Raw genomic sequence first — 72,089 nt, 5'->3', positions numbered from 1 at the left:
TTAATAAATAACATTTCCCACATGTCTACTTTACATCTGCACAATTTTGGAAACATTTTATTTTTTTTAGGAAGTTATAAGGGTTAAAAGTTGACCAGCGGATTTCTCATTTTTACAACAAAATTTACAACACCATTTTTTTAGGGACCACCCCACATTTGAAGTGAGTTTGGGGGGTCAATATGACAGAAAATACCCAAATTGACACCATTCTAAAAACTGCACCTCTCAATGTACTCAAAACCACATTCAAGAAGTTTATTAACCATTCAGGTGCTTCACATGAATGAATGGAATGTGGAAGGAAAAAATAAACATTTAACTTTTTTTCACAAACATTTTACTTCAGAACCATTTTTTTTTATTTTCACAAGTGTAAAAAGAGAAAATGAACCACAAAATTTTTTGTGCAATTTCTCCCGAATACGCCGATACCCCGAATGTGGGGCTACACCACTGTTTGAGCACACGGCAGAGCTCAGAACGGAAGGAGTGCGGTTTGACTTTTCCAATGCAGAATTGGCTGGAATTGAGATCGGATGCCATGTCGCATTTGGAGAGCCCCTGATGTGCCCAAACAGTGGAAACCCCCCAAAAGTGACCCCATTTTGGAAACTAGACCCCTTAAAGAACTTATCTAGATGTGTCGTGAACACTTTGAACCCCGAAGTGCTTCACAGAAGTTTACAACGTACAGCCATGAAAATAAAAAATCATTTTTTTTCCACAAAATGATCTTTTAGCCCCCAATTTTTTATTTTCACAAGGGTAACAGGAGAAATTGGACCCCAAAAGTTGTTGTCCAATTCGTCCTGAGTACGCTGATACCCCAATTGTGGAAGAAAACTACTGCTTGGGCACATGGTGGGGCTCGGAAGGGAAGTAGTGACATTCTGGAATGCAGACTTTGATGGAATGGTCTGCGGGTGTCATGTCGCGTTTGCAGAGCCCCTGATGTACCTAAACAGTGGAAACCCCCCACAAGTGACCCCATTTTGGAAACTAGACCCCCCCAAGGAACTTATCTAGATGTGTGGTGAGCACTTTGAACCCCCAAGTGTTTCAAAAAAGTTTATAATGTAGAGCCGTGAAAATAAAAAAATCATTTTTTTTCCACAAAAATGATCTTTTAGCCCCCAATTTTTATTTTCACAAGGGTAACAGGAGAAATTGGACCCTAAGAGTTGTTGTCCAATTTGTCCTGAGTACGCTGGTACCCCATATGTGGGAGAAAACTACTGTTTGGGCACACGGTGGGGCTCGGAAGGGAAGTAGTGATGTTCTGAAATGCAGACTTTGATGGAATGGTCTGTGGGCATCATGTTGCATTTACAGAGCCCCTGATGTACTTTAAACAGTGGAAACCCCCAATTCTAATTCCAACCCTAACCCCAACACACCCCTAACCCTAATCCCAACCCTAACCATAACCCTAACCACAAACCTAACACCAACACACCCATAACCCTAATCACAGCCCTAGCCCTAACCCTAGCCCTAACTCTAACCCTAGCTCTAACCCTAGCCCTAACCCTAGCCCTAGCCCTAGCCCTAACCTGCGTGCCTGCTTTTTTTTTCTTTACTTTTTTTTTCTTTTTGTGACAAGATCGCTGCCCTGCGATCTGACTCATAGTAACGCCACTTTTCCTCTGATCTCACACTGACAGATGATCAAAGGAGAAGCAGAGTTACTATGTGACAAGATCGCTGCCTGGCACATAGTAACACGACTTCTCCTCTGATCTCACATTGACAGATGATCAGAGGAGAAGCAGCGTTACTGTGTGACAAGATCGCTGCCTGGCACAGCTGTGCCAGGCAGCGATCCGTTGTGCCAGGCAGCGATCTAGTCACAAAGTAACACTGTTTCACCTCTGATCATCTGTCAGAGTGAGATCAGAGGAGAAGTCGCGTTACAATGAGTGAGATCGCCGGGAAACAAGCAGCTTTCCCAGCGAGCGCTCTCATTGGCTGCTGTGACGCTGATGTCATCAGGACCTGAACCAATCAGGTCTCGATGACGTCGGGGATCCCAGCATGCATTGTGCACCGGGATCCCCGCGCTATAAGTTATGTGGGGGTCCCGGGGGGCACAAAACCGCCGACAGTAGATAAACGTTGGCGCTGCACAAAGCCCAGCAAGCACCAACGTTTATCTACTGTGGGTGGTCGGGAAGCGGTTAAGGACACAATCATATTTGCAATTATAGGGTAGTCTCACTTATATGACCACGTAATTTTAGTTTTTCTTTTTTGTAATTTTTCCTTCTAAAATTGCTTTCAGTTTGCTTCTTAATGGATTTGTACAGATAATGAGTGACATGTGACATAAAGGTGGAAAAAGTTTTTAAATGATTCTTTTTACATCCAGTGTCACTCTCCCTTTAAATAAACACACACACACTAATGTTAGTCTTTAGAGAAATATTGAATACAAAATGATTTTAAATAATGTTAGAAATAAATACAGTAAGTTGATAAAACCCAGTAAAGAAGTAATCTAAACTAAAGAAACCATAATTTTTTTAGGGCAAAAAGTTCAAACTTGCTGATTCCAACCATCAGGTACTAAAGAGTTGAGGGTAAATATTCAAAGACTCTTAGCGTTCAACATTTTATAAGCGAAGTTCCTAACCCTTTTATACTGAAGCAACAATTTTAATTCCATCAAAACTAACATCCTTGAGATTCTCACTTTTCATGTCAATACAATAAAAGAAGAGGGGAAGTCCTTGAAAACTTTTAAAAATGTTATTTTTATTATTAGGAAGCATGAAATATGTTTAAAGGGAACCTGTCATGCCCCCAAACATTAATAACCTGCAGATATTCAGTAAATCTGCAGGTTGGCAGGATTCCAAAGCTGTATGGTTGTTGTACTGAAAGCTTGGCTATCTGGGGGAATTAACTTTACTACTCCTGGGAACCACCGGCTGTCAGTCATAGAAGTGTACCAACATGGCTTCAGCCACTGCTCTTTATATTGTGAGTGGCTGCTGTAATAATAATGTATGTAAAGCGCTGTGGAATTAACCCCATAATGTCCAATGACGGACGCAGTCCGTCATCAGACATCTCCCCTGCTTTGATGAGGGCTTCGGCGCTGAGCACGCATCAAAGCCGGGACATGTCAGCTGTTATGAACAGCTGACATGTGCCCGCAATAGGCGCGAGCTGAATCGTCGTCCGCCCGCTCCTATTAACTAGTTAAATCCCGCTGTCATGCCGCCGGGCCGGAAATGACCTCATCGCCGACCCCGTCACATGATCGGGGGTCGGCGTCATGTTACCTGGACAACCATAGGTCTCTATGAGACCTCTATGGTTGTTCCAGGCATATGGCTTTCAGCGCCACCCGGTGGTCGGCGCTGAAAGCACAGCAGTAAATCTGCTACATATGGGCGATCTGCTCATCGCCCATATGTAGCAGAGCTGATTGGGTTGTGCATGCTTCTAGCCTCCTATGGAGGCTACTGAAGCATGCCAAAAGTAAAAAAAAATGTTTAAAAATAAAAAATTAAAGAACCTAAAATTTCAAATCACCCCCCTTTCGCCCCAATCAAAATAAAACAGTAAAAAAAAATCCCACATACATATATTAGGTATCGCCGTTTTCAGAATCATCCGATCTATCAATAAAAAAAGCATTAACCAGATCGCTAAACGGTGTAGCGAGAAAAAAGTTCAAAACGCCAGAATTACGTTTTTTTGGTTGCCAAGACATTGCATTAAAATGCAATAACGGGCGATCAAAAGAACGTATCTGCACAAATTTGGTATCATTAAAAACATCAGCCTGGTACAGAAAAAATAAGCCCTCACCCGACCCCAGATCATGAAAAATGGAGATGCTATGGGTCTCGGAAAATTGCACAAATTTTTTTTTTTTTTTTTTTTTTTAGCAAACTTTGGAATTTTTTTCACTACTTAGATAAAAGAGGACATAGACATGTTTGATGTCAATGAACTCGCAATGACCTGGAGAATCATAATGGCAGGTCAGATTTAGCATCTAGTGAACCTAGCAAAAAAGCCAAGCAAAAAACAAGTGTGGGATTGCACTTTTTTGCAATTTCACCGCACTTGGAATTTTTTTCCCATTTTCGAGTACATGACATGGTAAAACCAATGGTGTCATTTAAAAGTACAACTCATCCCGCAAAAAATAAGCCCGCACATGGCCATATAGACAGAAAAATAAAAAAGTTATGGCTCTGGAAAGAAGGGGAGGGAAAAATGAAAATGCAAAACCAAAAATACCCCTGGTCTTAAGGGGTTAATGGTGCTATATAAGTGAGTAAAATAATTTAAAAATAAATAAATTGACTGACAGTTGTCTCTGCACTGATACACTGCAGAGACGGCTGTCAGACATTGTACCAGGGCGTGCTTACAGCCACCACTCACCGCATAAGTGGTGACTGCAACAATGTCAGAACACCACTGCTAGTGGCTCACAGGAGGAACAAAGTTAGTTTTCTCCCGGTAGCCATGCTTTCAGTATTACATCTGTACAGCTTTTTAATGTTCTTAAACTGCAGACTAACCCATATCTGTAGGGTTTTTGTGGACATGACAGGTTCCATTTAACTTTTGGGAGCTTAGTCCTGGGGGCCACCTGATTATATAAATTAACTCCTTGTGTGTAACAGGAAATGTACAGTTTATACATGAAAAATATCAAATGATCCCACCCATTTAATAACCTATTGGAATATAAACCTAAAACATGATCCACAACTCGGGGTGCAGTGATTATATTGACACCAAGAGGTGTGTCACAAACTTTTGTACCATTTGGCAGTGAAGAAAAAATAATTTACATTCTTACCACCAAGATTGTGTGTTAACCTCAAGTTTTATATTTTCACACTGGGAAATGAGTAAAAATTTCAACAGAATTTGTCCCACAACTTCTGCTCAATGTAGAAATACCCCATATGTGGCTATACAGTACTACTGTGACATACGGAGTGCCTATGAAGGGACGGAGTGCTATTTGCCTCCTGGAGTGCAGATTTTCCAAGACTGAATTCCATATAAAGAGCCCTTAAGTGCTAGAAAAGCAGAATCCCCCCTCAAGTGACCCCATTTTGGAAATTATAACCCTTTGGGAATTTATCTACAGATGTAGTAACGATTTTGACTCCATGAGTGTTTTCCAGAAACAAGTGGATGCTACTGAGTGAAAATTGCAAACTGCCGTTGTAGTGACCTGAATGTTGCAGTCACCAGTACATTATGCCCAGCTCATGCTTCTGAAGACATGCATCTGTAAATTAGGTGGGCTTTCATCACTACAGAAATGCCAAACATAAGTGCTAAATGTGGTTTAGGCACACTGGGGCTCAGAAGGGAGGGGGGCATTTGGATTTGGGAGCGGAGAATTTGCTGATTTTTTTTCAAGGAACGAGAAACCATTTAGATTTTTTAGAGCCTTTGTGCTACCAGTAACCTGGCAGCCCCCTATATTTCCATTAACAGATGACAGATCTGAGTGGGGACTTGCTTTTTTTGTGGATTGAGTTGAAGATTTTATTGGGAAGATTTTACATAACGTTTGGGATCCCATTTATCCTGCGCTCTACACTGACCACTAACTTTAGGGTTTCCATCTAAATCTCATGACAGATGAAACCTCTGATAGATCTATTCACTATAATGAGGTAGCAGAGTTACTCTAGACTCCATCTGGCCTTTTCTTGGCTGTGTCCTTTTCAGAAGTGCACAAAACTGTGGCCGATGGCACTTTTATGCAATCTTAAATGACGAACACCGCCGTATCACTGGTCACATGGCATCCACAGTGCCTTCATCTGCCTCATTACAGTGAATCTTCCACTGGGGTTCTATTTGAATCACGCATTTCAGAGATTTACATGGAAATCCAGGTTTAAACGCTCACTGCAAAGCACAGGATAAATGTGCATCGAGCCTTACTGCGATCTTTGGGAGGCAGAATGAAAATATCAACGACATATGAAGAATTGCTTTTATTTATTTTATACACCGTTCATCAGGAGGTATAAGTGATTAGGTGAATTTATTCTTCGGGTCGGTGCGATTACAACAATACCAGATTTATATTGGGTTTTTACAGTCATATGTTAAAGTTTGGGCACCCCTATTAATGTTCTTCCATTTCCTTACTATGTTCCTCACAGTGGAAACTGACAGGTCAAATCTCTGAGACAACTTTTTGTATCCTTCCCCTGAAAAGCTATGTTGAATAATCTTTGTTTTCAGATAATTTGAGAGTAGTTTTTAGGAGCCCATGATGCCACTCTTCATATGAGAATCAAATAGTAGAACTACTTGCAAGTGGCCACCTTAAATACCTTTTCTCATGATTTAATACACCTGGCTATGAAGTTCAAAGCTCAGTGAGGTTACAAAACCAATTTAGTGCTTCAGGAAGTCAGTAAAAAGTAGTTAGGAGTGTTCAAATCAAGAAAATGATAAGGGTGCCCATACTTTTGCACCGGTCAAATTTTGTTTAAATGCAGATTGCACATTTTCTGTTAGTACAATAAACCTCATTCGAATCCAGAAATATAACTGAGTCCATCAGTTATTAGATACAGTATATGAATCTGAAATAGCTGTTGCAAAAACCAAAATTGTTATAAATAAAAAAGGTTAACTTTAATAGGGGTGCCCAAACTTTCACATATGACTGTATGTTTGGCTGCTGTCACACACTAAAAGACACCATTATTGCAAAAACGAAGCCATTGCCACATTTTGAGAACTATAATATTTTTATATTTCAGCCGACAGAGTCATGTGAGTGCTTGTTTTTTGCAGGACGAGCTGGTGTTTTTATTGGTACCATTTTCAACAACATTACAATTTTTGATCGCTTTCTATTTTGATTTTTGGGAGACAGAATGAACAAAAATTAGCAATTCACGAATTGCATATTTTATACCGTTCCACATGTGGCAAAATTGTAAGGCATTATTATTCGGGTCAATATGATTACAGTGATACCTCATTTATATCTTTTTTATGTTTTGGTGCTTTTACACAATAAAAACTGTTTTATAGAAAAAATTATTATTTTTGCATCACTTTATTCTGAGAACTATAACTTTTTTATTTTTCTGCTGATGGAGCTGTATGGTGGCTTGTTTTTTGCAGGACAAGATGATGTTATCAGTGGTACCACTTTTATTTACATCTGTAATTTTGATTGCATTTTATTGCACTTTGTGTTTGGCGGTATGATGATTAAGCATTGTTTTTTGCCTCCTTTTTTATTTATTTTTTATGGTGTTCACTGAAGGGGTTAACTAGTGGAACAATTTTATAGAGAGGGTCATTATGGACTCGGCGATACCAATTTTGTTTACTTTTATTGTTTTTTTATTTACATAAATAAATGTATTTTATTTATTTTTTATTTACAGTATTTAGGGATTTTTTAAAAATATTTTTTCACATTCTAATATTTTTTTTAATTTTTTTACATTGTACGAATATGGGATATTACAATAATGCATCAGATCACTGATCTGATACTCTGCACTTCAGAGTATCAGATCAGGATCTGACAGGCAGAGAAGGATCCCGTGGCCATCGCGTTCGCATCGCATTGTCCTGATGGCAGCTCCCTGTGTGATGCTCCTTTATGCCGCTATCACTACTGAAAGTGGTATCAGTGAAGTTAAATGCCCGTGATTAGTGCTAGCACCGATCATGTGCGTTGTTTTGGGGTGTCAGCTGTCACATATGAACGCCTCTCCCACAGAGCAGTATACAGCTCTGGCAAAAATTAAGAGACCATTTTCAATTGTTCAATTTGTCTGATTTTTCTCTTTATAGGTATACTTTTGAGTAAAATGTAAATTGTTCTTTTAGTCTATAAACTTCTGACAACATGTTTCCGAATTGCCAAGCAAAAAATTTTGTATTTTTTTTCTGACAAAGAAAAATGGTAAAATAAAAAAAAAAAACAGTGCTTTCAGACTTCAAATAATGCAAAGAAATCAATATTTTGTAGAATAACCATGATTTTTAAAAACAGCTTTCATGCGTCTTGGCATTCTTGCCACCAGTCTTTCACACTGCTTCTGGTGAAAAAATTTGAGCAGTTCTTCTTTGTTTGATGACTTGTGACTATCCATCATCCTCTTGATTACATTCCTGAGGTTTTCAATGGGGTTTAGGTCTGGAGAATGGGCTGCCCATGACAGGGTTTTGATGTGGTGGCCTCTTAATTTTTTCCAGAGCTGTATGTACAGCGCATGTCAGGAAGGGTTTAAGAACTTTTGCCACTCTGTTTTTGGATTTTTTATCTGTGGATTGAACTGATGCAAAAATCGTTAACTGATGGCTTTTTTAGTGTGTAGTAAGAAGGCTTTAAGAAAAATAAGTATTAGCTTACATGTTAAATTGGCCAAAGAGACCTGTTGCCATCAGAAGGACATCATGTGGTCTGTCAGGTATTCATTCTTTTGCCATTAAAAGTAATGCTGTGTTTTATGCTTGTATTCATATTTATTCATTATTTTTTTAATAATTACAGCTAAGTTTGATCAATTGTTCTTTCTAAAAGTAAAATATGGGGAAGTGGTAATTAATGAGAGAGACAAAGCTAAAAGTGTAAATCGGTTTCTGAATATGTTTTGCCAAAAGTTTTTGTTCTCAATGATTGCAGTAACATTGAGAAAAGCCACATTGAGTAATATTGCTTAGACCCAAACTTCTTCAAGATCTGAATGTTTTTCATAGCCTCATAGGAAGGTAATACAAAACCTTTAGACAAGACCTGCCGCAAATCGGATATCAGGGAAAGAGATAAACTGCTCCCCTCGGCTATTTCACAATTTGCAAGATAAAAGTCCTCCCTAAGTAATTATGTCATAAAATAAATTGCAAAAATTGGATGTATCACATGATCTATTATCACTAAAAAAAAAATCTGAGCATTATATTAAAGGTTGTCAATAACTGTGTGTAATGAAGCAACGTTGATTGTCAAAAATAAACTTCTGACAGCACTGAGCTAATAGACCAAAGAACAGTGTCCTTTAAAGGGAATCTGTCACCCTTTTTTCGACTATTAGCTGTTGCACTGCTAGGCCCTGTTGAGGGCAGATCAGAATATTGCAGTGTGCAGGCACCGTACCTCTACCGGTGCCTGCGCACTGCAGGACTCTGCTCTGCCCTCAATAGGGCAGAGCAGAGTCCTGTGCCGGAGCCACGACAGGCAGCAAAGAAGAGGACATCACCGTTAGAAGATGTGAGGCGCTGGACCCGACGGCGACACCCATCGGACCAGACCGGATCCTCGGGTGAGTATAATCTAACTCTTTTTTCTTATCTTTCAGGTTACATCGGGGGCTTATCTACTGCATTGCAGAATGCTGTAGATAAGCCCCTGATGTCAGTGTCGGCAGCTGATAGTCAAAAAAAGGGGTGACAGATTCCCTTTAAGTGGGCAGGAAGTGATTTGACAATTGTCTGAAGAACACACATTGGTTAGGAGTAGTGTTGAGCATTCCGATACCGCAAGTATCGGGTATCGGCCGATACTTGCTGTATCGGAATTCCGATACCGACTTCCGATATTTTTTCAATATCGGAATTCGGCATCGGAATCGGAAGTTCAAAGTTGATTGACAGACTGACGTCATCATGATGCGCGGTGTGTGCGCATCATGATGCGCCATCATTTCGGGCCTTCCGGGGGTCTCTGCCGGCCTGCCGGGGGGCTGTGCCGGCCTGCCGGGGGGCTGTGTGGACTGCCCGGGGTCTGTACCGGCCTGCCGGGGGGGCTGTGCCGGCCTGCCGGTGGTCTGTGCACCCTGTGGGGGTCTGTACCGGCCTGCCGGGGGGCTGTGCCGGCCTGCCGGTGGTCTGTGCACCCTGTGGGGGTCTGTACTGGCCTGCCGGGGGGCTGTGCCGGCCTGCCGGGGGGCTGTGCTGATGTCCGGGGGTCTGTGCAAGCATCGTCCGATGGGACTACAAGTCCCATCGGGCGATGCCTGCTACCATGACAGTGATTGACACATTAGCCAATGATGGGACAGTAGTAGTCCCATCATCCGGCTAATGTGTTAAATGTTAAAAAAAAAAAAAAAATACTACATACATACTACATGCATGCTACATACATACTACATGCTACATACATACTACATATATACTACATACATACTACATACATACTACATGCATGCTACATACATACTACATGCTACATACATACTACATGCATGCTACATACATACTACATGCTACATACATACTACATATATACTACATACATACTACATACATGCTACATACATACTGCATGCTACATACATACTACATACATACTACATACATACTACATGCATGCTACATGCATGCTACATACATACTACATGCATGCTACATGCATGCTACATACATACTACATGCTACATACATACCACATACATACTACATACATACTACATACTACATATATACTACATGCATGCTACATACATACTACATGCTACATACATACCACATACATACTACATACATGCTACATACTACATACATACTACATACATACTACATGCATGCTACATACATGCTACATGCATGCTACATACATACTACATGCCACATACATACCACATACATACTACATACATACTACATACATACTACATGCTACATACATACTACATATATACTACATGCATGCTACATACATACTACATGCTACATACATACCACATACATACTACATACATGCTACATACATACTACATGCATGCTACATACATACTACATATATACTACATGCATGCTACATACATACTACATGCTACATGCATGCTACATACATACTACATACATACTACATGCTACATACATACCACATATATACTACATACATACAATACATTCATACAATACATACATAGACATACAGTACATATAACATAGAGTAACATACTTACCAATACTTGTCACATTGTTCCCCGAAGCCATTGTCTTTTCCGGAATAAATATTAACATAACAAACCACAAAAATACTCACCCACGATCCGAAGCAGTCCACGAGTGTGTCCCACGACGATCTTGGGTAGAGAACGGCAGCATCAGATGATGCTGCCGTTCTCTACGGGCTGCAGGAATCCAATGACGGAAGGTAGGTATCCTTCCGCACTGTATTCCTCCGCCACTTAAAAAAAAAAGTCCCTAGTCTCACTTTATGCCATTGCTGCGTGGGAAATTCCCACACAGCAATGGCATAAAGTGAGACTAGGGACTTTTTTTTTTTTAAGTGGCGGAGGAATACAGTGCGGAAGGATACCTACCTTCCGTCATTGGATTCCTGCAGCCCGTAGAGAACGGCAGCAACAGCTGATGCTGCAGTTCTCTACCCAAGATCGTCGTGGGACACACTCGTGGACTGCTTCGGATCGTGGGTGAGTATTTTTGTGGTTTGTTATGTTAATATTTATTCCGGAAAAGACAATGGCTTCGGGGAACAATGTGACAAGTATTGGTAAGTATGTTACTCTATGTTATATGTACTGTATGTCTATGTATGTATTGTATGAATGTATTGTATGTATGTAGTATATATGTGGTATGTATGTAGCATGTAGTATGTATGTAGTATGTATGTAGCATGCATGTAGCATGCAGTATGTATGTAGCATGCATGTAGTATATATGTAGTATGTATGTAGCATGTAGTATGTAGCATGCATGTAGTATATATGTAGTATGTATGTAGCATGTAGTATGTATGTAGCATGCATGTAGTATATATGTAGTATGTATGTAGCATGTAGTATGTATGTAGCATGCATGTAGTATGTATGTAGCATGCATGTAGTATGTATATGGTATGTATGTAGCATGTAGTATGTATGTAGCATTCATGTAGTATATATGTGTTATGTATGTGGTATGTATGTAGCATGCATGTAGCATGCATGTAGTATGTATGTAGTATGTATGTAGTATATATGTAGTATGTATGTAGCATGTAGTATGTATGTAGCATGCATGTAGTATATATGTAGTATGTATGTAGCATGTAGTATGTATGTAGCATGCATGTAGTATATATGTAGTATGTATGTAGCATGTAGTATGTATGTAGCATGCATGTAGTATATATGTAGTATGTAGCATGTAGTATGTATGTAGCATGCATGTAGTATATATGTAGTATGTAGCATGTAGTATGTATGTAGCATGCATGTAGTATATATGTTATGTATGTAGCATGTAGCATGCATGTAGCATGCATGTAGTATGTATGTAGTATATATGTGGTATGTATGTAGCATGCAGTATGTATGTAGCATGCATGTAGTATATATGTAGTATGTATGTTGCATGTAGTATTTATGTAGTATGAATATAGCATGTATGTAGTATGTAGTATGAATGTAGCATGTATGTAGTATGCATGTTGTATGTATGTAGCATGTAATTTTTTTTTTTTTTTTTACATTTAACACATTAGCCGGATGATGGGACTACTACTGTCCCATCATTGGCTAATGTGTCAATCACTGTCATGGTAGCAGGCATTGCCCGATGGGACTTGTAGTCCCATCGGACGATGCCTGCACAGACCACCGGAGCCTGCACAGCCCACCGGCAGGCTGGCACAGACCACCGGAGCCTGCACAGACCACCGGCAGGCCGGCACAGCCCCCCGGCAGGCCGGCACAGCCCCCCGGAGCCTGCACAGCCCCCCGGCAGGCCGGCACAGCCCCCCGGCAGGCCGGCACAGCCCCCCGGAGCCTGCACAGACCACCGGCAGGCCGGCACAGACCACCGGAGCCTGCACAGACCCCCTGGCAGGCCGGCACAGCCCCCCGAAAGGCCCGTACAGACCCCAGAGAGGCTGTACAAGGGCAGGAAAGGGTTTTTCTTATTCCGATACCGGAAGTCCCATAGACTTGAATGGGACTTCCGGTATCGGAATCGGCGATACCGATACTTTTTTTAAAGATCGGCCGATACCATCCGATACGATACTTTGAAGTATCGGACGGTATCGCTCAACTCTAGTTAGGAGACAACCTACATCCTAACTAATAAGGAAAAGAAACTTTAAATTTTACTTGCCTTTTTTTGCTGTGCGTTGAAATTATTACTTATTGCATTCATTTTATTTATAACTGCAGGAATGACCATAAACCAGCAGCACATGTTTATTCCTAAAACTGAGCACAATTTATTCTATCATGAAATTTACAGAGCTACTTGTTCCACCAAAAGTCTTAATAAGCTTCAATTACACGTAAACCTCTGGGACGCAATTCATCCCCATTTTTTGGGGAGATAGAGCTGTTCCATTGTCATTTTACACCAGCATATGGCTTGAGGCAGCTTTTTGCTGAACCTGAAACATTAGCGAGGATTACAAAGCAAAATTCCGAGCTGCATTATCATAGTAAGCCTCTATCTTGGATGGTTCATTTCATCTGACTGCCAAAAGGTAATATAGCAGCAGAGGTATTTTAGAATGTCTTTGTTTTGGTAAACAAAGCATTTTTCATTCTCAGAATCAAAGACACCAGCACTCTGCCAATTTACAAATCCTAATAAGCAGAAGAAAGAAATCTCCTCTATTTTAATCACGTTATGTTTACCCAGTTTAAATATAATAGTTTTCCGTATATTTGTAGCCTTGTTTTCACATGTTGGATACATAACTGCAAGTATAGAATGAATGCTTATAAAAGATTGTGACATAACAATTATTAAGCAAATTACTTTTATGCCTTCTAATCATTTTTATGCTGTAATATTTTCAACAATATTTTTAGGAAAATGATGAAGCCTGCAAAAACATATCATTAAATATAGCTAGAAACATATATACAGTGTATGAAGCAAAAATGTCAGTCTAGTTTCTCTTATAGGGCTATTCTCAAGTTTAAAAATTATTCTCTATGCAACTGAGCACCAGGGCCTCCACCATTCCAGAGAACAATGTGAATGGACTGGTGGTCGAACATGAGTTATGCTGCTCTATTCATTCCTCATGGGATCACCAGAGATTAGTGCAGCACTTTACTGAACTTTGGCATTCCCATTAGAATGAGTGGAGTAAAATTGTACATGACTGACCTCGGTTCTTCCAAGCCCTGGTTGTCATGACCAGTTGGGCCCCAGCAGTCAAACAGCGGAAATTCTCTACCCCAACATCCAAACTTGAGAATGCAATACCTGTTTAATATTAAAAAAATGATGTTAAATGTGTGGGACACGTTATATTTTAAAGGTTCAATCATGTAGTAGTGCTTGTTACAAACTAAGGATCTTAGTGGGAAGTTTAGTGGTTATAATGCGATAACCTGGATTGAAGAATATATGAATCAAAATATGTAAACATATACGGTAACCATCAAAAACAGAACCCCTATAGTCAATAATTGTACCTATAGTGTAATAATGACAGTCTCTACTTTAATCACCTATTCAGATCCATAAATCTTCCTTTTATCTATCAGGAACTTCAAAGTAGTGGAGGCATGGAGATGACTTGTTTTACCTTGTGGAATTTTAACATGGGATGACTTTGCCAAAACTGGGGAAAAATTATTTTAGGATTTAAAAATTCTAATAGACTGTAATTAACGGCACAATTTTAACTTGATTAGTTCAGCACTAGAGATGAGCGACTTTGCCTTTTTTCGGGTCGAGATGGGTTTCATGAAACCCGACTTTCGCAAAAGTCGGGTCGAACGAAATCAGCCGATTATAGGGAAAAGTCGGAGGCTGACTGAAACACGAAACCCAATGCAAAACAATGGGGAAGCAAAGTCGTCAGGGAGTGGAAGACAGTAAACACACCTACAGTGCCCATTTCAATGCCAAAAACATCAATTCTTATTACTGAAGCTTGTCAACCTTAATTTACTTCCTAATAATAGTTACACATTGAAAACTGCGGGTTTTTTGACTAAAGTTGTGGGGGAGTTGGGCTGGCTCCAGGTTTTCATGTGCCCTGGGCCAAAAAGTGTCAGTGCGCCCCTTTAACACATACCACAACTCATAATGCTCCGATACGCCACAGAAATATAGGTATAGTACAATGATGACACATACTTCACTGGTTACATGACATGACTGATCTATTTAAAATTTTTTCAATAGCTCAAAAACAAGACAGTGTATTACTCCATACAGTGTTATGGCAACCACATTGTGCGCCATACAGAATAATGAGCCCCATATATTTCTCCATACCAAATAATTAGTCACATATAATGTTCCATTCAGTATCTGATGAACTCCACATAATGCTCCATATATAATGGGCCCCATTTGTAATGCTCCAGTGTATAATGGGCCCCTTAGATGCTGCTCCAGTGTCTGATCTGCCCCATTTACATTGCTCCAGTACATGATGGGCCTCATGGATTCATGGATGATACTCCAGTGTATGATGGGCTCCAATAATGCCCCATATATAATGGGCCCCATTTGTAATGCTCCAGTGTATAATATGCCCCTTAGATGATGCTCCTGTGTCTGATCTGCCCCATTTACAATGCTCCAGTACATGATGGGCCTCATGGATGATGCTCAAGTGTATCATGGGCCCTAATAATGCTCCATATATAATGGGCCTCATTTGTAATGCTCCAGTGTATAATGGGCCACTTAGATGCTGCTCCAGTGTCTGATCTGCCCCATTTACACTGTTCCAGTACATGATGGGCCTCATGGATGAGGCTCCAGTGTATGATGGGCTCCAATAATGCTCCATATATAATGGGCCCCATTTGTAATGCTCCAGTGTATAATGTGCCCCTTAGATGCTGCTCCAGTGTCTGAGCTGCCCCATTTACATTGCTCCAGTACACGATGGTCCCTATTTTTAATTAATCCAGGCATGGTATGTGAAAAGAGCTCCATGGAGTAATCTGAGGTGTGTGCTTCCACATCCTTCACTTTTGGTGTGGGTGAAGGACACAAGGAAAGGGGTTGCTCCTGACCAGAAGCCTGCAGTTACAACTCAGTGCTTGCATTTTTTACAACTTCAGAAGAGGAGGCGATAGAGCTGGAGGCTGTTTCAGCAAGGTAAGCCTCAAACAGTTCCTGATACTCCAGCTTTAAAAGCAGTCTACCTACTCCCAGAAAAGGGACCCTTACAGGCCTTCCAGAGCTACACCATGACGCTGGCTCAACACCTCCTGCCTTAGCTGCTATTGTGTTTTTGGCACTACCAGCAGATGCACCACCACCATCAGTACCAGGTGGCCCTCCACGCCTACATCCACATCCTTTTCCACCATACTTCCTCATGTTTTGGAAAATAGACCCAAAATACCAGCAGATATATGGTACTGTATCAGAAGCGTACAGCTCTATACAGTCTATGGATAACAGTAAATCTCCGTATATATTTCATGAGGCATACACAGACACTCACAGGCTCACTATGGATTACCCAATAAAATAACAAGTTGAAAAAGGGTACAGTATCTCCAGATGCAAGGTATATATAGTATTGTGTAAACATTCTGATTCTCCATATACATTTCAGGAGGCAGACACAAACACTCTCAGGCCCAGTATGGATTACACAAGAATATGAAAAGCTGTAAATGGGTTATGTAACACAAGCGTACAGCTGTATACAGTGTTGGGGTAATCTTAAAGTTCCAAATATATTGCCAGAGTAACAGAAAGACATTTACAGGCTCATTATGGATTACACCAGAATCTAAATAGCTAAAAAGGTTACTGTATCAAAAGCGTTCTGCTGTATACAGTGTTGGCCAAATTGAAAATATCGGTATATATTTCCATAGTCACCCTCAGACGCTCATTCAGTTTGGTTTTGACCACAATAAAAGATGTTGTAGAAAAGGTCCTGGATAACAAGATAGCAAGTATATATTTTTTAGGGTGCAATTGAAATCTCCGTATAAATAGTCCCATAGTCACTCTCAGATGCTTACACAGTATGAATTTGACCGTAATGCTAAATGTCGAACAAAGGTACTGTATAACAAGATACAAGCTGTATCGAGTATAGTGTAAAAATTTGTTTCTCCGATTCACCATATATATAGAAGGCGTAACCCACACACGCTCACTCACTATGGATGATGTAGGAAAGGTGGACTGACAGACAAACCAGCCTGTAGTGAGAAGCATAGGTGTAGCACAGTGTAGGTGTGAAACCGCTAAGATAAAGAGAAAGGGTGCAGTGTTTTAGCTTGCCCATTGGAGGGCAGTGGAGAGTGTAGGAGTGGGACTGAATAACTGCCATTGGTCAGAGAAACTGTTAGGTGATGGTGGGCAGAGTTACCAGAACTGGAAGTATAAAAGGCTGAGGGAAGGTTCTGGAAGAGTCAGTCAGCGAAGGGAGCACAGTAAAGAGAAAGTTCTGCTGAGGAAATAGAGACAGTGGAAAGGCTCCAGAGAGGACTGACAGTTGAGGCGGTCACAGGGGGTGGCCCAGAGGACGGTAGCCGCAGACAAAGATGGCCTGGGGCTATCATAAGGACGGTGTGCTCTGACTGGTGCAGCACTGTGGTGGTTGGGCCTAGACCAGCCACAGTGGAAGAGCCACAGAGGATGCCACGATTATAGTTACAAAGAAAGTGAAGGTACCGGGGCCATGTGTACAGAGAAATGTGAAACGGCTGTGGTGAATTGCTGTTGTCAACAGAAGGATGGGCACTAAAAACGGACCTGTTCAATACAAACTCTGTCTCAGTCTCGTGTTTGTCTGTGGCAAGAAAAGGGCCCCCCCACAGTTGGTTATCCTACAGATGATACCTTAATACAAATTTTTGAAACAAGGTACTGTATCAGCACATAACAGGTTTGTGCAGTCTATGGTTAAATTTCCAACTGTTTCTGGAGTCAGACACAGACACTCAAAGGCTCACTATGTATTACACCAGAATTAAAAAAGTAGAAAAAGAGAAAGGTATTCATAGCGTACACCAGTATACAGTGTTGTGGTACTTTAACATCTTCATATATATTTAAATCTCCGTAAGCCAGACAAGAATCTCCGCTACTGGAAACTACATGGATACAAGTATAGACGCAAAGTCGAGTGTTAGCAGAAATTTTGGAATTATTCATCGCAGGAAAACTTCCCCGTAGATGTTGCAGAGGCGATGCAGACCCTCAATTACTGTGTCTGTGGAGAAAGCGAAAAAGGTTCTTTGTGAAAAAAGGATTGCTTTATGGCAGTAGCGTGGATCACATCACTGTTTCTCGTCTTCATCAAATTGTGATCACAGGGAGAGATGTACCCATGGTCCTCACTGCCTATCATGATGTGTCTGGTCATTTTGGAGTGCAAAACACAGAACCCACAGTCCGTAGGCGATTCTATTGGATTGGCATGAGAGGAGACATTGATAAAAATGGTGGCAGGAATGTCACACGTCCCTGACTATCACAACTGCGAAAGGTGATCATAAACCACCACTGCATCTGCTTGAAAGTTGACGTCCATTTCAAATGGTAGCCATTGATCATATGAAGGTAGAGACCAGCAGGACTGGCCATAGCTACATCTTAACCATCATTGATCAATACACCAAATTTCTAGTGGCCATCCCTGTGAAGGATTTTACTGCCCAGACTACACAGCGGTGGAGCAGGGAGAGGTAAGTATTGCAACTTGCAAGTGCTGTGGCCATGACCAAGCAGGGGCGGCACAATCGTGGTCGACGGTACTGGCACAGGGCCCCTCATAGTATGCTGGTGTGTCTGATGGCGAGTGGGCGCTCCCACCATCTGAGGTCTTGACCCCAGCCGTTGGGGGAGGGGTGGACAGCCCAGTTAGGGAGGTTTAAAAATTGGCATATGTAGATGTGTTGGCTGGACATTCAGCTGCTGCAAAGGGCGTAAATGGGCAAGTCCGAGGGAGAGGAGGAAAAAACCGAGGCACTTTTCTGATAACCTATGTGTCATCAGGGGAAGGTGGGACAAAATCCTTTGAAACCCATGCATGGTTCATTTTAATGAAGGTTAGATCATCAACATTTTGGGTCGACAGATGGGTCCTTTTTTCTGTCATGATTGATCCAGCAGCACTGAAGACTCTTTCAGATAACACACTAGCAGCAGGCCAAGCGAGCTCCTGTAAGGCATATTGTGCCAACTCAGGCCAGGCGTCCAGTTTAGAGGTCCAATAGTCAAAGGGGAATGACCTGTGAGGGAGAGCATCGATATGGGAGGAAAAGTAGTTTGTAACCATAGTTGACAACTGCTGCCTCCTGTCACTTTTAATCGATGCAGTATAAGTGGGATGCTCATGCTTATGATGGCGTCGTCTGAGCTTACCAGCCGTGTGCATTCCTCAAGACACTGAAGGACTTTACAGAGGTCTTTCAGCTTTGACCACTGCACACCCGACAATTCCATGTCTTCCCTCAAACTGCCTGCCCGTGTATCCTACAAATGCATTACAGCCTGCCTCTGCTCGCACAGCCTCTCAACTATGTGCAGGGTGGAGTTCCACCTTGTTGCAACGTCTATGATTAGGTGGTGCTTGGGGAGTTGGAGCAATCGCTGCAGCTTCTGCATACCACTGGAGTGTACGGCCGAGTGACAGAATTACAAGCACAGTCTTCGCACCTTATGGAGCAGGGATGTTAACTCCGGATAATTATTAAGGAAGCACTGCACCACCAGGTTCAAAGTGTGAGCCAGGCAAGGTATGTGTGTGAGTTTTGCATGGGCTATGGCTGCCACAAAATAACGTCCGTTATCACTGACTACCTTGCCTGCATCAAGATGTAGACTGCCCAGCCTTGACTCTGTTTGTCGCTGCAAGTAGTCGGCCACTACCTCCGCGGTGTGTCTGTTGTCGCCCAAAGGCATCATCTTTAACACAGCCTGCTGACGCTTACTAGCTGTTCGATAGTGGGACACCTCGTGTGCAACACTGCCAGCTTCGGATGTAGTGCTCGTGCGACTGCGCTCTGTGGATGAGCTTTCGCTGATAGATGGTGGTGATGGCCTAGATTCAGTGTTGTGTTGCAAAACCATTGTGATTCCCTGAGTGCTTTGGCTTTGCGACGACACCTCCACATTTAGTGCTGGTGGCGTGCTTAATGGTGGCGGTATTCTTACAGTGGGGGTAGCGATGGAGCGTTGTTGGCTACCTTCAGTCAGAGCTGGTACACATGTGCTACCTGAGGTTTTGTAGTCCGTCCACGCTTGCAAGTGCATGTTGATTAAATGTCTAAGCATGCAACTGGTATTCAAATTTCTGAGTTGTTTACCTCGGCTAAAGGTACTTCCGCACTTCTTACAGGTAACCTTTGCCTTATCAGTAGGATTTTGGACAAAGAAGTGCCACACTACACTCTTCCTACTATGGTAAACATTTTCTGGCCTTGCACGCTGTGCTAAGTTGACCGTCTGGTCAAGCTGTCTTGCAACTCTTTTAGTTTTTGTTCCACGTTTTTGGACAGCTACGGGCCTGCTAGATAACTGCTGCTGCGATGTCAATTCCTGCTGCGGATCTTTCTCCTTATCTGAACTATTGCCAGTGCCACCCTCCTCCCCCAATGGATGCCAATCCGGGTCAAGAACTGGGTCATCCATCACTTCCTCTTCAAAGTCATCTGCACCTTCCTCTTTACCTTCCTCTGTGTCACCGTGTAAGGTGGTATAGTATGCGGGAAGGGGCACCTAGGTTTCATCAGGGTCAGATTCTGGCTCAATAAACTGCGAGGGCAATGTAGTGCTGTGGGTCAATGTACCAGCTGAAACATCTAGCAGTGGCTGTGCATCAGTGCACTCCATGTAAGATTCATCTTGGACTGTGGAACTCTGGATTTGACTGGATAACCCAAGCATGGTATGTGAAAAGAGCTCCATAGAGTAATCTGAAGTGTGGGCTGCCGCATCCTTAACTTTTGGTGGGGGTGAAGGACACAAGGTAAGGGTTTTTTTATGACCAGAACCCTGCACTGATGACACCGTGCTTGCAGGTTTCAAACGTTCAGAAGAGGAGGCAATAGAGCTGGTGGCTGTTTCGGCAATGTACTCCAAAACCTGTTCCTGATGCTCCGGCTTTAAAAGCGGTTTTCCTACTTCAAGAAAAGGCAACCTTACAGGCCTTCTTGGGCCAGAGGATGACGCAGGCTCAACACCTCCTGCCTTAGCTGCTATTGTGCTTTTGCCAGAACCAGCCGATGCACCACCACCATCAGTACCAGCTGTGCCCCCCTGCCCACATCCGCGGCCTCTTCCACCATACTTCCTCATGTTTGGGAAAATGTACCAAAAATACCAGCAGAGAGATGGTACTGTATGAGGAGCGTCCAGCTGTGTAAGGTGTATTAAACAGATTAAATCAATGTACAGTATATATTATGTTAGTTATAGACGCTCTCACAATATGTATTTGACCGTAATCCAACAAGCAGATATACGGAACAGTATCAGAAGTGTACAGCTGTATACGATTTTTGTGAAGCTAACAATCTCCGTATATGTATTTACGGAGTGTTACACATACACGCTGACTAGGCATAAAAGTGACTGTAATGCGAATGGCAGATATACAATACTGTTGGAGAATGTGTATTTGTATATGGACTGACACACGCTGTCTCTGTCTAGTTTTGACTGTAATCAAACAGCAGATATACGAAACTGCTTGAAAAACGGACACGACTCTAAATTGTAGGTCTGGAAAAACAGAAAAACTCCTCGGCTTTCTTTTCCAGTGCTTTTCTATTTGTCAGTGCTAGAATGCGGTACAAGGTAGTGTGTGAGGAGCGTACACCGCTGTGCGGTGTGTGTATGTAAAATTGTCAAGCTCCGTGTATTTGTATATGGACTGACACACGCTGTCTTTGTCTAGGTGTGACCATTATCAAACAGCAGATATACGAAACTGAAAAACAGACACGACTCTAAGGTGTAGGTCTGGAAAAACGGACAAACTCCTCGGCTTTTTCTTCCAGAGTCACACCCAGATAGCTTCTATTTGTCGGTGATACCAGCTGGTACACGGTAGTGTGTGGGGAGCGTACACTGCTAGACCGTGTCTGTATGGAAAATTGTCAAGCTCCGTGTATTTGTATACGGACTGACACACGCTGTCTCTGTCTAGTTTTGACTGTAATCAAACAGCTGATATATGAAACTGTTTGAAAAACGGACACAACTCTAAGGTGTAGGTCTGGAAAAATGGACAAACTCCTCGGCTTTTTCTTCCAGAGTCACACCCAGATAGCTTCTATTTGTCGGTGATACCAGCCGGTACACGATAGTATGTGAGGAGCGTACACCGCTAGACGGTGTCTGTTTGTTAAATTGTCAAGCTCTGTGTATTTCTATACAGGCTGACACACGCTGTCTCTGTCTAGTTTTGACTGTAATCAAACAGCAGATATGCAAAACTGTTTGAAAAACGGACACAACTCTAAGGTGTAGGTCTGGAAAAATGTAGTATCAGGTTGGTATGCGTGGCGTAGTGTACGTCAGGTTGGTGTGTGTGTGGCGTAGTGTACATCAGGTTGGTGTGTGTGTGTGGTGTGTACTACACCACACACACCAACCTGACGTACACTACACCACACACCAACCTGACGTACACTACGCCACACACACCAACCTGATGTAGTGTTAGGTTGGTATGTGTGGCGTAGTGTGCGTCAGGTTGGTGTGTGTGTGTGTGGCATTGTGTACATCAGGTTGGTGTGTGTGAGGTGTATACTATACCACACACACCAACCTGACGTACACTACACTACACCACACCACACACCAACCTGACGTACACAACGCCACACACACACACCAACCTGATGTAGTGTCAGGTTGGTATGTGTGGCAAAGTGTACGTCAGGTTGGTGTGTGTGTGGTGTAGTGTACGTCTGGTTGGTGTGTGTGTGGTGTATACTATACCACACACACCAACCTGACGTACACTACACTACAACACACACCAACCTGACATACACTAAGCCACACACACACACCAACCTGACGTACACTACAGCACACACCAACCTGAAATACACTACGCCACACACACTAACCTAATTTAGTGTGGCAGGTTGGTGTGTGTGGCGTAGTGTACGTCAGGTTGGTGTGTGTGTGGGTGTGTGGTGCATACCCTACCACACACACCAACCTGACGTACACTACATACTTTCCATAAGCGACCTGGTGTCCGCTAATGATTGGAGCTAACTTTCCATTCAAAAAGTCAAATGACTCTCCTTCCCTTCAGGGCCCTGCCGTGTGCCCAAACAGTGGTTTATGACCACATATGATGTATCGGTGTACTCAGGAGAAATTGCCCAACAAATTTTAGGATCCATTTTATCCTGCTGCCCATGAAAAAATGAAAAAATGTAGGCAAAAAGAAATTTTTGTGAAAAAAAAGTACTTTTTCATTTTTACAGATCAAATTGTGAAGTACCTGGGGGTTCAAAGTGCTCATTATTCATCTAGATAAGTTTGTTGGGGTGTCTAGTTTCCAAAATGGGGTCACTTGGGGGGGTACTCCAATGTTTAGGCACACAGGGGCAGTCCAAACACGACATGGTGTCCGCTAACTATTGGAGTTAATTTTCCATTCCAAAAGTCAAATGGCGCTCCTTCCCTTCAGGGCCCTGCCGTGCGCCCAAGCAGTGGTTTATGACCACATATGAGGTATCAGTGTACTCAGGAGAAATTGCCCAACAAATTTTAGGATCCATTTTATCCTGTTGCCCATGAAAAAATGTAGGCAAAAAGAGTTTTTTTGTGAAAAAAAAGTACTTTTTAATTTTTACAGATCAATTTGTGAAGTACCTGGGGGTTCAAAGTGCTTACTATGCATCTAGATAAGTTCGTTGGGGTGTCTAGTTTCCAAAATGGGGTCACTTGGGGGGGTACTCCAATGTTTAGGCACATAAGGGCAGTCCAAACACGACATGGTGTCCGCTAACTATTGGAGCTAATTTTCCATTCCAAAAGTCAAATGGCGCTCCTTCTCTTCAGGGCCCTGCAGTGCGCCCAAACAGTGGTTTATGACCACATATGAGGTACAGTTGTGGCCAAAAGTATTGACACCCCTGCAATTCTGTCAGATAATACTCAGTTTCTTCCTGAAAATGATTGCAAACACAAATTATTTGGTATTATTATCTTCATTTAATTTGTCTTAAATGAAAAAACACAAAAGAGAATGAAGCAAAAAGCACATTGATCATTTCACACAAAACTCCAAAAATGGGCCAGACAAAAGTATTGGCACCCTCAGCCTAATACTTGGTTGCACAACCTTTAGCCAAAATAACTGCGACCAAACGCTTCCGGTAACCATCAATGAGTTTCTTACAATGCTCTGCTGGAATTTTAGACCATTCTTCTTTGGCAAACTGCTCCAGGTCCCAGATATTTGAAGGGTGCCTTCTCCAAACTGCCATTTTTAGATCTCTCCACAGGTGTTCTATGGGACTCAGGTCTGGACTCATTGCTGGCCACCTTAGAAGTCTCCAGTGTTTTCTCTCAAACCATTTTCTAGTGCTTTTTGAAGTGTGTTTTGGGTCATTGACCTGCTGGAAGACCCATGACCTCTGAGGGAGACCCATCTTTCCCACACTCGGCCCTACATTATGCTGCAAAATTTGTTGGTAGTCTTCTGACTTCATAATGCCATGCACACGGTCAAGCAGTCCAGTGCCAGAGGCAGCAAAGCAACCCCAATACATCAGGGAACCTCCGCCATGTTTGACTGTAGGGACCGTGTTCTTTTCTTTGAATGCCTCTGCCCAAAAACCTCTACTTTTGTCTCATCTGACCAGAGAACATTCTTCCAAAACGTTTTAGGCTTTTTCAGGTAAGTTTTGGCAAACTCCAGCCTGGCTTTTTTATGTCTCGGGGTAAGATGTGGGGTCTTCCTGGGTCTCCTACCATACAGTCCCTTTTCATTCAGTCGCCGACGGATAGTACGGGTTGACACTGTTGTACCCCCGCTCTGCAGGGCAGCTTGAACTTGTTTGGATGTTAGTCGAGGTTCTTTATCCAACATCCGCACAATCTTGCGCTGAAATCTCTTGTTAATTTTTCTTTTCCGTCCTCATCTAGGGAGGTTAGCCACAGTGCCATGGGCTTTAAACTTCTTGATGACACTGCGCACGGTAGACACAGGAACATTCAGGTCTTTGGAGATGGACTTGTAGCCTTGAGATTGCTCATGCTTCCTCACAATTTGGTTTCTCAAATCCTCAGACAGTTCTTTGGTCTTCTTTCTTTTCTCCATGCTCAATGTGGTACACACAAGGACACAGGACAGAGGTTGAATCAACTTTAATCCATGTCAACTGGCTGCAAGTGTGATTTAGTTATTGCCAACACCTGTTAGGTGCCACAGGTAAGTTACAGGTGCTGTTAATTACACAAATTAGAGAAGCATCACATGATTTTTCGAACAGTGCCAATATTTTTGTCCACCCTCTTTTTTATGTTTGCTGTGGAATTATATCCAATTTGGCTTTAGGACAATTCTTTTTTAAATGAAGATAATAATACCAAAGAATTTGTGTTTGCAATCATTTTCAGGAAGAAACTGAGTATTATCTGACAGAATTGCAGGGGTGTCAATACTTTTGGCCATAACTGTATCAGTGTACTCAGGAGAAATTGCCCAACACATTTTAGGATCCATTTTATCCTGTTGCCCATGAAAAAAATGAAAAAATGTAGGCAAAAAGAATTTTTGTGTGAAAAAAAGTACTTTTTCATTTTTACAGATCAATTTGTGAAGTACCTGGGGTTCAAAGTGCTCACTATTCATCTAGATAAGTTTGTTTGGGTGTCAAGTTTCCAAAATGGGGTCACTTGTGGGGGTACTCCAATGTTTAGGCACACAGGGGCAGTCCAAACACGACATGGTGTCCGCTAACTATTGGAGCTAATTTTCCATTCCAAAAGTCAAATGGCGCTCCTTCCCTTCAGGGCCCTGCCGTGCACCAAAACAGTGGTTTATGACCACATATGAGGTATCGGTGTACTCAGGAGAAATTGCTCAACAAATTTTAGGATCTATTTTATCCTGTTGCCCAAGTGAAAATGAAAAAATTGATGCTAAAAAAAAAATTTTGTTGGAAAAATTAAAATTTCCATTTTTTCCTTCCACATTGCTTTAGTTCCTGTGAAGCACCTGAAGGGTTAATAATCTTCTTAAATGTAGTTTTGAGTAGCTTGAGGGGTGCAGTTTTTAGAATGGTGTCACTTTTGGGTATTTTCTGCCATATAGACCCCTCAAAGTGACTTTAAATGTGAGGTGGTCCCTAAAAAAATGGTTTTGTAAATTTTGTTGTAAAAATGAGAAATCACTGGTCAACTTTTAACCCTTATAACTTCCTAACAAAAAAAAATGTTGTTTCCAAAATTGTGATGATGTAAAGTAGACATGTGGGAAATGTTATTTATTAACTAGTTTGTGTCACATAACTCTCTGGTTTAACAGAATAAAAATTAAAAATTTGAAAATTGCAAAATTTTTGCCAAATTTCCATTTTTTTCACAAATAAATGCAAAAATTTTCAACCTAAATTTACCACTAACATGAAGCCCAATATGTCTCGAAAAAACAATCTCAGAATTGCTAGGATGCATTGAAGCGTTCCTGAGTTATTACCTCATAAAGGGACACTGGTCAGAAATGCAAAAAATGGCCAGGTCATTAAGGTCAAAATAGGCTGAGTCATGAAGGGGTTAAATTAAGATGAGGTGGATGAGGGACCGGTGTCACCCATATGACACACGTGACCCTGGATACACCGCCTCCAGTGGGGCGAATTTAAATAACAAGACGTGCAGCTGGATACGCCGCCTCCAACAGACGAATTTAGGTAGTACACATAAATCTGGAAACCCCGCCTCCAGTAAGGCGAATTTAAATAATAAAGGGGGAACCTGGGTAACATTAACAATGGTGGACCCTGCAATAGGGAATAGGGACGTGGAGACCTCCTGTACTCCCCTGAGCCAGTGTCCCTGCACTCCTAACGTTACCTATGCCGGTTCCGCACCGGGCGATGCACAGGAACCTAAAAACCCTAGCTCTCCCTGAACCTAAACCCTCACTAGGGAATTGGTTGGTGCGGAAACTAATCCCACCACTGCACTAAACACACAAGGGAAAATGACAATACAGGGGAAACACCACTTAGCTTTGCTCTGTTGCGTACGCTCCCAGCAACAGAGCCCACCACCTGTATCTTCTCCTCCACCTGGATCCATCACCATAACTGGATCCTTCACCATAGTGCAGCCTTGGAGCAGAGTCCACCACCAGTTGCAGCTGCCCAGTAAACAGAGTCCCAAAGATGAGTCCAGCTTCTGCCAAAAAGTCCAGCATGCTTGAGTCGAGTTTTCAGCAACCAAGGCCAGCATGCTGAGTGAAACTCTCACCATCGTCGCCACTCCACCAAGCCATGCCAGCACTTCCTGCCGACACCATAAACTGTGACTCCACCACGCCATGCCAGCCCTTCCTGCAGACCACATAGCTGCCACTCGTCCCCTCTGGCTGGGCTGCGCAGGACTCATGTTCAGCTCCTTCCTTCACCCAGGCTTCCTTGTGAATGACTAGCACACAATATCACCAACAGTCATCAAACCCACCTGAACTATTTTCAAGAGCCTCACACCTGATTTATAATTACGTGCACTAAACCAAAGAAGCTAAAGTGCACTACCACTCACCACCACCGGGCAACTTAGAATGAACGACACCACGTGTAATAATTCTAATGGCCACTGGGGGCAATCACATCACTTTGGCACCTAGCCAAAAGAAAAAAGTTCACTTATCCATTTAATCTGTCAGATCCATGCTGGATCATGACAACCAGTATAAGCTTGCTGGGAGCCCTGATACCTCATGCAACAGCTTAAACTGCTTTTCTGCTTAGCCACACTCAGGTGGCACAAATATCAGCTTTGTAGACAACTATTGTTAGAAACATTTAAGGATAGTAACACAAGTAGTTGACAGAAAGTAAGTGCTGGCCTGCCAGTCTGGGAGCCCATTGCTACAGGCAACACACACGAAGGAAACCCAACTTGGAGTCCAAACATTTGAAAAAAAATATTACCACACATCACTAAAGTGGCATCAATTTCCCCAGAGTAGAAATATTTTATGGGTCTCTAACATCTCTTCAAACTACTGGCAACTCTCCAGATGCAGCCCCAACTTGGAGTCTCCACAAAAAAAAAATATTGCCACACACCACTAAAGTGGCATCACCTTCACCATATCGTTTTGACACCCCTTCACTACAGCCAACCCACCAGATGGAGACACAACTTGGAGTTTTCACATTTCAAAAACATTATTGTCACACACCACTTAAGTGGCATCATTTTCCCAGATGAGAAATAGTATAATGGCTGTTGTGAACTCATTTTCTGGTCTGCCTCTGGTTTCTGGTGAGGGAGCTGGTTGTGCTGACAGAGGAGTTGTGAGTTCTTTTTCCGGGTTCCCTCTTGTGGTGGCAGGAGGTAGTGTAGCTGATCTAATTAACAGAGACCTGCCACCTGATAATGAGGAAGAGGATTGGACATCTGAAGTCTCAGACTGGATTTAAGACAGCCGACTCCCTATTCCCATGCTGGTGATTTTTTCCTGCCTCCTGAAGTCTTAGTTTCCAGCTCAGTTCCTGCCTTCTCAAGCTAAGTTGTCTTTGCTAATGTTCACATTTGATTTAGTTTGGTCTATTCAGTTTTTTGTGTGGTCAGCCAGCCCCGGCTGGGGCTGTGCTGAATTTCCACTCTTATGTCACTGTATGTGCCAGTTTGCTTTTTGTCCCTTTTTTTGCTCTGTTCTCAGAATATGCCAGAGTGCTGATATAGTGGGAGAAGTCTAGTGACTTCAGGGTATTTTTTGCTATCAGAAGTGTTGGACATTTTTGCAGGGTTTTTTTGGCGTGATTGCAGACAGTATCTTTCCTTTCCTGTCCTTTCTAGCTAGTGTGGGCCCCATCGTTTGCTCAGCCTATTTTCTTACCTGTGTTCGTGTTTTCATCTTGTCTCACCATCAATACATGTGTGGGGGCTGTCTATTCCTTTGGGGTCTGCTCTGGGGCAGTTTTAGATTTCCCCTTTTCTTGCTTTAGGCTTATTTAGTCCTCCGGCTGTGACGAGGCGTCTAGAATCATCATAGGTACGCTCCACGGCTGCTGTTAGTGGTGTGGTTAGGATCAGGAGTCTGCAATCCACGTAGTTACCAACCTCTCTGGTTTTCTGTGACTTGGCTTGGTTTTGTTTTCCTCCTCGGTGACCCATTCATAACAATGGGGCTCTGACACCATTTACACTACAGGCAACCCACCAGATGGCGACCCAACGTTGAATCTCCACATTTCAAAACATTGTTCATAACATCAGCAGCAGTAGCAACAAATGGCACAGAAGCAATGATAAAGGTGTCACAGACTGCAATAACATGAGATCAATACAGCACACTAAAACTACACCATCACCTAGTCTGCTCAGTCTGCACCTGGGGTGTAAAAGTCATTGGCGATCCATGAATTGTTCATCTTAATAAAAGTCAGGTGATATTGAGCTTGAGATACTCCTGCACCATCATCTCCAGTCATTCACCAAATGTTAGACTTGTACTCTATTCTGCTGGTGCACGGGCTGGTCTAAAAAATGTGTGCGACAACACACAAAAATTGATTCTGACACTTACACTGCTGCTGCTAATGCTTTTGCATTATAGACTCTAATAACTACAATGCACACGGTGTGTCTTGGGGAAAATCACTCTTAAGATTGTCTACAATCCAGGGGGGGGTAAAGCCTCTGGCAATAATTACTCTTGACGGTAGAACTAACATAGTGGCAATCCAGTAATCAGCATTATTTCTAACCTTAAGAATACGGGCATTATGTTGCAGATAGTGCAGCAAGATGTCACTCATATTCTGGGCGCTTCCATGAGGTCTAAGTCCATGGTGTGTTGGTGACTAGGTAACACACAAGTTTGCTTCCTCTGTCCCCTCCCCCCATCCACGGACAACAGAGAGGGAAACATTATCCTATTCATCCCTGGACTGCTGGGTGCTCATCACCTCTTCCTCCTTATCCTCCTTTGCTTCAGCGAGTGTGAGTGAGCTGAGTGTGACCGGAGCATAAGTGCGAACGGTGGTAAGTGGGTGACTTGTGATTCAGTGAAGAAGTATTTGGAAAACCTTTAACAAATACCTGTGTGAAATGGTGTGAGTTTCTGAATTGTGGATTTATCAGCGCTTTTCTACCTATTCAATTTTTGGGGGGGCTTTCTTAACTTATTTTTTCTGTCCACAGAATTAATCTCTTATCTTACTATCTGTGTTTAAGGGTTAACTATATTGCATTTAAATCTTGAGGTGTAGCTATATTCACAAGGGGTTAATTAACCCCTTCACCCCCAAGGGTGGTTTGCACGTTCATGACCGGGCCAATTTTTACAATTCTGACCACTGTACCTTTATGAGGTCATAACTCTGGAATGCTTCCATGGATCCCGGTGATTCTGACATAGTTTTCTCGTGACATATTGTACTTCATGGTAGTGGTAAAATTTCATTCAAATAACTTGCGTTTATTTGTGAGAAAAACGGAAATTTGGCGAAAATTTTGAAAATGTCGCAATTTTCCAACTTTGAATTTTTATGCCCTTAAATCACAGAGATACGGCACACAAAAAACTTGATAACTAACATTTCCCACATGTTTACTTTACATCAGCACAATTTTGGAACCAAAATTTTTTTTTGTTAGGAAGTTATAAGGGTTAAAATTTGACCAGCGATTTCTCATTTTTACAACACCATTTTATTTTTAGGACCACATCACATTTGAAGCCACTTTGAGGGGTCTATATGATAGAAAATACCCAAAAGTGACAGCATTCTAAAAACTGCACCCCTTACAGTGCTCAAAACCACATTCAAGAAGTTTATTAACCCTTTAGGTGCGTCACAGGAATTTTTTGAATATTTAAAAAAAATGAACATCTAACTTTTTTCATAAAAAAAATACTTCAGGTTCAATTTTTTTTATTTTACCAAGGGTAACAGGAGAAATTGGACTGCAAAAGTTATTGTGCAATTTGTCCTGAGTACGCAGATACCTGATATGTGGGGGGGAACCACTGTTTCGGTGCATGGCAGAACTCAGAATGGAAGGAGCGCCGTTTGACTTTTTCAATGCAAAATTGGCTGGAATTCAGATTGGACGCCATGTCACGTTTGGAGAGTCCCTGATGTACCTAAACAGTGGAAACCCCCTACAAGTGACCCCATTTTGGAAACTAGACCCCCCAAGGAACTTATCTAGATAAGTGGTGAGAACTTTGAACCCACAAGGGCTTTACAGAAGTTTATAACGTACAGCGGTACAATTAAAAAATCATATTTTTTCCACAAAAATTATCTTTTCACCCCAATTTTTATTTTCCCAAGGGTAACAGGACCCTAAAAGTTATTGTGCAATTTGTCCTGAGTACGCTGATACCCCACATGTGTGGGTAAACCCTTATTTGGGCACATGGCAGAGCTCAGAAGGGAAGCAGCGCCATTTGACGTTTTTGGCTGGAATTGAGAGCGGACACCATGTCGCGTTTGGAAAACCCCTGATGTACCAAAACAGTGGAAACCCCCCACAAATGACACCATTTTGGAAACTAGACCCCCTAAGGAACTTATCTAGATGTGTGGTGAGAACTTTGAACCCCCATGGGCTTCACAGAAGTTTATAACATAAAGCCATACAATTAAAAAATCATATTTTTTCCACAAAAATGATCTTTTTACCCTCAATTCTTATTTTTCCAAGGGTAACAGGACCGTAAAAGTTATTGTGCAATTTGTCCTGAGTACGCTGATACCCCACATGTGGGGGTAAACCACTATTTGGGCGCATGGCAGAGCTCGGAAGGGAAGCAGCGCCATTTGACGTTTTTGGCTGGAATTGAGATCGAACACCATGTCGCGTTTGGAAAACTCCTGATGTATCAAAACAGTGGAAACCCCCACAAATGACACCATTTTGGAAACTAGACCCCCTAAGGAACTTATCTAGATGTGTGGTGAGCACTTTGACCCCCCCAGTGCTTCACAGAAGTTTATAATGCCCGGGCGTGAAAATTAAAAATTCGTATTTTTTCTGCAAACATGATCTTTTAGTCACCATTTTTTTATTTTCCCAAGGGTACCAGGAGAAATTGGACCCCAAAAGTTGTTGTCCAATTTGTCCTGAGTATGCTGATACCCCATATGTGGGAGAAAACTACTGTATGGGCACACGTCGGGGATCGGAAGGGAAGTAGTGACGTTTTGGAATGCAGACTTTGATGGAATGGTCTGCGGGTGTCATGTTGCCTTTGGAGAGCCCCTAATGTACCTAAACAGTGGAAACCCCCCACAAATGACACCATTTTGTAAACTAGACCCCCCAAGGAACTTATCTAGATGTGTGGTGAGCACTTTGAACCCCCCCAGTGCTTCACAGATGTTTATAACGCCCGGGCGTGAAAATAAAAAATTCGTATTTTTTCCACAAACATGATCTTTTAGTCACCATTTTTTTATTTTCCCAAGGGTACCAGGAGAAATTGGACCCCAAAAGTTGTTGTCCAATTTGTCCTGAGTATGCTGATACCCCATATGTGGGAGAAAACTACTGTATGGGCACACGTCGGGGCTCGGAAGGGAAGTAGTGATGTTTTGGAATGCAGACTTTGATGGAATGGTCTGCGGATGTCATGTTGCCTTTGGAGAGCCCCTAATGTACCTAAACAGTGGAAACCCCCACAAATGACACCATTTTGGAAACTAGACCCCCCCAAGGAACTTATCTAGATGTGTGGTGAGCACTTTGAACCCCCCAGTGCTTCACAGAAGTTTATAACGCCCGGGCGTGAAAATAAAAAATTCGTATTTTTTCCACAAACATGATCTTTTAGTCACCATTTTTTTATTTTCCCAAGGGTACCAGGAGAAATTGGACCCCAAAAGTTGTTATCCAATTTGTCCTGAGTATGCTGATACCCCATATGTGGGAGAAAACTACTGTATGGGCACACGTCGGGACTCGGAAGGGAAGTAGTGACGTTTTGGAATGCAGACTTTGATGGAATGGTCTGCGGGTGTCATGTTGCATTTGGAGAGCCCCTAATGTACCTAAACAGTGGAAACCCCCACAAATGACACCATTTTGTAAACTAGACCCCCCAAGGAACTTATCTAGATGTGTGGTGAGCACTTTGAACCCCCCAGTGCTTCACAGAAGTTTATAACGCCCGGGCGTGAAAATAAAAAATTCGTATTTTTTCCACAAACATGATCTTTTAGTCACCATTTTTTTATTTTCCCAAGGGTACCAGGAGAAATTGGACCCCAAAAGTTGTTGTCCAATTTGTCCTGAGTATGCTGATACCCCATATGTGGGAGAAAACTACTGTATGGGCACACGTCGGGGATCGGAAGGGAAGTAGTGACGTTTTGGAATGCAGACTTTGATGGAATGGTCTGCGGGTGTCATGTTGCCTTTGGAGAGCCCCTAATGTACCTAAACAGTGGAAACCCCCCACAAATGACACCATTTTGTAAACTAGACCCCCCAAGGAACTTATCTAGATGTGTGGTGAGCACTTTGAACCCCCCAGTGCTTCACAGAAGTTTATAACGCCCGGGCGTGAAAATAAAAAATTCGTATTTTTTCCACAAACATGATCTTTTAGTCACCATTTTTTTATTTTCCCAAGGGTACCAGGAGAAATTGGACCCCAAAAGTTGTTGTCCAATTTGTCCTGAGTATGCTGATACCCCATATGTGGGAGAAAACTACTGTATGGGCACACGTCGGGCTCGGAAGGGAAGTAGTGACGTTTTGGAATGCAGACTTTGATGGAATGGTCTGCGGGTGTCATGTTGCCTTTGGAGAGCCCCTAATGTACCTAAACAGTGGAAACCCCCCACAAATGACACCATTTTGTAAACTAGACCCCCCAAGGAACTTATCTAGATGTGAGGTGAGCACTTTGAACCCCCAAGGGCTTCACAGAAGTTTATAATGCCAGGGCATGAAAATAAAATAATCGTATTTTTTCCACAAACATGATCTTTTAGTCCCCACTTTTTTCATTTTCCCAAGGGTAACAGGAGAAATTGGACCCCCAAAAGTTGTTGTCCAATTTGGCCTGAGTACGCTGACACCCCATATGTGGGAGAAAACTACTGTATGGACACACGTCGGGGCTCGGAAGGGAAGCAGTGACGTTTTGGAATGCAGACTTTGATGGAATGGTCTGCGGGTGTCATGTGCGTTTGGAGAGCCCCTGATGTACCTAAACTATTGAAACTCCCCACAAGTGACCCCATTTTGGACACTAGACCCCCCACGGAACTTATCTAGATGTGTGGTGAGCACTTTGAACCCCCAAGTGCTTCACAGAAGTTTATAACACTCGGACGTGAAAATAAAAAAATCATTTTTTTCCACAAAAATGATATTTTTGCCCCCAATTTTTTATTTTCCTAAGGGTAACAGGAGAAATTGGACCCAAAAATTGTTTTGCAATTTGTCCTGAGTAGGCTGATACTCTACATGTGGGGGTAAAACACTGTTTGGGTGCATGGCAGAGCTTGGAAGGGAAGGAGCACCATTTGACTTTTTCAACTCAGAATTGGCTGGAATTGAGATCAGACGCCATGTTGCATTTGGAGACCCCCTGATGTGCCCAAACAGTGGAAACACCCCAATTATAACTCCAACCCTAACCCCAACACACCCCTAACCCTAATCTGAGCCCTAACCCTAGTCCTAACCCTAGCCCTAACCCTAGCCCTAACCCTAGCCCTAACCCTAACCCTAGCCCTAACCCTAGCCCTAACCCTAACCCTAACCCTAATGGGAAAATGGAGATAAATACTTTTTTTTAAATTTTATTATTTTTCCCTAACTAAGGGGGTGATATCGGGGGGTTTGATTTACTATTTATGGCGGTTTTTATGTTTGGCGGCTGTCGCACGCTAAAAGACGCTTTTTATTGTAAAAATAGTTTTTGCATCACCACATATTGAGAGCTATAATTTTTCCGTATTTTGACCCACCGAGTCATGTGAGTTCTTATTTTTTGCGGGACGAGTTGACGTTTTTATTGGTACCATTTTCGGGCATGTGACATTTTTTGATCGCTTTTTATTCCTATTTTTGGGACGCAGAATGAACAAAAACCAGCGTTTCATGAATTTCTTTTGGGGGGGTGCGTTTACACCGTTCCGTGTGCGGTAAAATTGATAAAGCGGTTTTATTCTTCGGGTCAGTACGGTTACAGCGATACCTAATTTAGGTCTTTTTTTATGTTTTTGTCGGTTTTATGCAATGAAAACTATTTTATATAAAAATAATTACTTTTGCATTGCTTTATTCTGCGAGCTATAACTTTTTTAATTTTTCGCTGATGATGCTGTGTGGCAGCTCGTTTTTTGCGGGACAAGATGACATTTTCAGCGGTACCATGGATATTTATATGCGTCTTTTTGATCGCGCGTTATTACACTTTTTGTTTGGCGGTATGATAATAAATCATTATTTTTTGCTTCGTTTTTTATTTTTATTTTTTAAGGGGTTTGCTAAAGGGGTTAACTAATGGGACAGTTTTATAGGGCGGGTCATCACGGACGCGGCGATACCTAATATGTGTACTTTTATTGTTTTTTTTTTATTATTTCCAAAAAATGGATTTATTGGGGGAATATTTTTTTTTTTCTAATTTATTTGGCGATTTTTTTTAAATTATTTTAACACTTTTTTTTATTTTTTTTTACTTTATTAAATAGTCCCAGGTGGGACATCACTGTCCTGTGACAGATCGCTGATCTGTCACATCACAGATCACTGTGACAGATCAGCGATCTGACACAGGCACTGCAGAAGGCTTCCTCATGCCTGCGCTTTGCAGGCACTGAGGAAGCCAGCTTCCTGCAGGCCCCCGAAGGCCCCCGTCGCCATCTTGGATTCGGGGGCCTGGAGGAAAGGAGCCCCCCGCAGCAGCGCTGCACATTGCGCTGCCATGGGGGGCTCAGGGAAGGACGGAGGGAGCCCCCTCCCTGCCGATGCTTCCCTTTAACCCCCGGTACACCGCGATCATGTTTGATTGCGGTGTGCAAGGGGTTAACATGTCGGGGGCGGTCCGTGACCGCCCCTGACACATTGTGCCTGGTGTCAGCTGTGATAATCAGCTTCAGCGAGTGTGAGCGAGCTGAGTGTGACAGGAGTGTAAGTGCGAACAGTGGTAAGTGTGTGACTTGTGATTCAGTGACTTTGGATTCAGGGAGTTTCCAAGGGAGGTATTACTAAATTGCTGTTATATTTTATTAATACTTTTTATTTATTTTTACTTATCTTTTCAGTCTGGTGCAATCCCCATTAGGATGTGCTCCACTATTGCCAATACAATCCAGTGTACATCTTGCCACATGTATGAAATCCTTGAACAGCCGGTCGAGGGTGTGACATGTGAGCATGTTGTGCATTTTGAAGCCCAGATACTGGATCCAAATATGCAGCTGGCAACACTGAGATCCATAGACAATATGGAAAGGAGTCTTCTGCTCACTGAGCAGATGCTTGCTCAATGGGAGAGTATGAGGGGGGATGCTAGGATGGAGCTGCAGGAAAGTGCAGCAGCTCACTGGGTGACAGTTAGAAGGCGGGGTAGAGGGAAGAGGGCAAGGGAGGCAAGTCCTGATGTGGCACACCCCAATAAGTTTGCTAAGTTGGCAGATGAGGGGAGTTTCAGTCAGGGGTAGCACTGCTGCATCAAGACATGTCCCCTGAGAGCCGGAGGAGTGTCTGCTCCATTAAGGGAGGAAATAGGAGAGCAGGGCAGGCCAGACAGGTGCTAGAAGTGCGAAAGACAATTATTAGGGGAACAGATAGGGCAATCTGTCACAAAGAGGGATTGTCAAACGGTGTGCTGCCTACCTGGTGCTCGAGTCCACCACATCACTGATCGGGTTGACAGATTACTGGGAGGGGCTGGTGAGGACCCAGCGATCATGGTGCACATTGGCACAAATGAAAAAGTTAGAGGTAGGTGGAAGGTCCTTAAAGATGATTTCAGGGAATTAGGCTGCACGTTTAAAGCAAGGACCTCCAAGGTGGTATTTTCTGAAATACTGCCTGTAACACGTGCCATGCCAGAAAGGCAACGGGAGACTAGGGAGGTTAATAAGTGGCTCAAGAATTGGTGTAGGAAGGAGGGGCTTGCGTTCCTGGAGAACTGGGCTGACTTCTCAGTTGGCTACAGGTTCTACGCTAGGGGCAGGCAGCACCTCAATGGGGAGGGTGCAGCTGTGCGGAGGGAGAAAATGGCTAGAAGGTTGGAGGAGTGTTTAACCTAGGGAATGGGGGAAAGGGTAATCATTTTGTAGGAGGGGAAGACAGTGCAGCTAGAGACCTGGGCACAAATAATGAAATTGGGGGTGGGGTTAGAACAGTTAATAATTGCAGAAAGAATAGAGGTTCAGAGAGATACATAAAGTGCATGTATACTAATGCCAGAAGCCTCACCAACAAAATGGAGGAATTGGAATTAATTTTGTTGGAACATAATTTTGACATGGTGGGGATATCTGAGACATGGCTGGACGAGAGCCATGACTGGGCTATTAATTTACAGGGCTATAGTCTGTTCAGAAATGACCGTATGAATAAGCGAGGGGGGGTGTTTGTATGTAAAATCATCCTTAAAACACATCCTGCATGACAATATATGTGAATCTAATGAAAATGTAGAGTCCCTGTGGGTGGAGATAAGGGGAGGGGAAAAAAAAATAAATTACTGATAGAGTTTGTTATATGTCTCCAAAAATAATGGAAGAAACGGAGAATATCCTCGTACAGCAAATAGATGAAGCAGCGACTCAAGGAGAAGTCATTATTATGGGGGACTTCAACTACCCTCAAATACATTGGGAAACCGAAAGTTGCAGTTCCAGCAAAGATAATAGGTTTTTGACAACTATGAGATACAATTACCTTTCATAACTGGTTCAGGACCCAATAAGAGGGGGGGGGGCACTGCTAGACCTAATATTAGCCAACAGGTCAGACCGCATATCAAATATAAGGGTTGGGGGTCACTTGGGTAATAGTGATCACAAAATATTAAGGTTTCATGTGTCCTTTAATAAGATATGTAGCAGAGGGGTTACAAGGACACTAAATTCAGGAAGGCAAATTTCCAATGGATGAGAGATGATCTTGGTGCAATTAACTGGGACGATATCCTGAGACATAAAAATACACAAAGAAAATGGGAGATGTTTATTAGCATCCTGAATAGGACCTGTGCACAATATATACCGTGTGGGAATAAACATGCTAGAAGTAGGAAGAAACCACTATGGTTAAATAGAGCTGTAAGGTGCGCAATAAGTGACAAAAATAAATAAAGCATTTAGAGAATTAAAGCTAATAGGGAGTGATGAGGCATTAAATAAATACAGAAAATTAAATAAATTCTGTAAAAAGCAAATCAAGAGAGCAAAGATTGAGACAGAGAGACTCATTGTCAGAGAAAGTAAAAATCCCAAAATATTTTTTAACTACATAAATAGTAAGAAACTAAAAAATGATAGTGTTGGCCCCCTTAAAAATAGTCTGAGTGAAATGGTGGATGAGGATGAGAAAAAAGCCAATATGCTAAATGACTTTTTTCAACAGTATTTACACAAGAAAATCCCATGGCGGATAACATGATCAGTGATAAAAAGAATTCTCCATTAAATGTCACCTGCTTAACCCAGCAGGAAGTATGGCGGCGTCTAAAAATCACTACAATTGACAAATCCCCGGGCCCTGATGGGATACACCCCTGAGTACTGCAGGAACTAAGCACAGTCATAGATAGACCATTATTTTTAATCTTTAAAGATTCCATAATAACAGGGTCTGTACCACATGACTGGCGTATAGCAAATGTGGTGCCGTATAGCAAAAGGGCACAAAAACTGAACTTGGAAATTATAGGCCAGTGAGCTTAACCTCTACTGTGGGTACTGTGACCCAATATCAACATGGGTTTACAAGGGACCGTTCCTGTCTGACTAATCTGATAAGCTTTTATGAAGAGGTAAGTTCTGGACTGGACCAAGGAAATGCAGTGGACGTGGTGTACATTGACTTTTCATAAGCTTTTGATACGGTGCCACACAAAAGGTTGATACATAAAATGAGAACAATGGGGATAGGGGAAAATATGTGTAAGTGGGTTAAGAGCTGGCTCAGGGATAGGAAACAAAGGGTGGTTATTAATGGGGCACACTCGGAATGGGTCACGGTTAGCAGTGGGATACCACAGGGGTCAGTATTGGGCCCGCTTCTATTTAACATATTTATTAATGACCTTGTAGGGGGCATAGAGAGTAGAATTTCAATATTTGCAGATGACACTAAGCTCTGCAGGGTAATCAATACAGAGGATGACAATATTATATTACAGGAGGATTTATGTAAACTAGAATCTTGGGCTGATAAATGGCAAATGAGCTTTAATGGGGATAAATGTAAGGTCATGCACTTGGGTAGAACAAACAAGATGTATAATTATGTGCTTAATTGGAAAACACTGGGCAAAACTGTCACTGAAAAAGACCTGAGTGTATGGGTGGACAACAAACTCACATTTAGTGGCCAGTGTCAGGCAGCTGCTGCAAAAGCAAATAAAATAATGGGATGCCTTAAAAGAGGCTTAGATGCTCATGAGGAGAACATAATTTTACCCCTATACAAGTCACTAGTGCAACCACACTTAGAATACTGTGTACAGTTCTGGTCTCTGGTGTATAAGAAAGACAGAGCTGAACTGGAGTAGGTGCAGAGAAGAGCGACCAAGGTTATTAGGGAACTGGGGGGCTCTGCAATACCAAGACAGGTTATTACACTTGCCGTTATTTATTTTGGAAAAACAAAGGCTAAGGGGTGATCTTATTACAATGTATAAGTATATGAGGGGACAGTACAAAGACCTTTCTAATGATCTTTTTACTCTTAGACCTGTGATGGGGACAAGGGGGCATCCTCTACATCTGGTGTAAACTAGGTTTAAGCATAATCACAGATTCATATTCTTTACTGTAAGAGCAGTGAGACTATGGATATTTCTGCAGTATGATGTTGTAATGAGGGATTCACTACTAAAATTTAAGAAGGGACTGGATGCCTTTCTTGAAAAGTATAATATTACAGGTTACAATCCAGGGAGCTAGTCTGATTGCCGTATGTGGAGTCAGGACCACCACCTCCTCCCACAGACTATTCACAGTGTGCTCCAGCATGTAGGTGACCGGAAAAGTAATGCTGATTAAGGCATCGTTAGTGCTAACCATCTTAGTAGCTATTTCTAAAGTGTGCATAAGGGTGCAGAGGTCGTTCATATGTGCCCACTCCACAAGCATGATTTGCACCCTGTCTGCACTGCATTGACCCAGTTTATGCAAAAGGATATATTGCACCAGGGATCATCGCTGCTGCCACAGTCACTGCTACATGTGCAGGGTGGAATTCCGCAAATCAAATGGTTATCCGGTAGGCTGAAAGACCTCTATAGCAATGCAAGTTGAAGACCTACGGGGTGTGAATGGCGGAAGTGAGCAAACAGCGACCATGCTTTGTGCAGCAGCACATCCAGGCTACAATAATGGTGAAGAAATTTCTGTACCACCAGGTTGAGGACGTAAGCCATGCAAGGCACATGTGTGAGGTTGCTCTAGCTTAGGGTTGCCACCAGTTTGCTCAGTTATCACACAGGGCCTTCCCTGGCTCCAGGTTCAATGGAGACAGTCATTGCTCAAATTTGGCCCGGATAGCTGTACACAACTCTTTAGCTATAGCTATGTGACTGCAATCTCCAAGACAAATTAATTTAATCACTACCCGATTGTGGTGAGTCCTGGCTGCACAGTACGAAGGAGGGGAGGATTCTCTCTGCACTGTTGGAAAGGATATCTCATTAATGGAATGGTGGAGTTTGCAGGTGGAGGCCCTATAGGAAGTGTAGGAGGCAGAAGCAGTGGAGGAAGTGTTGGATACAGAGCTTTGTCCCGCAAGCCTTGGGGATTTCAAGGCATGTGGAGAAGCATCTTGCCTGCCTGCCCCCACAGCCACCAGAGCCCCCCAGTGCCCAGTCAGCAAGATGTAATGCCCCAGGCCATATTTTCTTGTCCAGTTGGGGAAATTCACTCTGGCAGACATAGATTTTTTCAACGAATGGGTGATAGTGTTTGTGAAATGCTGGTGCAGCGCAGGCTCAACTTTCTTAGAGAAGCACTGGACTGTGAGTGAGGTGCAGCGGAAATGTTATGGTGCATTGAGAAAGATATGCTGTGCTTGGTGAAACAAAAACAGCAGGCATCACCAGTTCCATAACATTTGACAGTCTCTCACTCATGTCGGCTGTAGAGGGTAAACAAATGAAGGTTCTGCGGACAGAGACCTGTGTGAGAAGACTTGCCATGGTGACGGAGAAGGAAGAAGCAACAGATTCAGTTCATGGAATGCCCAGTGGTTGGCGATGCCTGCTAGTCCTCATTTTTGCACAGTGAGATCCCCAGACTAATGCATTTTGATCGCCCATGTGCCGGTTAATGCATGTAGCAGTCATATTACTAGAATTTTTGCCTCTACTGAGTCATTTTTGCAAAGTTGGCAAACAACGTGAGTTGGGTCATTTTTTTCGGTCTAAAAAAAGATTCATGCTAGGCAACCACCTCGACCACTGCTAGCCACAGCCAGAGTTGTGGCTGTAGAAGGAGTGCTTGTCGTGGTTGCATCACTCAGTGTCTGTGCTGCAATCCACAATGTAACCTCCTCATCTTCCTCCTCCCCATCTCCTCTGCTTTGCTACTCAGCTGTATGCCTCTGAGATCATACCAAGTGGGATCTACATCCTCAACGTCAACCTCTCTGTTCTCCCACTCCTCTTCCTAGCCTGACAGCCCAGTATAGTCTACGTGCGCTTCTGGTATGTGAGTCTCATCAGTATCACCTCCACCCCTGGGTGTTAACATATGGTGATGAGGGTCTGGATTCTGCTCGGACCCTACTTAGTTTGGCCCCAGATTCAACTGATACAAATTTGGGGCATCTGGGTAGATGCTTTCCTCCTTTTGATTCTGTGAATCTTTGGAACAGACTTCTGATGCCCTTGAAATAGAATGTGTGAACAGCTCTGCAGAGACATCCATCTTCGGTTCCCCAGAGTCAGTTGGTCCGTTTGAGAGTTGTGACATGGGGGAAACAAGGGTGCTGCCTCTGGGGATTGTATTGTGTGTGCTTGCCATCCACTGGAGAACTTGCTCTTTCTGGCCCTCATCTACAAAGTGTACAGCTGTGCAGCTACCAAAGAAATGTAGTCGAGTAGCCAGTCCAGTAACGGTTTTTGTCAGTTGGCTTTTGATAAGATAAGACAGTGTTTGTTCAGTTCAGCATTCAGTAACTTTACCACCTAACCCACTTACACCTTGAACAACAAGTCTATTCCCCCTTTCACCATGACACTGCTATTTCAAACTCATGATGGATTAACCCTTTCCTTCTTTTCTACAGCTGTTTCACAACCCTAGACCCAAACCTGTCAGTCACCTTTCACTAAATTAACAATATGTGTTTATTTGAAGAGACAGTGTGTCTGTACCACATTATTAGCAGAAAGAATTCTGTCTCAGAAATGTGGGCTGGTATCTGGACCACACTATTATCAGAAAGGATTTAGATTCAGAAATGTGGCCTGGTATGTGGTCCACATTATTAGCAGAAAGGATTTAGATTCAGATATGTGGCCTGGTGTCTGGCCCACACTATTAGCAGAAAGGATTTAGATTGTGAAATGTGGCCTGGTGTCTGGCACACACTATTAGCACAAACAATTTTGGTTTTGAAATCTGGCCTGGTGTATGGCTTGCACTATTAACAGAAAGGATTTGAATTCTGAAATTTAGCCTGGTGTCTGGCCCACACTATTATCACAAAAAAACTAGATACCGAAATGTGGCCTCGTTTTATGGCCCAAGCTATTATCACAAAAGATTTAGATTCTAAAATATGGCTTGATGTATGGGCCACACTACTAGCAGAACGGATTTGGATTCTGAAATGTGGACTACCGGCTGTATCACGCTATTAGCACAAAAAATTTAGATTCTAAAATGTGGCCTGGTGTATGGCCCACACTATTAGCATAATTGATTTAGAATCTAAACTGTGGCCTGTTGTCTGGCCCACACTATTATCAAAAACGATTTAGATTCTGAAACATGGCCTGGTTTCTGACTCACACTAGCAGAAATGATTTAGATTCTGAAATGTGGCCTGGTGTCTGGCCCACACTTTTAGCAAAAATGATTTTGATTCTGAAATGTGGCCTAGTGTATGGCCCACACTATTCGCAGAAAGGATTTAGATTCTGAAATGTGGCCTAGTGTCAGGCCCACACTATTAGCAAAAATGGTTTAGATTCTAAAATGTGGTCTGGTGTATGGCCTGCACAATTAGCAGAAAAGATTTAGATTCTGAAATGTGGCCTCATGTCTGGCCCACACTATTAGCACAAACAATTTATATTATGAATTGTGGCCTAGTGTATGGTCCATACTATTAGCAGAAAGGATTTAGATTCTTAAATGTGGCTTGGTATCTGGCCCACACCAATAGCAGAAAGGATTTAGATTTTGAAAGTGGACTACTGGCTGAACCACACTATTAGCAGAAAGGATTTAGATTTTGAAATGTGGACTCCCGGCTGGATCACACTATTAGTACAAAAGATTTTGATTCTAAATTGTGGACTTGTGTATGGCCCACACAATTAGCAGAACAGGCTCTGAAATGTGGCCTAGTGTATGGCTCACACTATTAGCACAAATTACATAGATTCTGAAATGTGGCCTGGTGTCTGGCCTTTACTAATAGCAAAAACAATTTAGATACTGAAATGTAGCCTAGTGTATGGCCCACACTATTAGCAGAAAGGATTTAGAATTGGAAATGTGGCCTTTTGTCTGACCTACACTATTAGCACAAAAAATTTAGATTATGAAATGTGGTCTGGTGTATGGCCCACACTATTAGCAGAAAGCATTTAGATTCTGAAATGTGGCCTAGTGACTGGCCCACACTATTAGCACAAACAAATTAGATTCTGAAATGTAGCCTGGTGTATAGCCCACACTATTAGCAGAAAAGATTTGGATTCTGAAATGTGGACTCCTGGCTGGACTACACTATTATCTCAATAGATTTAGATTATAAAATGTGGCTTGGTGTATAGCCCACACTATAAGCAGAAAGGATTTAGATTTCTGAAATGTGACCTGGTGTCTGGCCCACACTATTAGCACAAACTATTTAGATTCTAAAATGAGGCCTGGTCTCTGACCCACATTATGAGCACAAACTATTTAGACTGTGAAATGTGACCTGTTGTATGCCCACTAGAGATGAGCGACTTTGCCTTTTTTTAGGGTCGAGTCGGGTTTCATGAAACCTGACTTTCTCAAATGTCGGGTCGAACGAAATTGGCAGACTATAGGGAAAAGTCGGAGGCCGACTGAAATACAAAACCCAATGCAAGTCAATGGGGAAGCAAAGTCGACAGGGAGTGGAGGACAGTAAACACACCTACAGTGCCCATTTCAATGCCAAAAACATCAATTCTTATTACTGAAGCTTGTCAACCTTAATTTACTTTATAATAATAGTTACGCACTGAAAACTGGGGGCTATTTGGATAAAGTTGTGGGGGGTAGGTCTGGCTCCAGATTTTCATGTGCCCTGGGCCAAAGAGCGCCCCTTTAACTCATACCACAACTCATGATGCTCCGATATGGCACAGAAATATAGGTATAACACAATGACAAATACTTCACTGCTTACATGACATGACTGATCTATTTTAAATTCTACAATAGCTCAAAAAAAGGGCAGTATATTACTCCATACAGTATTATGGCCACCACATTGTGCGCCATACAGAATAATGAGCCCCATATATTTCTCCATACAGAATAATTGGTCACATATAATGTTCCATACAGTATATGATGAGCTCCACATAATGCTACATTATATGATGGTCCCCATGGACGATGCTCCAGTGTGTTAAGGGCCCAAATAATGCTCCATATATAATGGGCCCCATTTCTAATGCTCCAGTGTATAATGTGCCCCATAGATGCTGCTCCAGTGTCTGATCTGCCCCATTTAGAATGCTTCAGTACATGATGGGCCCCAAGAATGATGCTCCAGTGTCATATGGGCCCAAATAATGCTCCATATATAATGTGCACCATTTCTAATGTTCCAGTGTATAATGGGCCCCGTAAATGCTGCTTCAGTATCTGATGTCCCCCATCTGGAATGCTCCAGTATATGATGGGCCTCATGAATGATGCTCCAGTGTCTTATGGGCCCTAATAATGCTCCATATATAATGAGCCCCATTTCTAATGCTCCAGTGTATCATGTGCCCCAAAGATGCTGCTCCAGTATCTGATCTGCCCCATTTGGAATGCTCCAGTATATGATGGGCCTCATGGATGATGCTCCAGTGTCAGATGTCCCCCATTTGGAATGCTCCAGTATATGATAGGCCCCATAGATGCTGCTCCAGTGTCTGATCTGCCCCATTTAGAATGCTCCAGTATATGATGGACCTCATGGATGATGCTCCAGTGTCAGATGTCTCCCATTTGGAATGCTCCAGTATATGATGGGCCCCATTTTTAATTAACCCAGGCACGGTATGTGAAAAGAGCTCCATGGAGTAATCTGAAGTGTGTGCTGCCGCATCCTTCACTTTTGGTGTGGGTGAAGGACACAAGGAAAGTGGTTGCTCCTGACCAGAATCCTGCACTTACGACTCAGTGTTTGCATTTTTTTAAACTTAAGAAGAGGAGGCGATAGAGATGGAGGCTGTTTCAGCAATGTAAGCCAAAAACAGTTCCTGATGCTCCGGCTTTAAGGCTGTGTGCACACGATGCAGATTTGCAGCGGATCTGCAGCGGATTTTACCGCGCAGAAACATTGCATTTCTGCATTGTGATGTACAGTAGCCTAAAAATCAATTTAAAAAAAAAAACGCTGTGCAGACGCTGCGGATTTTTCCGCACGGTTTTCCCGCGGTACAAAATCCGCAGCATGTTACTTCTTTTGTGCGGTTTTCCATCTCCCCTGTCACCAAATCCACAGGGGGAAAACCGCAGTGGAAAACCGCACAAAAACCGCATGAAAACCGCATGAAAAATGGAAGAAATCCGCAGGAAAAATGCAGGTCATTTGACCTGCGGATTTCTTCCATTCTGCGCGGAAAAATCCGCAGGGCCAAAAAGTACGTCTGCACTCAGCCTAAAAGAAGTCTAATTACTCCCATAAAATGGAGCCTTACAGGTCTTCCAGAGCTACATCATGATGCAGGCTCAACACCTCCTGTCTTAGCTGCTATTGTGTTTTTGGCACTACCAGCAGATGCACCACCACTACCATCAGTACCAGGTGGCCCCCCATGCCCACATCTGCATCCTCTTCCACTATACTTCCTCATGTTTTAGAAAACTGACCCAAAATACCAGCAGATATATGGTACTGTATCAGAAGCGTACAGCTCTATACAGTCTAGGGATAACAGTAAATCTCTGTATATATTTCATGAGTCATACACAGACGCTCACAGGCTCGGTATGGATTACCCAATAAAATAAAAAGGTGAAAAAGGGTACAGTATCACCAGATGCAAGGTATATATAGTATAGTGTAAACATTCTGAATCTCCGTATACATTTCAGGAGGCAGACACACATGCTCTCAGGCCCAGTATGGAGTACACAAGAATATGAAAAGCTGTAAATGGGTAATGTAACACAAGCATACACCTGTATACAGTGTTGGGCAAATTTGAAATATCAGTATATATTTCCGGAGTCACCCTCAGATGCTCACTCAGTCTGGGTTTGACCATAATAAAAAATGTTGTAAAAAAGGTACTGGATAACAAGATAGCAAGTATATATATAATAGGGTACAATTGAAATCTCCGTAAACATAGTCCCATAGTCAGTCTCAGACGCTCACTCAGTATGGAATTGACCGTAATACTAAATATCGAACAAAGGTACTGTATAACAAGATACAAGCTGTATCGAGTATAGGGTAAAAATTGGTATCTCCGATTCACTGTATATATAGAAGGCGCAAACCACATGCGTTCACTCACTATGGATGATACCGTAATACAAAATTTGGAACAAAGGTACTGCATCAGCACATACCAGGTGTATCCAGTCTAGGGGTAATTGAAAATTTTCGTCTATACTTCCGGAGTCAGACACAGACACTCACAGGCTCAGTATGTATTACACCAGAATTTAACATGTAGAAAAAGGGAAAGGTAGTCGAAGCATACAACAGTATACAGTGTTGTGGTACTTTTAAATTTTAGTATGTATTTCAATCTCAGTAAGCCAGTGCAGATTCTACGCTACTGGAAACTACATGGATACAAGTACAGATGGAAATTCGATTGTTATCAGAAATTTGGGAATTACTCATCGCGGGAAAACCTCCCTTTAGATGTTGCAGAGGCGATGCAGACCCTCAATTACTGTGTCTGTGGGGACAGCGAAAACGGTTCTTTGTGAAGAAAGGATTGCTTTATCGCATTAGCATGGATCACATCACCGTTACTCGTCTCCATCAAACTGTGATCACAGGGAGAGATGTACACATGGTCCTCACTGTCTATCATGATGTGTCTGGTCATTTTGGATTGCCAAAGACAGAAGCCACAGGCCGTAGGCAATTCTATTGGATTGGCATGAGAGGAGACATTGAAAAATGGTGGCAGGAATGTCACACATCTGTGACTATCATAACTGTGAAAGGTGATCATAAAGCACCACTGCATCCGCTTGTAAATTGACGTCCATTACAAATGGTAGCCATTGATCATCTGAAGGTAGAGGCCAGCAGGACAGGGCATAGCTACATCTTAACCATCATCGATCAATACCCCAAATTTCTAGTGGCCGTCCCTGTGAAGAATTTAACTGCCCAGATTACACAGCGGTGGAGCAGGGAGAGGTAAGTATTGCAACTTGCAAGTGCTGTGGCCATGACCAAGCAGGGGGGGCATACTCGTGGTGGACGGTACTGGCAAAGGGCCCCTCATAGTACGCTGGTGTGTATGACGGTGAGTGGGCCACCCCACCGTCAAAGACACTGTATTGTACTATGAGGGGCCTTTTCCAGTGCCAGTGCTGTCGGCCATCTGTGGTCCCATCCACCTGTTCAGAGCAATACCCCAAATTTCTAGTGGCGTCCCTGTGAAGGATTTAACTGCCCAGACTACACAGCGGTGGAGCAGGGAGAGGTAAGAATTGCCACTTGCAAGTGCTGTGGCCATGACCAAGCGGGGCGGCACACTCCTGGTCGACGGTACTGGCACAGGGCCCCTCATAGTACACCGGTGTGCCTGACGGCGAGTGGGCCCCCCCACCGTCAGAGACACTGTATTGTACTATGAGGGGCTCTGTGCCAGTGCCGTTGGCCATCTGTGGGCCCATCCACTTGTTCAGAGCAACGGCACTTGCCCGGGTGCGCCAGGTGTTGACCTCAGCCATTGGGGGCAGCCAACTTAGGGAGATTTAAAAAATTACATATGTTGATGTGTTGGCTGGACATTCAGCTGCTGCAAAGGGTGGAATTGGGCAAGTCAGAGGAAGAGGAGGACAAAAGCGAGGCAGTTTTCTGGGCACCTATGTGTCTTCAGGGGAAGGTGGGACAAAATCCTTTGCAACCCATGCATGGTTCATTTTAATGAAGGTTAGATCATCAACATTTTGGGTAGACAGACTGGTCCTATTTTCTCAATAATGAAAAAGTTTCCAGCTTCCAAATATACAAAAATTTATTCAAGGCATAAGAACAAGGATAAACGGACATGCCCCATCATAGCGGAAAGACACAGCAATGCATATCGAACAATATGTTCTTTTTCAAGCTGCTTTGGGGTGAACATAATGGGAGATATATACTACCACCCACCAATAAAGTTACAACACACATGGTGTATAATCACAATAAAATTACATACCAAAAAAACCCCCCCAAAAAAACAAAACAAAAAACAAGCAATCGTTAAAAGCAATCTAATATAAGATGTATTACCAGGTATGGCAAAATATGTACATGAACAATTCCAATGTGCAACAAAGAGAAAAAAAAAAATTGTACATATCAATACTGAAACATAATCTCTTTGCGTGCATTCAATCCATTTGGGACACAGGTTTTAAGCTGAAACATTCGGAAAACTTCATTGATGACGCCCTCATTATTTGGGGGGGGGCGATGTGTCTGCCATACCGGAATTTAAACAATAATGATTGCAACTTGCGTTTCACTTATCAGTTGGATTCCACCTGTCTTTCTTTTTTAGATTTGAAATGACAAAGTATTCCAGGCTCTCCCATCATTACTTCTACACATTGTAAGCCACTTGTGGGGAATAATATCTTACATGCCAGGAGTAGTCATCCCCAGCATACTATAAAAGCAATTGCGGTGGGGGAACTCACCAGAATTACCAGAGACTGTAGTGACACACTGATGCTGACACAAGAAATTCATTCTTGTTGTAATAGACTCAAAAAAAGAGGTTATCCTCATTGGGCATTGGACCGAGCTAAAAAAATTGTGAATAATAAAAATAGAGAGGATTTATTGAATTTGCAAAAAATATGTGGTCATAATAGTATGGAAAATGCAAAAAATAAAAAATTGGTGTGTTTCATTAATTTTAGTCCACAATTTAATGCCATTAAACAAATTATTCGTAAAAAAAAATTAGGAATTTTACATGAGGATGATACTCTGTCAGCTATTTTGTCAGAGGGTTGCCATATAGTGGCTAGAAAAGCAGCCACATTAGGTAATATAATTTCTCCCAGTTTTTCAGATGTCAAAAGCAATAAACGCACCTGGCTACAACATGAAGGATTTTACCGATGTGGTGTAGCCAGATGCAGGACCTGTACACATTCCCAGGTAATAAAATTTTTTTCAGACAGTAAAAATGTGCAGCAATTTAAAAGTCGGCAGTTTATCAACTGCAATACTAAGAATGTTGTATATATGATCATGTGCACAGATTGCAAACTGAATTATGTGGGTTGTACCACGAGTAAGTTAAAAATAAGAATTTCTGAACACATAACTGACATAATTTCTCTTGGCAGCTCCAATCGGAATATATCTTTTGCCTCCAAACATTTTATTTTCCAACATCAAAGAAATATATCTTCATTTCACGTGATGGGAATTGAGAATATATGTGTTCCGTTGAGAGGCGGTGATCTTAAAAGATGCCTTATGATGAGAGAAGCTTTCTGGATGTTTCAGCTTAAAACCTGTGTCCCAAATGGATTGAATGCACGCAAAGAGATTATGTTTCAGTATTGATATGTACAAATTTTTTTTTTGTTTTTTCTTTTTTTCTCTTTGTGGCACATTGGAATTGTTCATGTATACATTTTGCCATACCTGGTAATACATCTTTTATTAGATTGTTTTTAACTATTGCTTGTTTTTATTTTTTTTTTGTGTTTTTGGTATGTAATTTTATTGTGATTATACACCATGCGTGTTGTAACTTGATTGGTGGGTGGTAGTATATATCTCCCATTATGTTCACCCCAGAGCAGCTTGAAAAAGAACATATTGTTCGATACGCGTTGCTGTGTCTTTCCGATATGATGGGGCCTGTCCGTTTATCCTTATTCTTATGCCTTGAATAAATTTTTGTATATTTGGAAGCTGGAAACTTTTTCATTATTGATTTACTCCACGTGTGGCTTCACGAAATTTCCGAGCTTCCATGCACCAATACTAGCCAAGAAAGCAAGTGAGCTGGTTACCTTTATTTTTTGCACATAGGGTCCTATTTTCCGTCAGGATTGATCCAGCAGCTCTGCAGACTCTTTCAGATAGCACACTAGCAGCAGGGCAAGCGAGCTCCTGTAAGGCATATTGTGTCAATTCAGGCCAGGCATCCAGTTTAGAGGCCCAATAGTCAAAGGGGAATGACTTGTGAGGGAGAACATTGATATGGGAGGAGAAGTAGTTTGTAAACATAGTTGACAACTGCTGTCTCATGTCACTTTTAATCGATGCAGTATTAGCAGTCGTGTGAGCGGTACTTGAGAAATCATTCCACAACATGGTCATTAAACCCCTGTCCCCAACGCCACTTCGGCTGTGTGCATCACGAACACCTCTTCCATTGTGCCCACTACGGCTCGTGGGAGAAACAGCACGACTGCTGTGTGCTGGGAAAGCCTCAAACAACCTGTTTACCAGAGTTGCTTGTTTGTTAGCCAATATTATCTCTAGGTTCTCCTGTGGCATGATGTTGTGTAATTTGCCTTTGTAGCATGGATCGAGGATGCTGGCCAGCCAGTAGTCATCATATCTAGAGTTGAGCGAAACGGGTCGGTCATATTCAAAAGTCGCCGGCTTTCACTGAAGTCGGGTTTCATGAAACGAAACCCGACCATAGCATGAGGTCAGCCACGAGGTCGGTGACCAGAGCGCCAAAGTCGCGTTTCAAAAGATGCTTCCAGCGCCCTTTTTCAGCCAATGATGGAGGACGCACACTGTGGGCAACGCGATGACGTAGGCATCGGTCACCACCATCTTTGAGAAGGGCATGCAAGTGATTGGCTGGCTTTATGTGGCATCACAGGGGCTATAAAAGGGCGTAAACGCCGACTGCAATCTTATTTATGCCGATCTTAGCATAGGGAGAGCTGCTGCTGCTGCTGATTCTGTAGGGAGAGCGTTGGGCAGGGAAGAAGAACCAAAAAACTGATTCTGCTGGTAGTGATTTCCATTTACAACACAACACTTTGTGTGCAGTGACAGGGGAGGCTCTATCTTTGTGCATCAGCTCTGTTGGTTATTAGGCTGCCTTATAAGGCTCCCTGATAGCTGCATTGCTGTTTGCACACTGCTGTGCAAACTGCTTTGTTAAAAGCAAAAACACTTTTCTTCCTCTTTTCTGCACAGTTACCAAGGGTTCATTTTTCTACCCTTTTGTGTGTGCACTGTGCAGCAGTCCTGCTTATTAGGCTGCCTGCGTCCATACTTGGACTGAGAGCATCATTGTCAGCGTCCTCAATTCTCTAGTGAGATCCAAAATCTCACCAATCCTATAGACACCCTCCACCTTGTCATACACCATCCAATTTCACCCTGTTACATTAAGGTGTAATCTCTACTCGGCTGTCATGTCGGACGCTGTTCACACCACAGCGTCCGGCAGGCAGAGGTAGTTCCACCTCCAGCCACTATAGCCTCAGTGGCGCCGGCCTGATCTTCAGGCTCTCGGGGGTTAATCCTGCTGGAGACCAGGTTGGATGGTTAGTCACGCCCACGGTCTTTAAATAGTCATGCTGGCCTATGGGCGTCGCCGATTATAGCTTGTGTTTCATACCAAGTGGTTCCGGTCTGGAGTGGAGGTGTTGCAGAGAGAGAGATTCGTATCTGGTGTCGTATGATCCATTGTTATCCTTTCTCCTTCCCATATTTGTGTTTAGTTGTGCCCTGTTCACATTACTGTATATTCCTGTGTGTGTGCGGCGCAGTGCAGTTTAAGTTCTCCCTGTCTGTCTTTATTTGTGTGGGGGCTTTGGTGGTGTGTCTCCTCACTGGGTGGAGGTTGGAGGGTTAAGTGCAGGGCTGAGCAGGAGACAAGGAAAGGTTGGAGGCTCAGGCATTTGCACCATCAGCAAAAACCCTGGGTTGAGGGTCAGACAGGGTTTCCCCTAGTTATAGGGACATCACAGGGCCCCCGGGTATTACAGCCTTAGTGGGACTAAGCCCCATGTGACATTATAATCGGCCCACATTTTTTCAGGAGTCCATGGATCCATTAGATTCCATAACCCGCCAGTTGGCGTCGCTGTCCTTACAGGTCTCCGAGTTGAAAGGGGCAGTTCAGCAGCAGGGCCTGGTAGTAGCGAAGGTGCAAACGGCATCTGCAGGTATCAGTGCAGAGCCGAAGTTTCCGCTGCCAGAACGTTTTTCAGGGGATTGCAGCAAATTTGTCGTATTTCGGGAGGCCTGCAAGTTATACTTCCGCATGCGGCCAATCTCCTCAGGTAATGAGGCCCAGCGGGTAGGGCTGGTGTTGTCTTTACTGAGTGGTGACCCCCAAGCATGGGCAATTTCCTTACCAGCTGACTCTGCTACATTTCTTTCTGTTGATAATGTTTTTTCTGCCCTCGGACTCATTTACGATGATCCTGACCGACTGGCTCTAGCGGAATCTAAAATCCGCGCCCTCCGCCAGGGGGAGCGCTTGGCAGAGGACTATTGTTCGGAATTTCGCCGCTGGGCCGTAGACACACAGTGGAATGACCCAGCGCTGCGGAGCCAGTTTATGCATGGGGTGTCAGGGAGGGTTAAACAAGCCCTCCTGATGTATGAGTCTCCGGCATCGTTGGAGTCTGCCATGAGTTTGGTGATACGTATTGATCGCCGTTTTCGTCAGGGGGCACAGGAGACGCTATCTCTGGGGGAAAGCAGAGGTGCAAGTGTTGTTGAAGTAGATGAGTCCCCTGAACCTATGCAGATTGCTGGCGTGGCACAGGTTAAGCGTCGCGCTCCGGGATTCCGGAAGCCCGGAGCATGTTTCTACTGTGGTAAAAGAGGTCATTATATTAACGTTTGCCCGGCACTACCTAAGAGGGTCACATCGGCGGAAAACTGTTAAGCTCAGAAGGTATGGAGGAGACCCAACTGAGCGTATGCATATCCTCCATGATGGTATCTCAATGTATGCTCCCTGCCAAGTTTATTATCGCGGGCAGAGAGCTACCAATATCAGTGTTTGTGGATAGCGGTTCCGCCACCAATCTAATAGATGAGGAGATTGCACACACCGCCGGGTTTAAGATTGAAAAACTTCCTCACCCCATACAGGTGGTGACCATTAATGCTGTTCCCCTCCCTCATGGGGAGATTACGGAGTTTGTGGCAGAGGTGAAACTCCACATTGGGGTCCTACATTCTGAGTCGGTTACATGTAGGGTCCTCCGTAATCTCCCAGCACAAATGGTCCTGGGTTTTCCATGGTTGTCCAGACACAACCCGGTAATTGATTGGAAAACTCAGGACATAGTACAATGGAGTGGTTTTTGCCAAGACAATTGCTTGGCCACATGTGTGTCCGCCGTGACGCCCAGCCTGCCGGAGGCTTTGCAGGATTTCGCAGATGTTTTCTCTGAGAAGGGTTGCTCAGAACTGCCTCCACATAGAGCCTATGACTGTGCGATCAGGTTAAAACCCGGGGCCAAATTACCTAAGGCCAGGATGTTTAATATTTCTGGTCCTGAGAGACAAGCTCTGAAAGACTACATCGCGGAGAGTCTGAGCAAAGGACACATCCGGCCTTCGTCCTCGCCTGTAGCCGCGGGGTTTTTCTTCATTGAGGTTCACATTAGCGCTTTTTAAGCGCACGCACGGCCGGGGGTAGCTCCGCCCCCGAGCCGGCTCTCTGTCCGGCGTGCCCGCCCCTTGCTTGTAGCGCCGCCTCCTAGCGCACAGCGGCGCCTGCCATCGGCGCACCCTATCTTTAGCATAGGGTGCGTAGATCGTGCGCAGGCCGTGCGCTAGTTGCGCCTTGACCTGCGCTGCGCACTTTTGACGGTGCGCCGTGCGCGCCAAAATCCAAAAAGTTTGATTTTGGCGCGCACGGCGCACCGTCAAAAGTGCGCAGCGCAGGTCAAAGCGCAACTAGCGCACGGCCTGCGCACGATCTGCGCACCCTATGCTAAAGAAAGGGTGCGCCGATCGCAGGCGCCGCTGTGCGCTAGGAGGCGGCTCTACAAGCAAGGGGCGGGCACGCCGGGCAGAGAGCCGGCTCGGGGGCGGAGCTACCCCCGGCCGTGCGTGCGCTTAAAAAGCGCTAATGTGAAACCACCCTAAGAAGAAAGATGGGGGGTTACGCCCATGTCTGGATTTCCGAGAGTTAAACCAGATTACTATCCGTGATCCTTACCCTATGCCGTTAATCCCGGATTTGTTCAACCAGGTAGCGGGGGCGAAATGGTTTTCCAAGCTGGACCTCAGGGGGGCATATAACCTCATAAGGGTCCGTCAGGGGGATGAGTGGAAGACGGCGTTTAACACTCCTGAGGGTCATTTTGAGAGTCTGGTTATGCCGTTTGGGTTGACCACCGCGCCTGCCGTTTTCCAACATTTTATTAATGATGTATTTGCTCATGTCCTGGGGAGATTTGTGATTGTATACCTGGATGATATCCTCATTTATTCTAGCGATCGGGACACTCATTTGGAGCATGTTAGGCAGGTGTTACAGTTGCTCCGAGAGAACCAGCTCTATGCTAAGCTGGAAAAATGTTTATTTTTTGTCCAGGAGTTGCCCTTTTTGGGATATATTGTGTCCGCAGCCGGGTTTAAAATGGACACCACTAAGGTGCAAGCGGTGCTGCAGTGGGAGAGGCCGGAGAGTCTGAAAGCACTCCAGCGGTTCCTTGGGTTTGCAAATTATTATAGGAAGTTTATAAAACACTTTTCGACTATCGCCAAACCGCTCACGGACATGACAAAAAAGGGTGCCGATCTGGCGAACTGGCCTGAGGTGGCTATACGTGCCTTTGAGCGTCTGAAGAATAGTTTTGCTTCAGCCCCCATTCTGGTGCAACCAGACGTGTCTAAACCTTTTGTGGTGGAGGTTGATGCGTCGGAGGTGGGAGTGGGGGCAGTACTGTCTCAAGGCTCGTCCTTGAGCGAGATGCATCCATGCGCCTACTTCTCCAAGAAGCTGTCGCCGGCCGAACGGAATTATGATATCGGCAACAGGGAGTTGTTGGCCATCAAACTGGCTTTTTAGGAATGGCGACACTTCTTGGAGGGGGCGGCTCACCAGGTCACAGTCATCACCGATCATAAGAATCTGCTCTATCTGGAGTCGGCCAAGCGTCTGTCTCCTAGGCAGGCTCGCTGGGCATTGTTTTTTACTCGTTTCAATTTTCTGGTGACTTACCGTCCCGGGGCTAAAAACACCAAGGCGGATGCTTTGTCTAGGTGTTTTTCGGGGGGGAGAACCTCGGGAAGAGCCGGTACCCATCCTCCAGAAAGGGGTAGTGGTCTCGGCTCTCACGACGGAGGTAGAGGCGGAGATTGCCGAGGCCCAAGAGGAGGTACCACCAGGACTTCCCGCCAACAAATCATTTGTACCCCTGCATCTTCGGCTTAAGGTGTTGAAGGAACACCACGACTCGGTACTGGCTGGCCATCCAGGGGTGAGGGGCACCTTAGAGCTGGTATCGCGTAGTTTCTGGTGGCCCAAAATCCGGCAGGACGTGGTCTCATACGTGGCAGCTTGCATCACGTGCGCTAGGGCTAAGTCACCCCGTACCCATCCTGCTGGCACGCTACAGCCTCTGGGGGTACCCAATAGGCCATGGACAGAAATCTCCATGGATTTCATCACTGACTTGCCAGCCTCGGCGGTCATCCTGGTGGTGGTTGACCGTTTTTCAAAGATGGCGCATCTTGTGGCGTTGTCTTCTTTGCCCAATGCTAAGACGTTGGCTCAGGTATTTGTGAATGAGGTGGTCAGACTCCATGGAGTACCGTCGGACATAGTATCTGATAGGGGTACGCAATTTGTGGCGAGGTTTTGGAAAGCTTTTTGCTCACGTTTGGGGATCAAGTTGTCACATTCATCGGCGTTTCATCCACAGTCTAATGGACAAACTGAGCGCATGAACCAAAATCTAGAACAATATTTATGATGCTTTGTGTCCGACAACCAGGAGGAGTGGTCTACTTTCCTTCCTCTGGCCGAATTCGCGTTAAATAATCACCGCCGAGAGTCATCGGGAGAGTCTCCATTCTTTTGTGTGTACGGTCAACATCCTCAGTTTTGTACCTTACGTCAGAGTGACTTGGGGGGTGTCCCGGAGGAGGATCAGCTAGGAGCCCAATTGTCATCAGTCTGGAGGCGGGTGAAACAGCGTTTGTTGAGCATGAGTGCCAGGTACAAACGGGTGGCTGACAGTAGACGTGTGCCAGGTCCGGACCTGTGTGTGGGTGAATGGGTGTGGTTAGCTACGAAGAACATAAGACTCAAAATTCCATCTTTAAAACTGGGTCCAAGGTTTATTGGGCCTTTTAGGATTTCTGCCATCATTAACCCAGTGGCGTATCGGTTGGAACTTCCTGCGGTGTACAAGATACACAATGTGTTTCACAGAGCTTTATTGAAAAAGGTGGTAGGCTCTGTGGACGTGACGCCGATGCCACCTCCAGTCATGGTGGATGGCGATTTAGAATTTGAGGTCGCCAAGGTAGTGGACTCTCGAGTAGTACGCCGTACTCTTCAGTATTTGGTGCACTGGCGGGGGTATGGTCCGGAGGAGAGGTCTTGGGATCCAGCCTCAGACATACATGCGGATCGGCTGGTCAGTTCTTTTCACCGTCGTCATCCGGACAAGCCGGGTCCTATGAGTCTTGAGGGTCCGGAGGTCCCTCGTAGAAGACGGGGTAATGTCATGTCGGATGCTGTTCACACCACAGCGTCCGGCAGGCAGAGGTAGTTCCACCTCCAGCCACTATAGCCTCAGTGGCGCCGGCCTGATCTTCAGGCTCTCGGGGGTTAATCCTGCAGGAGACCAGGTTGGATGGTTAGTCACGCCCACGGTCTTTAAATAGTCATGCTGGCCTATGGGCGTCGCCGATTATAGCTTGTGTTTCATACCAAGTGGTTCCGGTCTGGAGTGGAGGTGTTGCAGAGAGAGAGATTCGTATCTGGTGTCGTATGATCCGTTGTTATCCTTTCTCCTTCCCATATTTGTGTTTAGTTGTGCCCTGTTCACATTACTGTATATTCCTGTGTGTGTGCGGCGCAGTGCAGTTTAAGTTCTCCCTGTCTGTCTTTATTTGTGTGGGGGCTTTGGTGGTGTGTCTCCTCACTGGGTGGAGGGTGGAGGGTTAAGTGCAGGGCTGAGCAGGAGACAAGGAAAGGTTGGAGGCTCAGGCATTTGCACCATCAGCAAAAACCCTGGGTTGAGGGTCAGACAGGGTTTCCCCTAGTTATAGGGACATCACAGGGCCCCCGGGTATTACAGCCTTAGTGGGACTAAGCCCCACGTGACATTGGTCAGAGACAATAGTTCTGCGTCCTCAAATCTATAGTGAGATCCAAATTCTCACCAATCCTATAGACATCCTACACCTTGTCATACACCATCCAATTTCAGTCTGTTACATTGAGGTGTAATCTCTACTGGGCCAGAGACAATCGTTCTGCATCCTCACATCTATAGTGAGATTCAAAATCTCACCAATCCTATAGACACCCTCCACCTTGTCATTTACCATCCAATTTGAGCCTGTTACATTGAGGTGTAATCTCTACTGGGCCTGAGACAATATTTCTGCGTCCTCAAATCTATAGTGAGATCCAAATTCTCACCAATCCTATAGACACCCTATATCTTGTCATACACCATCCAATTTCAGTCTGTTACATTGAGGTGTAATCTCTACTGGGCCAGAGACAATCGTTCTGCATCCTCACATCTATAGTGAGATTCAAAATCTCACCAATCCTATAGACACCCTCCACCTTGTCATTTACCATCCAATTTGAGCCTGTTACATTGAGGTGTAATCTCTACTGGGCCTGAGACAATAGTTCTTCGTCCTCAAATCTATAGTGAGATTCAAATTCTCACCAATCCTATAGACACCCTCCACCTTGTCATACATCATCCAATTTCAGCCTGTTACATTGAGGTGTAATCTCTACTGGGGCAGAGACAATAGTTCAGCGTCCTCAAATCTCTAGTGAGATTCAAATTCTCACCAATAGTAGATACACCTTCTACCTTGTTTTACAGTACCATATAGCTGGTGGTATTTTGGGTACATTTTCACAAAAATGAGCAAGTATGGTGGAAGACGCCATGGAAGTGGGTGGGGGTTGCCAGCTGGTCCCGATGGTGGTGGTGGTGGTGCTGCATCTGTTGTTAGTGGCAAAAGCACAATAGCACCTAAGGCAGGAGGTGTTGAGCCTGCGTCATCGCCTGGCTCCACAAGGCCTCGAAGGCTCTCTTTTCTGGGAGTAGGTAAACCACTTTTAAAGCCTTCAGGAACAAGTTTTGGCATACATTGCTGACACAGCCTCCAGCTCTCTCACCTCCTCTTTTGAAGTTTCAAAAAATAAAAGCACTGAGTCGTCATTGGAGGCTCCTGGTCAGGAACAACACCTTTCCTTGTGTCTTTCTCCTCTACCAAAAGTGATGGATGTGGCAGGCCACACTACCGATTACTCCATGGAGCTCTTTTCACATACCATGCCTGGGTTAGCAAGTCAAATCATGAATTCCCCAGTCCAAGATGAATCTGATGCACAGCCACTGATAGATTTTTCTGCTGGTACATTTACTCGGCGCACTACATTCTCCTCACTGTGTACTGAGGCAGAATCAGACCCTGATGAAACTCAGTTGCCCCTTCCTTCATACTATACCACCTTACACGGTGACACAGAAGAAGGTGCACATGAAATTGAAGAGGAGGTGATGGATGACCCAGTTGTTAACCCAGATTAGCATCCATTGGGGGAAGAGGGTGCCGCTGCCAATAGCTCAGAAGAGGAGGAGGAGGATCCACATCAGGCAACGACACTGCAACAGCTGTTATCTGGCAGGACCGTAGCAGTCCAAAAACGTGTTACAAAAACCAAAAGAGTTGCAGGACAGCTTGGCCAGATGGTCAAATTAGCACAGCGTGCAAGGTCTCAAAATGTCTTCCATAGTAGGAAGAGTGCAGTGTGGCACTTTTTTGAACAAAATCCAAATGATCATGCAAAAGTTATCTGTAAGAAGTGTGCAAAGACCTTTAGCCGAGGGAAAAATCTGAGAAATTTGAATACCAGTTGCATGCTTAGACATTTAACCACCATGCACTTCATGTACCACATGTGCACCTGCTCCGAATGAAGGCAGTCAGCAACGCTACATCGCTTCCCCCACTGTAAGCCCACCGGTTAGCACACCACCAGCAGCAAATGTCGAGGTGTCGTTGCAAGGACAAAGCAGTCATGGAATCACAATGTTATTGCTACGAAAGACTGAATCTAGGCCATCAGCAACACCACCAACACCATCACCATCACCAACCCTCTCTCAGTCCGCCATGTCCACCGCTAGTTCCACCATATGCAGCTCTCAAGTCCAGCTCACTCTACCAGAGACTGTGAGTAGGACAAGAAAGTACTCATCCTCTCATCCGTGTACACTGGCTTTGAACGCCCACATTGCCAAATTAATCGAGCTCATGACCTACGCAGTACCACGCTATGACCTACCCAGTCGGCACTTCTTTTTGCGAAAAGCCATCCCATTCCTCCACATGCATGTGAAAGACTGCATTGTCCATGCACTCAAGCAATCAGTGAGTGGAAAGGTTCTCCTCACACCAGATGCATGGTCCAGTAGGCATGGCCAGGGCCGTTACGTATCCATCACTGCGCACTGGGTTAATGTGGTGGATGCAGGGTCCACAGGGGACAGCGGCGGTGGGACAGTGCTGCCTAGCCCACGGTATAGGAAACAGTTGGCTATAGGCGTTCGATCCTCCTCCTCCTCCTCCTCCAGAAGCAAAAGCTCGTCCACAGATCGCAGTCGCACGAGCACTGCATCCGCAGCTGCCAGTGTTGCACACGAGGTGTCCCACCATCGAACAGCTGGTGGTAAGCGTCAGCAGGCTGTGTTGAAGATGATATGTTTGGGAGACAACAGACACACCGCGGAGGTACTGGCCGACTACTTGCAGTGACAAACTGAGTCATGGCTGGGCAGTCTACATCTTGAGGCAGGCAAGGTAGTTAGTGATAACGGCCGGAATTTTGTGGCAGCCATAGCCCTTTCAAAACTCAGACACATACCTTGCCTGGCTCACATCTTGAACCTGGTGGTGCAGTGCTTCCTCAATAATTATCCGGAGTTAACAGCCCTGCTCCATAAGGTGCGAAGACTGTGCTCGCACATCTGCCGGTCGCCCGTACACTCCAGTCGTATGCAGAAGCTGCAGCGTTTGCTCCACCTTCCCAAGCACCCCCTAATTATCCATGTTGCAACAAGGTGGAATTCCACCCTGCACATGGTTCAGAGGCTGTGTGAACAGAGGCCATTTTCTGGTCAGGGAAGTTTCGTGGACGAGGTGGAGGAAGAGGAGGAAGAGGAGGAGGATGATGGGGATGATTATTTTGGGGAGGAGGATGCTTCTCGTGGGGCAAGAAAAAATGTTGGCGTGGCAAGGTCAGGTACAGGGTTTGTGCGTGACTGGAGGGATGTGGATTTGCCAGAAAGTGCTCCTCCACCCAGCACTCGCAGTGCATCATTGACACCTGGAACATTGGCCCACATGTCTGATTATGCCTTGCAGATCCTACAAAGGGACCCCCACATTGCCAAAATGATGAACGATGACAACTACTGGTTGGCCAGCATCCTGGATCCACACTATAAAAGCAAATTCCAAAACATCATGCCACAGGAGAACCTAGAGCTAATATTTGCTAACAAACAAGCAACTCTGGTAAACCATTTGTTTGAGGCATTCCCAGCACACAGCGGTGGTGATGTTTTTCCAACAAGCCGTAGGTGTCAACATGAAAGAGGTGTTCATGGTGCACACAGCCGATGTGGCGTTGGACACAGGGGTTTCATGACCATGTTGTGGACTGATTTTTCAAGTACTGCTCACACGACTGGTAATACTGCATCGATCGAAAGTGACAGGACACAGCAGTTGTCAACTATGGTAACAAACTACTTCTCCCATATTGCTGTTCTCCCTCACCGGTCATTCCCCTTTGACTATTGGGCCAGTAAACTTGACACCTGGCTTGAATTGGCACAATATGCCTTACAGGAGCTTGCTTGCCCTGCTGCTAGTGTGTTATCTGAACGAGTCTTCAGTGCTGCTGGACCAATCCTGACAGAAAAAAGTACCCGTCTGTCGATCCAAAATGTTGATGATCTAGCCTTCATTAAAATGAACCATGCATGGGCTTCAAAGGATTTTGTCCCACCATCCCCTGCTGACACGTAGGTTGCCAGAAAAATGGCTTGCTTTTGTCCTCCTCTTCCGCGGACTTCTCCAATTATTCCATTTGCAGCTGCTGAATGTCCAACATCAAGATATGCCAATTTTTCCACCTCCCTAACTGGGCTGCCTCCCCCCACAGGGCCAGGGTCACCAACTGGCGCATGCACCCGTGCGAGTGCCATTGCCCTGGACAGTTGGGTAGGCACACTCTTTGGCAACGGCACTGGCACAAGGTCCCTAATAGTAGAATCAAGTGTCTCTGATGGTGGGGGTGCACTCCCGCCATCAGACACACCGGCGTACTATAAGGGGCCTTGTGCCAGTGCTGTCGCCAATGAGTGGGCCCCCTGCTTGCTCAGGATCACAGCACTTGCAAAGTTGAAATACTTACCTCTCCCTGCTCCACTGTCGTGACATCTTCTGCATTTCTTGACAGTGACATTCTGGTCAGAGAGCACGATGACATCACGTCTGTGCGCCCTCTGCCTAAACAGTCCAAGTGCAGTGAGATGGAAGATGGGGACGACGAGGAGTCCAGACTAGTACAGGGATTCCCTAGCGAGTAGACTTATTTAATTGTTTTCAATGTTGGGACAGCTATTTTTGGGGAGCACTATACTCTAGAGAATGATATATGAGGCCCACCATACACTGGAGCATTCCAAAGGTGGACATCAGACACTGGAGCAGCATTTACAGGGTCCATTATGCACTGGAGCATTAGAAATGGGGCCCATTATATATGGAGCATTATTCGGGCCCATAACACAGTGGAGCTTCACCCATGGGGACCAACATATACTGTAGCATTATGTGGAGCTCATCATATACTGTTTCAAACATTATATGGGACCAATGATTCTGTATGGAGAAATATATGGGCCTCATTACTCTGTATAGCGCACTATGCGGTGGCCATAATTCTGTATGGAGTAATATACTGTCCGTTTTTGGAGCTATTGGAGAATTTAAAATGGATATCAGTCATGTGATGTAAGAAGTGAAGTATTTTTCATTGTACTATACCGCTATTTCTCTGCCGTATCAGAGGATCATGAATTGTGGCATGTGATAAAGGAGCCCATTGACACTCTTTGGCCCTGGGCCCACAAAAATGTGGAGCCAGCCCTACCCCCCCACAACTTTAGCCAAATAACCCCCCAGTTTTCAATGCCTAACTAGTATTATCAAGTAAATTAAGGTTGAGAAGCTTAAGTAATAAGAATTGATGTTTTTGGCATTAAAATGGGCGCTGTAGGTGTGTTTCCTGTCCTCCACTCACTGCCGACTTTTCTTCCCCATTGACTTGCATTGGGTTTCGTGTTTCAGTCGGCCTTCGACTTTTCACGATAATCGGCCGATTTCGTTCGACCCGACTTTTGAGGAAAGTCGGGTTTCATGAAACCCGACTCGATCTGAAAAAAGGCAAAGTCGCTCATCTGTAGTCATATCTCATCATTTTGGAAATGCGGGGGTCCCTTTTTAGGATCCGCAAGGCATAATCGCACATGCGGGCCAATGTTCCGGGTGTCAATGATGCACTGCCAGTGGAGGGTGGAGGAGCACTTTCTGGGAAATCCACATCCCTACAGTCACGCACAAACACTGTACATGACCTTGGAACACCAACATTTTCTCTTGCCCCCTGAGAAGCATCTTCCTGCCCAAAATAATCATCCCTCTCATTTTCCTCCTCCTCTTTCTCTTCTTCCTCCACCTCACCCAGGACAGTTCCCTGACCAGACAATGGCTAACTGTCATCAAGGCTTCTCTCCTCCTCCTATGCAGACGCCTGATCCTTAATGTGCGTCAAAGTTTGCATGAGCAGATGCATAAGTGGGATGCTCATGCTTATGATGGCATCGTCTGTGCTTACCAGCCATGTGCATTCCTCAAAACACTGAAGGACTTTACAGAGGTCTTTCAGCTTTGACCACTGCACACCCGACAATTCCATGTCTTCCCTCAAACTGCCTGCCCGTGTATCCTCCTACAAATTCATTACAGCCTGCCTCTGTTCGCACAGCCTCTCAACCATGTGCAGGGTGGAGTTCTACCTTGTTGCAATGTCTATGATTAGATGGTGCTTGGGGAGGTGGAGTAATCGCTGCAGCTTCTGCATACGACTAGAGTGTACAGCCGAGCGACGGATGTGCGAGCATAGTCTTCGCACCTTATGGAGCAGGGATGTTAAGTCCGGATAATTATTAAGGAAGCACTGCACCATCAGGTTCAAAGTGTGAGCCAGGCAAGGTATGTGTGTGAGTTTTGCACGGGCTATGGCTGCCACAAAATTATGGCAGTTATCACTGACTACCTTACCTGCCTCAAGATGTAGACTGCCCAGCCATGACTCTGTTTGTCGCTGCAAGTAGTTGGCCAGTACCTCCGCAGTGTGTCTGTTGTCACCTAAAGACATCAACTTTAACACAGCCTGCTGACCCTTACCACTAGCTGTTCGATAGTGGGACACCTCGTGTGCAACACTGCCAGCTGCGGATGGAGTGCTCGTGCGACTGCACTCTGTGGACGAGCTTTCGCTGATGGAGGAAGAGGAGCGAAAGCCTACAGCCAACTTTTTCCTATACTGTGGGCTAGGCAGCACTGTTCCACCACCGCTGTCCCCAGTGGAGCCTGCATCCACCACATTAAGCCAGTGCGCAGTGATGGACACGTAACGGCCCTGGCCATGCCTACTGGTCCATGCATCTGTTGTGAGGAGCACCTTTCCACTCACTGACTGTTTTAGTGCATGGAAAATGCGATCTTTCACATGCTGGTGGAGGGAAGGGATGGCTTTTTGAGAAAAGAAGTGCTGACTGGGTAGGTCATAGCTTGGGACAGCATAGGCCATGAGGTCGCGGAAAGCTTCGCTTTCAACCAAACGGTAGGGCATCATCTCCAATGAGATTAGTTTGGCAATGTAAGTGTTCAAACAAAGTGTACGCGGATGAGACGATGAGTAGTTTCTTGTCCTAGTCAGAGTGTCTGGTAGGGTAAGCTGGACTGGAGAGCTGCATATGGGGGAAGTAGTGGTGGACCGGACGGAGTGAGAGGGGGTTGGTGATGGTATTAGTGGTGATGGCCTAGATTCAGTGTTGTGTTGCAAAACCATTGTGATTCCCTGAGTGCTTTGGCCTTGCGACGACACATCCACATTTAGTGCTGGTGGTGTGCTTAACGGTGGCGGTGGTCTTACAGTGGGGGAAGCGATGGAGCGTTGCTGGCTACCTTGAGTCGGAGCAGGTGCACACGTGCTACCTGAGGTTTTGTAGTCCGTCCACGCTTGCAAGTGCATGTTGGTTATATGTCTAAGCATGCAACTGGTATTCAAATTTCTGAGTTGTTTACCTCGGCTAAAGGTCCTTCCGCACTTCTTACAGGTAACCTTTGCCTCATCACTAGGATTTTGGACAAAGAAGTGCCACACTACACTCTTCCTACTATGGTATACATTTTCTGGCCTTGCACGCTGTGCTAAGTTGACCATCTGGCCAAGCTGTCCTGCAACTCTTTTGGTTTTTGTAACACGTTTTTGGACTGCTAAGGTCCTGCCAGATAACAGCTGTTGTGAAGTCGTTGTCTGCTATGGATCCTCCTCCTCCTCTTTTGAGCTATTGGCAGCGGCGCCCTTTTCCCCCATTAGATGCCAATCTGGGTCAACAACTGGGTCATCTATCACCTCCTCTTCAATTTCATGTGCACCTTCCTCTGTGTCACCGTGTAAGGTGGTATTGTATGCGGGAAGGGGCACCTGAGTTTCATCAGGGTCGGATTCTGCCTCAGTACACTGCAAGGACAATGTAGTGCGGTGAGTGAATGTACCAGCAGAAAAATCTAGCAGTGGCTGTGCATCAGTGCACTCCATGTCAGATTCATCTTGGACTGGGGAATTCACGATTTGACTGGCTAACCCAGGCATGGTATGTGAAAAGAGCTCCATGGAGAAATCGGTAGTGTGGCCTGCCACATCCTTCACTTTTGGTAGGGGTGAAGGACACAAGGAAAGGTGTTGTTCTTGACCAGGAGCCTCCAATGATGACTCAGTGCTTTTATTTTTTGAAACTTCAGAAGAGGAGGTGAGAGAGCTGGAGGCTGTGTCACAGCAATGTATGCCAAAACTTGTTCCTGAAGGCTTTAAAAGTGGTTTACCTACTCCCAGAAAAGAGGCGATGACGCAGGCTCAACACCTCCTGCCTTAGGTGCTATTGTGCTTTTGCCACTACCAACAGATGCAACACCACCACCATCACCATCAGGACCAGCTGGCAACCCCCGCCCACTTCCATGGCGTTTTCCACCATACTTGCTCATTTTTGTGAAAATGTACCCAAAATACCACCAGCTATATGGTACTGTAAAACAAGGTAGAAGGTGTATCTACTATTGGTGAGAATTTGAATCTCACTAGAGATTTGAGGACGCTGAACTATTGTCTCAGCCCCAGTAGAGATTACACCTCAATGCAACAGGCTGAAATTGGATGGTGTATTACACGGTGGAGGGTGTCTATAGGATTGGTGAGAATTTGAATCTCACTATAGATTTGAGGACGCAGAACTATTGTCTCTGGCCCTTTTTGGTCCACGTTTTTGGACAGCTACGGGCCTGCCAGTTAACCGCTGCTGCGGATCTTTCTCCTTATCTGAACTATTGCCAGTGCCACCCTCCTCCCCCAATGGATGCCAATCCGGGTCAAGAACTGGGTCATCCATAACCTCCTCTTCAAAGTCATCTGCACCTTCCTCTTTACCTTCCTCTGTGTCACCGTGTAAGGTGGTATAGTATGCGGGAAGGGGCACCTGAGTTTCATCAGGGTCAGATTCTGGCTCAATAGACTGCGAGGGCAATGTAGTGCTCTGGGTCAATGTACCAGCAGAATCATCTAGCAGTAGCTGTGTATCAGTGCACTCCATGTCAGATTCATCTTGGAGTGGAGAATTCTGGATTTGACTGGATAACCCAGGCATGGCATTTTTAAAAGAGCTCCATAGAGTAATCTGAAGTGTGGGCTGCTGGATCCTTAACTTTTGGTGGGGGTGAAGGACCCAAGGAAAGGTGTTTTTCCTGACCAGAACCCTGCACTGACGACTCCGTGCTTGCAGGTTTCGAACGCAGAGAAGAGGAGGCAATAGAGCTGGTTGCTGTTTCGGCAATGTACACCAAAACCTGTTCCTGATGCTCTGGCTTCAAAAGCGGTTTTCCTACTCCAAGAAAAGGCAACCATACAGGCCTTCGTGGGCCAGATGATGACGCAGGCTCAACAATTCCTGCCTTAGCTGCTATTGTGCTTTTGCCAGAACCAGCCGATGCACCAACGCCATCAGTACCAGCTGTGCCTCCCTGCCCACGTCCGCGGACTCTTCCACCATACTTCCTCATGTTTGGGAAAATGTACCAAAAATACCAGCAGAGAGATGGTACTGTATGAGGAGCGTCCAGCTGTGAAAGGTGTATGAAAAAAATTAAATCTACGTATATATTTTGTTAGTCACAAATGCTCTCACAGTATGTATTGGACCGTTATCCAACAAGCATATATACGGAACTGTATCAGAAGTGTACAGCTGTATACGTTTTTTGTGTAACTAACAATCTCCGTATATGTATTTAAGGAGTGTCACACACACACACGCTGACTCTGTATAGATGTTACTATAATGTGAACGGCAGATATACAATACTGTTTGAGAATCAGACAGCTCTATGCGGTGTCTGTATGGAAAATTGTCAATGTCCATCTATTTGTATAGGGACTGACACACGCTGTCTCTATCTAGTTTTCACCATAGTCAAACAGCAGATATATGAAACTGTTTGAAAAGTGGACAGCACTCTAAGGTGTAAGTCTGGAAAAACTGAAAAACTCCTCAGCTTTTTTTCCAGAGTAACACACAGATAGCTTCCATTTTTCCGTGATACCAGCCGGTACACGGTAGTGTGTGAGGATCGTACACCGCTATACGGTGTCTATATGGAAAATTGTCAATCTCCGTCTATTTGTATAGGGACTGACACACACTGTCTCTGTCTAGTTTTCACCGTAATGAAACAGCAGATATATGAAACTGTTTGAAAAGCGGACAGCACTCTTAGGTGTAGGTCTGGAAAAATGGACAAACTCCTCGGCTTTTTCTTCCAGAGTCACACCCAGATAGCTTCTATTTGTCCGTGATACCAGCCGGTACACGGTAGTGTGTGAGGAGCGTACACCGCTATACGGTCTGTGAAAAAATGAACGCTCAGTAACTCACCAGGACAAAATAATAAAAGTTGGAGTGCTTTGAAAAAAGCAGTTTGAACACCAGTGTGCACACAGCAACGCAGCTAGCAGGTAGCCTTACCATGCAGCCTAATCACCACCAGCGCTGCTGCACAAAAGCAAAAATCCTCCCCCTTTCACTGCACACTAACTGTACAGTGAAAAGCGCTATCAGCAGAAGCAGTTTTTTTCTTCTTCCCTGCCTAACACTCTCCCTATTCAGAATCAGCAGCAGCACCTCTCCCTATGCTAAGATCGGCAGAAGTAAGATGGCGGTCGGCGGTCACAGCCTTTTATACCCACTGTGACGCCACACAAAGCCAGCCGATCACTTCAATGCCCTTCTGTAAGATGGTGGTGGCCGCTGCCTGTGTCATCGCATTGCCCACAGTGCGCGTCCTCCATCATTGGCTGAAAAAAGGCGCTGGAAGCATCATTTGAAACGCGACTTTGGCGCTCGGGTCGCCGACCTCATGGCCGACCTCTCGCTATGGTTGGGTTTCGTTTCATGAAACCCGACTTTGGCGAAAGTTGGCGATTTTTGAAATTGACTGACCTGTTTCGCTCAACTCTAATGCCCACACTATTAGTAGATAAGATTTAGATTCTGAAATGTGTGGCCCACACTATTAGCACAAACGATTTAAATTCTAAAATGTAGCCTGGTGTATGGCCCACACTATTAGCAGAAAAGATTGGGATTCTGAAATGTGGACTCCTTGCTGGACCACACTATTATCACAGTAGATTTAGATTCTGAAATGTGGCTTGGTGTATGGCCCACAATATTAGCAGATAGGATTTAGATTCTGAAATGTGGACTCCTGGTTAGCTCACACTATTAGCACAAACAATTTAGATACTAGAAGGTCGATTTCACACAGGATCCTATCTATGTGAACTATCTAACTACTTGCAGCAGAAGCTGGAGCAGCTTCTCTATGCTGTTACACTGACAAAATGGCTCAAAAGCCACATGTCCACTTTTTGTATAGAGAAGGACATATAACTTCAGCAGTCAATGACAGAAGCCTTTGTGTCTGGACGTTATGGATTGTTTCTGCTCCCTGATTGGCTGCCAGAATCTCCACACCTTAACTTAGTTAAAACAATAAAAAAAGTACAGCCCACCCTCATCAAACATGTCCCCCCACTCATGATACAGCACCACTATTCTAGCCAAAGTCCTAACAAAAGCATTAGTGGAAGCTTCAATGATTTGCTGAGCTTTGGCCGAATGTTGCTGGTCTGGAGGAAAAATGCCCCGGAATCCAAACACAAATCCGGATGTGCAATTTTTTTGTCGAATCTGAGATTGGCGCGAACATTTTCTTAACACATTCACTCATCTCTAATCCTAATTAGGGGAATAAGCTAGTTGGGATAGTGGATGACATTTCATATTTTGTTTAGGTGAAAGAACAGGAATACTTTATCTCTTAGATGGAATAAATCTATTTTAAACTTTGTATAGATGTTTTTAAATACAGTTTATGAAAGTGCTAAAAAGTTGAATGCTTTATTCTAGCACTTTACTATAATGAAGAAATTGTAAGTACTTCTTATTTGTGAGATATACTTAGCAATGCTAAAATTGTCAGCTTCAACATTTTTTTTTTATTCCATGTTTGGTCGAATTGTTGTTTCATTAAAAATGGCATTGTCAGCTGTTCCTTGAGCTTTTCTTGCCAAATCCGTCTAGTAACAACTCAGTTATATTATCAGGAGTAATAATTAGTTGAAATCCTTAGTATTTTACTTTAAACAGAGGTCATCAATTCCAGTGAGCAATACAGCAATAGTGTTAATGAAACCCAACAGAGAAGTCACTGATGCCAAGCAATGATGTTCTTGCTACTTGATGTGATAATTTGTATGCTAGAATTAATTTTGTTTTCTGACGATGGTAATCTGAATCAATAATGAACTGCAAAAATTTGAGATTACATATGAAATGGAAGCAGATCAGTCAGATGAATATACAGTGTTATGTAAGAGCAGCATATCTTAATATATAATTACCTATTCCGTCCAGATGTGTCGGGATCCCAGAATTCCAAGCAGCGGAAGTTCACCGACCGCCATATTGGGACACCCAATTGATGGGTGTCTCAATATGGAAACTGCTGGTGGTACCAGCCTCTTGCGCGGTACCACCAGCGGAACACCATTGCACCACGCACACACACATAAACACACACTGTATATGCTGTATGCACCACACACACACTGTATACGCCGTACACACCACACACTCTGTACATGAACGGAATTAATTTTAAAATTGTCTGTGTCTGACCATGTACGGGGCATGCCACATCTCCTGGGCAGGGGAGGAAGCAAAAGACAATACTGACATTACAGCTGGGGATCACAGAGGATTCATTTTGTGAGGTAAAATATTTCATTTTTTAAACAATTTTTTACCTCACAAAATGTATCATCTGCAATCTCCTGCTGTAATGTCATTATTGTCTTTTGCTTCCTCCCCTGCCCAGGAGCTGTGGTATGTTCTGTACACGGTCACACACAGACAATTTTTAAAATGAACTTTCGTTCGTGGGGGAAAGCCTCTTTAGAAAGCAAATATCGCACAGCGGTGAGAGAGACAGAGCACAGTGGGGAGACAGCTCAAACGGGATAGCACATGAGGGGAGAAAACAGCATAGGAAGAAGAGAGACAGCAGACAAGGGGGATAGCACATGGGGTAGACAGGTCAAAGAAGAGAGCACATATTGGAGAAGTCAGCACATGGGGAAAGAGAGAGTGGATAGATGGTTGAGCACATGGGGGGAAGAGATTCTCAACACTGCAAAGCCTGCCCCCATTGTGACATTACCACCCTCCTGATGCAATAGCATCAGGCGTCCATCTAGTTAGGGTAACAAGTCTGTACTAGTAGCTAAAATGGCATAGAAAATATTGTGCTATTTGGCTCCTAGAGGCACTAAAATAGTAAGCTGTATGCATTAGGAGACAACAGCCTGCATCTGTCACAGCAGTAAATTTACAGGCTGCTGTGTATATGGGTGAAATAATTATTTAACACGTCACCAAGGAAATATACTGTATTTCTAAAAGTGTTATTGCATAAAAGATATACCTGCGCTAAAGATACAAAGTGAAAATGGTGATTAACAATTACCTGTATATGAATCTCATGTATGTTTGGGCGTGAGTAAAATCGGATATAAGGTGCGGAGGGATACACTGTAAGTGAATCTCATCTATGTTTAGGTCGTGGGTAGAATCAGATATATAAGGTGCGGAGGGATACACTAAAAGGGAGAGGGTAATGATTAGTATTAAGGCAGAATTAAAAAAACCCCACAATGTTAATACTATTATAAAGTGACAAGTGCTATATTTAGAGGGATCATATACATAAATCTGTCATAGCGTGCGCCACTCTATGGAAAAAAGTGTTAATACAGTTTATAAAGAGAAGTTGGATACCGAGCCCCCTGTTTTAGTAGATGCCTGAAGTAAAGGTAGTTGCTAGTTTAAAGGGTAAATGTTTCAATGTATCATGAAAAAAGAAAAATGCAGCACTCACCAATAGAGCTAAAAAACTGCATCTTTATTTCACATGAATTCCATCAACAGGTATGTGGACATGCAGGACGTTAGAGGAATGCTAGGGGAGGGAGGTGCCGG

Source organism: Dendrobates tinctorius, unplaced genomic scaffold, assembly GCF_039654945.1.
Source record: "Dendrobates tinctorius isolate UK_male_01 unplaced genomic scaffold, ASM3965494v1 ptg000040l, whole genome shotgun sequence".
NCBI classification, from domain to species: Eukaryota; Metazoa; Chordata; class Amphibia; order Anura; family Dendrobatidae; genus Dendrobates; species Dendrobates tinctorius.
This window is presented reverse-complemented; position numbering follows the sequence as displayed.